The 63,414-nt window shown below is 32.3% G+C and overlaps 1 protein-coding gene across 1 annotated transcript; it reads left to right on the top strand.

The window, feature by feature from the left end:
- The first annotated feature begins 52,044 nt into the window (after positions 1-52,044).
- On the top strand, positions 52,045-53,987 carry LOC149557979 (F-box/kelch-repeat protein At5g15710-like). Its single transcript, XM_089830538.1, has 3 exons — positions 52,045-52,049; positions 52,766-53,543; positions 53,637-53,987. Exons 1-3 carry the CDS (start codon positions 52,045-52,047, stop codon positions 53,985-53,987), a joined length of 1,134 nt encoding a protein of 377 aa, XP_089686664.1.
- Positions 53,988-63,414: the final 9,427 nt, after the last annotated feature.

Consider the following 63,414-nt stretch of genomic DNA (forward strand, 5'->3'; position numbering starts at 1 on the left):
GTGCCTTTTGCCTGCTTTCATTGTTTGAAAACAGACCATAAGGTCAATTAATGCCCTAAGGCTAAAGAGGAAAATATTAGGAAAAAAAAATGTTCCAAATATGGAAAGGAAAGGAAAAAGGTTTGGAAAAGGAAGAACATCAAGGGTACTAAGACTAGTTGCCTTGAAAATCAGGAGGTAATTCTGGAAATACCAATTAAAAAAGTGAAGGACTCAGATCAGGATGATTCCTAGATCATAGAGGTGGATAAAGAAGTGAAGGTTTTGGATTTAGCTGATTATCGTACCAAAGTGATCCCTATAAAAGATGTGATGGTTTTAGATTTTTTGTTCTCGGAATCAAAATGGTGGAGGGAGGATCAACTAGTCGAAAAATAGAGCTTAACAAGGAGAATACCAAACCTCCTTCTAAAGGGGAAATGGGTCTTTTTGATACATCCCTTGAAGAAAATCATAGGACTTCTCCAGTGGGGATGAGAGAGGAATAATGAGTGACAGACGAAGAGGAGATTGTGCCAGAAACTTTAGTACCTTAGGCTACCAAGGAGGTTCCCTCATCTCCTTTGGGGGATCAATCAACATCCTTTAATTTGGGATCTAGGATTCTTGATTTGGTCATAAATTCTTCCCTTGGATAGATTTCAAGAATGTAGGAATGGCTTGAGATTTTCTCAAATGATAGCAAGGTGATTTGGACCAAGGTTAAGAAGAAGAAAAGTAGGGACCCATCCCCAGTGTCACTAGCTATGACCAAGAGTCAAGTTAAAGCTAATGTTGGGGTTAAACCAAAGACATCGGGCAGAAAGAGTTTAAGACAAACCATTCAAGAGGAGGCTGGAAGGAATTTGGTTGATGGGAGCCAAAGAAGTATCAAGGAGTGCTCTGTTAAAAAGAAATGAAGATAATATCCTTGAATATAAGGGGGTAAATGGAGCCCATAAATGGGAGGTAGTTAGGAACATGATTAGAGATCATATACCTAATTTTATGTTGATCCAAGAAACTAAAATGAAGAAGGATCTGCTGAGCAAGATTTCCTTTAGTAACAGTATGGATGGAGAGGCCATAGATTCTGAGGTAGCATCTAGTGGGCTACTCATACTCTTCAATAATAAGCATTTCCAGGTCACCACAATTTATAATGAAGGTAATACATTGTTATGTAAAGTTCAACATATTAGTAGAAAAGATTCTTGGTTTCTTTGAAATGTGTATGCCCCTAATTCTAAGAGGGAGAGGAAGGATTATTGGACCAAGCTTTGTTATATCATTTAGAATTGTAACTGGGTAAAAGTACAAAGTTGGGTCACCTTTCAGGCTGACTTATAAGAATGAATGAATTTGAGAATTTCTATCTAGAATTCAATCTTTTTTAAACATATGATCTAGAAAAATTCATTCTAGCTAATTTATATATGGTCTCACACTTTTGCAATTAGAAATGTCTATTAGATGCATGTTTTAGACTAGTTTGTGTCCAATTACTAAAGAAATAAAATTATTTCAGAAAAGTGGTAGTTTAATAACTCTTACTACTTTTTCTGATATTTTTTTAATAATATATAAACACCATTTTATAGAGCTCAAAGTCAAGAATATTCTCATGTAGAATATATAGTGTTTTAATTAGATATAGTATATTGTAATTTAAAAATTTCACAACCACGTATTTTAAGATTCGAAAAGATGTCGGTTTCAGAAAGAAAAAAATATTAAATCATATCAACAAAATATAAAAATCATATGATGTCCTAGAGGAGTGTCCTCTTCTAGAATATATATTTTTTCTCCTAGTTAGAATAGATTTGTTTTGAAAAATGTGGTGGGAGATGAAAACCATCAATTTCAGGTGAGTTGAAATTTCAATCCTTATAAAAGAGAAAATATAGGTCTAAAGCCAATTTTCAGTTTTGATTTTTCTAGATATATATGGTATCTATAACATAGTCTGAGATCAAAGGGAAATAGGTTTATTTCCATATAGTTTTGTGGTGGGAACTAGATGCCTGATTTTTAGCATTTTTCAACAACTAAAAAATTAGCTATAAAATTAGGAAAATATATCAATTCTTATTCCAAATAATTATTAAAAATTATAATCCTAAAATTCATCCATTTCTGCACATTTCATTAGTCTACTTCATTTCCAAATTCAAAATAATAATACCTATTTTATGTCATTGAGGGTGAACAGTTATAGTTTTGTTAGCCTTTTCCTTTACAAAATAGTGACATGGGTTTGTGCTTTTACCCAAACTTAACAAAGGTATAATAATGGGAGACTTCAATACTCCCCTTTCTGATAAGGAAAAATTTGGGGTTTTGGCCCCAAACTTAGATAGCAAGTTGGATCTCTCAAATTTTATAAACAGACTTGTTATCCAGGATCTCCTCTTGGTGGAAAATTGAGATGGAAGGGATTGCAATGTTTAGGGTTACCAAGAAACTGAGTAATATAAAATGTAATATCAAAATCTAGAACAAGACAGATTTTGGTCATATTTTTCAGGCCAAAGAGGAGATGTCTGATCAGCTTTGTACTATCTAGGATATGATACAACAGGAAGGATACAATGATCATAATAGGAACATAGAGATGTCCATTGTCTCTGATCTTCATAACATTATTAGTAGAGAAGAGAACTTCTAGAAATGAAGATCCATAATTAACTAACTTAAAGAGGGAAATCAAAATACTATATTTTTCCATCTTTCCACTCTTAACCATAGAGAAAACAATAGTATTACAAGTATCAAGAAGGGCTAGTCTCTTTTGACTAATGATAATGATATTTCTTCTAAGGTGGTTTTTTTTTTTCTCTTAACTTCTTTCTTGGGATCTTATGTTATCTTTGGAGGACCAAAAGGAAATTGTTTCATCTCTACCTCATTTGATACAACCTCACTATAATGATATGTTGCGGGCGATTCCAAATATTCAGAAAGTAAAACAAGCCCTATTTTCTCTCCTAGCTAATAAAGCCCTAGGGCCAGATGGTTTTCCTACTTTCTTCTTCTAGGTCTATTTAGATGTGGTTAAGGTGGATGTTGTCAAAGTAGTGCAGGAATTTTTTGGGGCCAGGAATCTTCTGAAAGAGTTCAACTCTACATTTATAGTTCTTATTCCCAAAATCCTTGGGTCGGATATTATGGACCAATTTAGGCCCATAAGTCTCTGTAATTCATTTTGCAAGGTGATTTCAAAAGTTCTAATGACTAGAATCCTTAAAGTTCTTCCTTTGATAATTTCTCAGCAATAGATGGGCTTTGTCCCTAGTAGATAGATCCTAGATCCTATTATGATGGTTCATGAAGTCATTCATTCATTGGAGGCTAGGAATCTTCCTTTGATAATTTCTTAGCACTAGACGGGCTTTGTCCCTAGCAGACAGATCCTAGATTCTATTATGATGGTTCATGAAGTCATTAATTCGTTGGAGGCTAGGAATATGGAGCACCTTCTCCTCAGGTTGGATCTCTCTAAAGCCTATGACTAGGTGAATGAGACTTTCCTTGGATCACTTCTCCAAGCTTTTGGCTTTAATCATCAAGTTTGTAAACTCATTTCCCAACTTATTTCTACCTCTTCACTTTCTATCATAATTAATGGGGCCTCATCTAATTTCTTCAAACCATCAAGAGGATTAAGGAAGGGAGACCCCATGTCTCCCGTTCTATTCATTATCATGGTTGAGTGTATAGGTAGATTGATTTAGAGAAAAAGGTAGGAAGGGATCTTGAGAGGAATTAAGCCTTGTTCTGGGCATGTTTCTTTCACTCACCACCAGTTTGTGGATGATATTATTATGGGAGGAGAAGCTTCAATTTATGAGGCTAAATCAATGAAAAGATTATTGGATTTGTATACCAGGGGAATAGGCCAGCTAATTAATTGGGAAAAAAGCTCAATTTTCTTTACCAACACCATTGTTGATAAACAAAGGAAGATTGCTAGTATTCTTGGGTGTGGGGTGGGAAACCTACCTACAAGCTATCTTGGACTTCCATTGGGGACTAAGCTACCAAAATCTTTCTAGAAAGGAATTTTTGATAGGTTTAGAAAGAAGTTGGTAGGTTGGAAAGGTACTAACCTCAACCAAGCTAGTAAATGTCTTCTGGTGAACTCCACTCTTCAAAATCTTCCAATGTATGCCTTGAGCCTCTTTGGGATCCCGATCAAATATGCTAACAAAATGGAAAAGATCCAAAGAGATTTTCTGTGACCCAATCTGGAGGAACATAAAAGATACTGTCTTGTGGCCTGGGATAATGTATTCTTCCCAAGTGCTATGGAGGTCTATGAATTAGAAAACTTAGGCATCTCAATAATGCTTTTCTAGCAAAGCAAGCATGGCACATATTTAACAGTATGATAGAATGGATGGATGTTTTGGTGCATAATTATATTAGGAGGCCTTCTCTAATGTATTTTCTCAATGACCCTGACATCTCGAGTGGCTTAGTTATATGGAATGGGATTTTAAAGGCAAGAACCCTAGCTAACTCTAAGGTCAAATAGAAAGTGGGAAATGGAGAGAACATTCTCCTCCAACATGATAATTGGTTGATTTAGGGTCCTCTCATCAATAATCCTAAATATGATAATTGGGCCAATATTTGTACTAGGCTATTTGGAATGAAAGTAACAAACTATAGAATAGACCAGGAATGGAGAGACCTATCTTTGATTTCAAATGATCTTAAGCAAATAATGGTGATGCTGAATTCTTTGATTTTGAATAATAATAAGGATGAACTGATATGGGAGGGTAATCCTAATGGATTCCACTCAGTGGCCTCAGGGTACAACTCCCTTTGGAGCTTGAAGGAGAAACATCCTTGGGCTAAGGCCTAGTTTCCTCACCTTACCCCTAAAATTAACATTTTCTTATGGCTAATGCTTCGAGATGAAATTCTCACTCTGGATAATTTGGAAAAACAAGGTTAGTATATCCCTAATAGATGTATTCTTTGCAAGCTTCATTTTGAGATGGTTAATCACATCTTCATCCATTGTCCTTATTCCATTGAGGTCTGGGAATTTCTCACCAAGAATTTTAGGGTTACTTGGTGCAAGCCTGAAAATATTTTGGACTTATTTTTTTAGTGGGATAGCATGTAAAAAGGCACAATATCACATAGTATAAGCATATGGACTTTTCCACACTTCTGCTAAGAAGTATGGAAGGAGAGAAACAATCAAATTTTTAGAGATAGGGAGGATCCTACTTATGTGCTTGCAGATAAAATCAATAGAAATATAAGAGAAAATTTGCATATAAGGAAGGGGGAAGATCTTGATGAAGGAGGTAATAGTAAGGAAAGGGAGAAGGATCTAACAATGAAAATATAGGAGGTGAAGTGGAAACTCCCTCCCAAAGGTTGGCATAAAGCCAACTTCAACAAAGTAGCTAAAGGTGAGCCTGGTCCTTCAGGATGTAGGGGCATAATTAGAAAGAGTCGTGGTGCAAGTGTTGTTGCTCTTTCCTACCCCTTGGGAATCCAAACAAATCACTATGTTGAAGCTAGTGTTGCTCTCTACACTGCTAAACTAGCTCTAGAAGTGGGATTTAAATATTTAATGCTAGAGGGGGACTCAAATAATATCATCAAATGTATAAAAGGTGTAATTCAACCTGCCTAGACCATTGCAAACATAGTGGAAGAAATATGCATAACTCTTGGAAAATTTGAGAGTATTCATGTTAGCCATGAGTATAGGGAGTCTAATTTGGTGGCTGATTGATTTTCCAATGAGGTAGTCAAGAAAGAAACAACGATGGTATAGAACACCAGAGGGAATATTCCATCAGTCACAAAAGGCCTAATTGATTAGGAGAGAATCCAAGGAGGTATGCGTGAAATCCCTAGTTAATTATGGAAATTAAAGCTAATATGTGAAAAAACCAATGCATTTATGAAAAATATGAGAGGAGCTAGCAGATGACGTATTTAGTGTCTAATTGCCATGTTTTATGGGTTGTTTATTTTCTATACCAATTCACTAAAATTGAAAGAAATAGTGGTTTTGGACAAAGTAGACAGAGAAGAAAGAAAGAGGAAGAGAGGAATATGTTTAGGCAAAAGGATACCACTCAGTTTATCGAGATGGTGGGAGAATGGAGTAGAAAAGAACTAGTCAAAGAGGAGGAGAAATGGAAATAGAGAACCAAGGTCTAGGGGAAACTTAAAAAGGGAGGTATTGTAAACTACATTACCAAGCTTCATGGATATCATTTCGTGGTTACAAATCTCATGCTAAATTCTTGGAAGGATGATAGGGTTAAGATTGATGGGGTGTCACATCATGTTAACGTAAAGGTCATCACCCATGTCATTGAAATATCTAATGAGGGTTTAAAATTCTACACAGACAAAAAAGTTTATGCAAATGTGGTAAAGGATTTTTCCAAGAACACGACAGAGAAAAAGGAGTTGGTGAAAAGTGAGACTTACTATGAAATGGACACAATTAAGAAGCCCTAGAGGTATGTGTTGAGGGTCATTATTGAATTTATTGCTCTAGAGATGAGGTTTGATAGGGTTAGAAACATCATTTTTTTATGCTCAATCATTTCCATTATGGGGCTAAGGTTTCCTTTCCTTTTTATCTATATTCCTCCATGAACAAGAACTCATCTGGGTACAATAAAAAGCCTAATGCTAACCCTACCCTACATGAGGGGTTACTTCTTTTTCTCAATGAATATTTTAAAGCTCAATCTAGGAGAAAATCCCTATCACATGATGTGGATGCTTCTGAGGAGATGAGGAGCTCTGATTTCTCCTTAGATAGGAAGGAAATTTAGATCTTAATCTTAGAGGAGGAGGAAGAATATCATTCATCAGGGAAGAAGAATAGGGGAAGAGACAAGGACTCTCCTACCCCAAGTAAAGTTCTATGTAGGAAAAGCCCTAGGGGTCATGTGCTGGCCAAGGGGAAGAAAAGTATGATGAGGAAGGAGAAGACATGGACATGGATGAGGAAAATGAGGGGGAGAATGTTGAGACTATGGAGTAGCAAGCTAGTAACCCCAAAAAGAAGTAGAGGAGGACATGCCTCTACAGGGGGAAAATGTCTTGGGTCTAGAGATCTTTGTGCTCCCTCCCCTACCCATTCCCCCATAGGAGCAAGAAAAGGAGAAATTGGAGGAAGGAAGTGGTGAGGTGGTTATAAAAGATAGGTGTATGGGTTAGAAAAAATTCAATGCCAAAACCTCAAAAATGGGGATTGTGATAGAAGTTATGAATCCCCAAATCCTTCAAGAAAAGGAGGGTAAGATCCAACTAGAGGATCTAATTGAATTGGCGTGGCTGGCCATCATTGATAGTGTGAGGGAGGTTGGTTTGAACTTTCTCAACAATGCAAAAATCAACATGATTGATAACTTTAGATCTATAAAATGATTGTTTCATGAATTGGAGGAGGTAAAAGATAGAATGGAATAGTTGGAAAGCTAGGGAAGAAGATTGAGCAAGGGAACCCAACAGACCAGGGGGATCATATCAGGATGGTTGAAAAAGGGATGCAAAATCATGAGACTTTTAACATCAATATGGCTAACTAGATGCTCACTATTCTAGATTCCCTCAATGAAGATATTGTCAATCTTGGTGGTAAGCTAAAAGCCAAGGGGTATGTACTAGAGAAGGATGGGAAGGACAATGATGAAGCTAAGATGCAAGAGGACACAATAATGGACATAACCCAAAGCCACTTGGATTAAAGTTGTGAGAAGAGCTAGGAGCTTCTAGCAGAGGAGATCTGAAGAGCCTACAAAGCAACAGAGACCATGCAAGACCTTAGAAGGAGGGCAAGGGAGTAAATGAAGAATTTTCAAGTTTCGTCTTTGGTTTCTATAGTCTCCATAGGTTTATTTATTTTTGTCTTTTTGCCTACTTTTAATTTTGGCCTTTCTATTGGTCGTTGTTCCATTGTTGGGCTTGTTTTGTTAATTTACAACCCTTTTTTATGTAAGAACTTTTAGGTTTCAAGATCCATGTAAAACATATTTTTCTTAATCAAAAACACGAGGAGGGTAAAACCTTCTACCTCATCCATTAGGGGCTCATGAACAAATTGTATATCCACAATCTTGCCCAACACCTGCCATTCTTGGTGAAACCACTAGCTTCTATCACCCTCAAAGTCTCTTTAGACCCTTGCCCTAGTCCTGGCCATAGAAAGATCAAGAAAAAACCTTGCCCTGAGGTTAAAATTAGCCTCATTGAGTCATTTATGGACATTGGGAAGAGTCAAAAGAATGCCACTAGAGCTATGAAATGCTTCTAGTTGGAAAAATTTAAGTTCCCCCAAAGCATAATTCTAGATCTAAATCTATAGAAAGTGATCTTAAACCTTCCAAAAAGAGAGAATCCCTCATGATATTAACCCTATCCCCAATTCCCTTATCCCCTCTCATATTTCTAACACCCTCAAAGCTACCCTGACAAGAAGGTGCAGGGGGGGGTAAGGAACCAAGCATAGTAACAAATAGAGACATAACAAGGCTAGATTGGATAGGCTTGAATAGTTGATGAGAGATTTGGAAAATAACCACATTGGTATTTTCTAGAAATCTAACACTTTGGTGGAATTCTTCACCAAAGTCATACATTCCATGGTCACCACCCTTTACATTTTATAGGTGAATAAAGATGAGAAGGACCTAGGAAAGGAATGTGACACAAGTTGATCCATTTATGGGTTCCTAGTCGAGGACTGGTTGAAGACAATCCTAGACAAACCAGTCAAGGTGGAGGACTAGTTGAAGATAATCCTATATCCTAGACAAACCAATCAAGGTGGAGGGTGAGGACATGAATAAGGACATGCCAGAGGAGAAGAAGGATGAGGATCCTGGGAAGAAAGAGGGTAGATAGCCCTGGGTATACTATTTTTCTATTTATTTTTTATGTTGTTGGTTACTTTGAACTGGATACCCTACGAGGTTTTACAGTATATGCTTATAATTATATGTGGGACTGATAGTAAGTGTTGCTATTAAAATTTCTAGTTTTTTCTTGCTGCTAGTTTCAGGATTGATGGTACTGTTATTTTAGTTATGAACATTATATGCTTTTTGAAGTGTAGAGTTGGTATCAATTAGATGACTGGGATGTAACCTCTGACTGACTTCTCAACTATTTTTTACCTCAACGTTAGCCCCCATCTTTTAGGCTACTATCTAATACTTCAAAAAAAAAAATTGTGTCAATTCTAGAAAGAACTTTTAGTAACCCCTTAAAGAGCATAGATAATTATGTTGATACACATCCAATAGCTAGAACTTCTCATTTCTCCACCATTCATCAATCCCAACTATAGACTAGTACAACACTAAGATACTAGTTTGAAAAATTGATATAAATTATAGTGAAATAAACCAAAATCTTGCAAAATTGCTATTCTTGGGAATGATAATCTTATATGTAAGAAGACATATAGTTGGAAGCATACAATATACAATCAACTATAGTTCTGATATTTTTCAGCCTCTACAAGGGCTCAAACCTTCCACTATAGACATACTAAATTGGGAAATGCATACTTAGAAGAATTTCAACATCACCAAGAGCCCATCATAAACTTGACTCAAATGATCTAAAAGATTGATTATTGTAGATGTTTTAATATTGATTACAATGGGCTTTAGAACAATGTGTGGGTAGAGAAAATTGATATTCAAGGCCTATTAAACTTGTGATGGCCATATGTTGACTATTATAGCAAGCTGAATATATATTTCTTAAATAAAAATAGAGCTTCGAATAGGACTAGATTTATACAAATTATAGATAAGTAACTTTGTACACGTCAATAGAACACCTAAAAAAACACAAGCACACATCTATAATTAGGGAAGCTAATGAAATTAGACAAAGGTTTTTAAAAAACCTCTAGAATAAACAAGCTTATTTCCCACGCATCTTATGTTAAATTAGGCATCTATAGAAGATATTTTTGATACTCTATACTTTATATGGAAAGAAACCCTAAGATCAATTTCTTGTGATGAATTAAATGATTTATAATTATTCTCAATTGATAGAAATACATCCAACATTAACCAGAGGTGAGAAAAGCTCAAATAACTTATGAAAGGTAACGAAGAAGTTATATAAACCCTATTATGAAAGATAAAAAATACATTATATAAATATTATCATGGATTTATAATCTATTATTGATATTACTTTTTTAAGGAGGATAGTTCTTTACATCTACAAAGTGTTCTTTGAAAACATCACTTGTTGAATCAAATGGAAATTCTAAGAATGTAGGAACAAAGATCACCCAAAGAAATATGATTTCCATTTATTTGTTGCACATCAAGAAATCATCAAGCACTATTTTTGTTATAGTGTAGAGGCATCAACTAGGCATACTAAGTTTTGTAATTGTTTTGATCAAGATCTAAATGACTAGCTTAATGGATAATGACCAAGTCCTTGGAAACTAGCTTTTCCAATAATTGGAACTACTCAAATAAAGCCTTGATTGTATTTGTATCCTTTGAAGTATTTCTTTAAGATGGAATAAAAGATGAAATTCTTAGTTTTGGGGCATTTCTAAGTTATCTACCCTAGCTTACTTCACCTAAAGTCTCATTTCTAAGATTAGACCAAAATTCTTTGTATTATTAATGAAAAATTTAATATATGTTTCAAAAGAGATTCTTTGTGGTAGTGTGTTTAAAAATTTAATATATCTCTGCAAAGTGTAGAATCAATTTCAACAATGTTTCTTCCATTCCTAATGCACTATATTTGAATAAATATCCATTATCAGAAGTAGGTTTGGAGTTCTTACCTTTGTTGTTCTTTTCTTCAACAACTTTGGATGATTCTCCTTCTTTAGTACTTGGGTAACCCAAACATGATGTAGAATTGTTAGATGGAGGGATCTCAATAATTGCTCAAAGTATTTGAAGGCTTAATTTGTCTTGTTGAAACTTTCAACAAATTCCTTTTTCTCTTCCTAGATCACTCTCCAACTATTCATTCTACAACTTCAATATAGTTATCTCAATGTCCTTGACATTCAGTTCATAGTTGGCATTCATCATTTGACTTAGAGTATCCAATTGCATGTTAGAAATCTTGGTTAGTTATATTGAATTCTCTTCCAGTCTATTAGCCAAAACTATTTTGTGCTCTTCAATCATGGCTTTGTCTTCCATGGCTTTCTTCTTCTGTTCAATTACTTCACATACTAGTATGGCTTGTGATTCTTTTTCCAACTTGAGATTTGTGATTTCTTCAACTTGGATTCTATTCTTTTCCATTAGATTTATAGCTATTGCATCAAATTCATTTGAGTCTCCATCTACACATAGCTTAATAGTGTCTATCTCTTTGTATTCTGTGTTATTCTCTACAATAGCAATTTCTTTCCTTCTCTTCAAGGATCTTTAGTTCCTCTCTTGCCTCATTCAGTTGATGTAATATGAGATGTATTTCAATCTACTAGTTCTCAATAGTCTTTCCCAACTTGTACACTTCCATTTCATGATCTTTTCTCAAAGATGCAAACCTTCTCTTTTAGAGAATTGAGATTTGATACCAATTGGTGGAATTACAAGTGAAAAGAGTAAACTTCTTGTGGGGCGGGGGGGGGAGGGGTGTGGGGGGTGAATCAAAGTTTAAACTTGAACCCATTAAACATTCACCATTCATTCATCATATGCATTCAATATGTAATTATAAACTGAAATATCATTTATAGCATATGCATCTAAATCATGTAATCATGTAAGTAATCACACACATAACACCAAATATGATTAACTAGAAACCCTCCAAGTGAGAAGGTAAAACTGGGGTGGGGATGAGACCTACAAATCTTCACTACTATGGTAATAAAGTGTATCCAATTAAGGTTACAATGATTTGACTATTAATCATGGTCCACCCTATGAAAGGTTTTCCTTGTTAAAGGCTTACAAAGACTGTTAGGTCTCACCTTGTTAGAGGATTTCAACACCCAGTGAGAAGTGTGCCTTGTTAAAGAACTTCAACATACAACTAAGTAAGTAACCTATTAAAGGATTTCATATAGCCCGTTAGGACTACTCTATTAAGAGATTTAATTGAAATCACCTACTAAAATGTCTCAACATAGATCCTACAATTGGCATTTTCTTTCCTAATAATAGATTACCTCTAAACACTTTATCCTTTTGATCCTTCTCAATCAAATGTCAGAATGTTGTATCTGTCTCTCTATCATCTATTCTTCTCTAACTAATTCTACAATTCACTCTTAATTCTAAGGCACCTTAAATGCTTTGCATGCAAACTATCTTGTTCACTCCTCCAATTTCATAACTCACCCATAAAGAGTTTAGGGCTTCATCCTCCTTAAGAGGACTTAGGTGGCTTAGGGTTAGGAATGAATCTATGGCTAAGATTCATCTATATTGCTACTTAAACCTGCCCATTTTATGATTGGTTGCATGCAATTGCATAGGGAATCCAAATATAGATTCATCCTTATCTCCAAAAGATCGTAATCTATCCTTAAGTCAGCTCAAAAACTGTTTACATAGTTGTTTGTACCATTACAAACGAATATGTCAAATTATGTCACTTGACATATGAAGTCTCTAATGTTCAACATGTACTGTTCTATATACTATGACTAGACACCTGCATTACTCAACATCCATTGTTTACTCGAGTCCTGAATCACTAGACATGGTCTATCTACTTGGCACCTAAGTGACTTGACACATGAGTGACTTGACACACTGCAACTCAGCATGGTCTAATATTTATATGTTGTGCTTGACATGTATTACTAGTTCGACATGAACTATGTAAATGGCTTAAGTCTGTTGAAACTCACTTGTCAAAACCAATTTGAGATCAATAGATCTTAGAGTCAATATCATCATTATATATAGTTCATAATATTTTGATTAGTTACAATATGTTATAATTTCAAAAATATTATAAGAAGTTATTATAAAAAGGTGTAGATTTGATAGGAGCAAAAAATTATTTATTTTTTATAAGTTTAAAATTGAGTACTTATAGCCAAAAAAATATACATCAAAAACTAATATTTATGTTTTTTTGGCCTACGTATACATGTGATCTATAACATATAAATTGAAATTGGAGAAAAAGAATATGATTTGAATTTTCTTGTTTGATGAGAATTACACCCTATCTTTTCTGTAGTTAAAAAAGGACTTCAGCATTAAAAATGTGAATAAATTCTTACTAAAAACAAAACAAAAAAAATTATAGTCCTAAAATTCATCCAATTTCACACATTTTATTAGTTTACATCATCTTCAAATTCTAAACACAAATACCATTTTTATGTCATTAAAGTTTAACAATTTGTATTATGTGATCCCTTTTCCTTATAAAATCTAACACAGATTGGTGGTTTTGCCCTCATGAATTGAATTCAAACTAGTCTCAATGTTGTTTTCATTAGACTAGGTAAAGAGGATTCTTTGATTTGGGATGGAGATCCTTTAGGGGTGTTCATTGTTTAATTTTTTGTTCAAGCCACTAAAGTCTCTCATAATGATCCTCTAGTCTAGGCTTTGGTGTGGAATAAATAATTCATTCCAAAAATCAATATTTTCCAATACCTTTCCCTAGAAGAAATAATTGTAACTTTGTCCAATCTCAGTAAAAGAGTTATATGTTTTCCTAATAGTTTTTTTTTGTGTAGCCCACACTGTATTAGTGAACCACTTTTTAATCACATGCCCTTTTTCGTTTAATAATTGGATGGATATATTTAAGTGTTGGAACCTGAGCTAGACAATTCTAGAGAACATCTTGCATCTATAGAAGATGTGGAAGGATTCCAAAGGTAGCATAGTAAATATCCCCTGGATGGTGGTTTTTCTACATTTTATTAAGTATCCTTCAAAGGAATGGAACAATACGGTCTTTTGGGATAACATCCAACCTTTTTGTTTACTTTCTCTTTCTATAAAGCATAGTATAGTTGAAAATTTCTATTCTATGTACAAGGAGAAAGTTCATTTTGGCTCTAGTAGTATTTCAAGTGGAAATAATCTTCAAGATTTAGTGATAAAAGGGTGAAAGAAAGGATCTATGTCACCTTTGGGGCTAACTATAAGCTTCTGGCAGGACCGAATTTGGCTAGACAACTTTTGAGGGGACCAAATCTGACCAAAACCATGTGGTGCTGACTAGACACCAAGTAGCATGTACACATCTGTACGAAGCCGGTCTGACTGGAATGTTGAAAATTATATGTGCTACTAAAGGACAAATCCACAAGTCATTTTTGTCATAGGAGCTTCCTGGAATTGCAGAGTGGAAGATCTACAATAGTCATTCAACTAGGTTAGGCATGTCAGCAATCTCCCCTAATTTTTTAATATGTTTTAAGTTTTATATTATGTTTCTTTAGGTAGAAATATGGTTTTTAATGTGTATTATTAATGTAAATTGTTTTAAAGATTTCAAATTTTTTAAATATTTTTGTATAATTGTGTTTTTAAGTACTCTAATAGTAGATAAAGTTTAGAAAAAGTGTTAAAATTTAGTAAATCTAAGAAATTATTAGAGAAATTAGATTAATTGTAAAATATTATTTATAGAAAATTGTGTAGAAAATTATATAGAAAATTAAAAAAAGATTATAATAGTTAGAAAATTTTGAAACTTTATAAAATATTAGAAAATTTAGAAAATTCTAGAAAAATTAGAACTTTTTGAAAATATTAGAAAATTTAGAAAATACTAGAGCAATTACAAACTTTTGAAACTTTAGAAAACAATAGAAATTTTTTATTAAATATAGAAAATTAGTTAGATGTAAATTAGAGAATTTAAATATTTTTATTACAATTCATTAGAAATTGTTCTAAAGGTAAAGGTTTAGAAATAACTATAAACTGGAAACTAAAACCATCAAATTGAACTAAATCAAACTATAGCTCTTACCATGAACACAAATAAATTCTAATTGAAACCTTAACAGTGAACCTTATAAATTAAATCACTTGGCATTAAACCTAATCAAATTCAAACTAAAACTCTCACATTGAACTACATTAGACACTAACTCCTACATTGAACCTTCAATCCAAATATGTTGACCTAAACTACTCTTTAAACCCTAAACTACTCTCTAAACCCTAAACCACTATGTGACCATATAATCTCAAAACCTCTCTCTTTGTCTCTAACTTACATAACTTTGTCACACTGTAATGTCCCATTTTGGATATTTCCATACTTATTCCGTATTTGATAAGTTTTTAATAATGATATGAATATGATATCCCTTTAGCCTATCATTTACTCTCTTATATATGTTATTACAAGTGAAAGGTCATATATGGTTGCAACCCTTCAATAATTAACTATTTGTTATGGTTAGGGTTTAATAATGATTATTAACATATATTTAATAATATACCTTAATATATATTATATATATGTATAACTTTTATTAATTATTCAAACTTCCATATTTGTAGTGTATCCTTGGGCTTATGGATAATATAAGCCATCTATATAACATAATAATGTTATCACCGATATTACCATCCTTTATTATATATATATATATATATATATATATATATATATATATATATATATATATATATATATATATATATATATATATATATATATATATATATATATATATATATATATATATATATATATATATATATATATATATATCATATTGTATTTATATCAAATCATGTATCCTTATTATATTGATTAATTAATCAATTTATCATCATTAGTTATTAACATTACAGAAATGAAATCTATTATAATATTTTATTATTATAATATTTATTTATATATATGTAATACAATTACTATTGGTTAGATATATATTGCATAATTCATTTATTCATTAACATATATTATTAATAATATTTATATTTACTATTATTATGATTAATAACTAATATTTATTCATATAGTGTATCAATATTATTTCTTTTGTGAACAATTGATAATAGCATATGAACTATTATTATATTTTATCCAATTATAGGATTCCCTCTTAAAGTATGATATAAGAATAGGGTAATATGGATGTACTAAGATATGTATATACAATGGCATGATATTAATACATTTAATATAATTACATAATATTGAAGAATCATTCTAATCGATGAAATGTCGATTTATTTTGATTTCAAATATCAACTCATTCACTACTAGAATGTAGGTCGATGAATAATCTACTAATGATGTGATAGATTCACAATCATTCTTGCATTAATATTAACTGATTATATTAACTATATTATTAGGTCATAATATAGTACATTGTTATATTAAATTAGTTAATCAATTCATTACCCATGTGATAATAGTTTAGATATACTATCAGTTATAGATTTATAATGTAATTATAACATATAACATATATATATTATATTAATAATATCATTATTCATAATACTATTACGTAGTATATTTCTTTGTATATTATTTATAATAATATTTAATTCTCAATTATATTATAATATTATCCAATGTAGGTGCCTTATAAAATTATTATTAGTGTTTGATATCATTTGTAATCAAACTACTTATTAGTTATTTAATACAATATTTTACATTAAAATTATGCTATAATCTTATATATTGTTTACACTGTCTAATATATCACTATTATAATGGATTATAATATTATTATTCTTAGTTATTATCATTGTATAATATGTTAATCAAATATTCATATATCCTTAAATTTGGGGTCATGACACACACCCAACCCTTAACTCCTCTCTCTCTAGATGTCAAACTTTTAACCCTCTATATCTCTCTATAAACCCTAAATTGCTCTCTAACTCCTAAACCCTATCACTTTTTAAACCCTAAACCACTCTCTAACCCCCTAATCCATAATGTAACTTCATCTCTCCCATCTCATCTCTCTATCTTACATAACCTCATCTCTGCCAACCCTAAATGGTCTTCTCTCTCTCTCTCTCTCTCTCTCTCTCTCTCTCTCTCTCTCTCTCTCTCTCTCTCTCTCACACACACACACACACACACACACACACACACACACACACACACACACACACACACACACACACACACACACATAACATCATCCCTCCCACTCCTAAACCCTAAATCACTCTCGAACCCTTAAACCCCATCTCTCTAAATACTAAGCCACTTTATAATTCCTAAACCCCATGTTTGTAAACCTTAAATCATTCTATAACTCCTAAACCTCATCTCTCTAAACCTTAAACTACTCTTTATCCCCATTTAATCCCTAATAAAACTTCATCTCTCCCATCTCATTTCTCTCTATATTACATAACCTCATCTCTCACAACCCTAACCTACTCTCTCTCTCTCTCTCTCTCTCTCTCTCTCTCTCTCTCTCTCTCTCTCTCTCTCTCTCTCTTCTCTCTCACACACACACACACACACACACACACACACACACACACACACACACACACACACACACAAACACACACATAACGCCAACTCTCCCACTCCTAATCCCTATCTCTCTAAACCCTAAACCACTCTCTAACCCTTAAACCTGTTTCTCTAAATACTAAACCACTCTATAAATCTATACCCCATCTTTCTAAACCTAAAACATGCTAACTCCTAAACCCCATCTCTCTAAACCCTAAACTACTCTCTAACCCCATTTAATACCTAATGTAACTTTACCTCTCCCATCTCTCTAACTTACATAACTTCATCACTCCCAACCCTAAACTCCTCTCTCCCTCTCTAGATCTCAAACTTTTAACCCTCTATCCCTTTCTAACTTGTAAAGTCCATATATCTTTGTAAACCCTAAATTGATCTCTAACTCCTAAACCCCATCAGTATTTAAACCCTAAAACACTCTCTAACCCTATAATCCCTAATTTAGCTTCATCTATCCCATCTTCTCTCTCTCTCTCTCTCTCTCTCTCTCTCTCTCTCTCTCTCTCTATCTATCTATCTATCTATCTTACATAACCTCATCTCAGCCAACCCTAACCTACTCTCTCTCTCTCTCTCTCTCTCTCTCTCTCTCTCTCTCTCTCTCTCTCTCTCTCTCTCTCTCTCTATCTTACATAACCTCATCTCAGCCAACCCTAACCTACTCTCTCTCTCTCTCTCTCTCTCTCTCTCTCTCTCTCTCTCTCTCTCTCACACACACACACACACACACACACACACACACAAACAGATAATGTCATCTCTCCCACTCTTAAACCCCATCTCTCTAAACCCTAAACCACTCTCTAACCCCTAAACCTCATCTCTCTAAATAGTAAACCACTCTATAACTCCTAAACCCCATCTTTGTAAACCCTAAACCACCCTCTAACTCCTAAACCTCATCTCTCTAAACCCTAAACTACTCTCTAACCCCTAAAATTGATCTCTCTAAATACTAAACCACTCTATAACTCCTAGACCCCATCTCTCAAAACCCCAAAACACTCTCTAGCTCCTAAAACCCATCTCTATAAACTCTAAACCACTCTCTAACCCCATTTAATTCCTAACATGACTTCATCTCTCTCTCTCTCTCTCTCTCTCTCTCTCTCTCTCTCTCTCTCTCTCTCTCTCTCTCTCTCTCTCTCTCTCTCTCTCTCTCTCTCTCACACACACACACACACACACACACACACACACACACACACACACACACACACATGATAGATGATTTGTACTACACTATGAGGTGTACTGACCCATTAGTGGAAAATTTCATGTATCCTTGTTGGTTGGTCGCACATCACATGTGGCCCCAAAAGGATGAGTTCCACTTATATTTTTGCAAATAATTGTTTGCAGATATCCCTAGGCATGCTAGGTATGTTTAGGGTAGGTTCTTAGATAAATTCAAACACCTAGATGCTTCTACACCCATTAATAAATGGGCATTGATTGGTCCAAACCTTTTGGTGATGCAAAAATATTTGGAGTTATCTATACCTAGAGATAGAGTGGCAGATGATACATGTAGAGATGTGTATAAGAGGATTGCCACTGTTGCTACCCAAGTCCGTGAGATGTCTTCTAATTGACTGCATAGATACATGAAATAGTCATGATCTGCATTTATAGGTGGTCACACTACTACATCATCTTCAGGTGATGAAATGTATCATGAGGTTGACATCCCATCTCCAGTAGGCATCTCCATGGAGTCTTCAGTAGACTACTTGATGGCTATGAGTACATGTTTTTCCACTGATCTAATTTTAGGCTATTGATGTATATTGTTTTTGACCAGACAACCACTTAGTGTCATGCCATCATATGTGGCTAGTATTATCAGAGGTCTGTTAGAGGCACATGGTGGTCAGGGGTAGGATGACATATATGTTGTAGCTACAACTCCACCATAAACCATAGTTGAGGAGGTTGCAGACCCCCTACCGAGGCATGTTCTTACCCACCACAACATTCATTATTCACAAATATGCTCACGAATCCTATACTTGACATTGGAAATGTAACCTTTAGTGATACAAACTTGAGTAAGATAGGTAGACATATATTTGTGATGACAATGGCATATGGGGACTTGTAGACACCTATGCATCTTGTGTAGTAGGAGACATAGGTAAAACTTTAAAAACATGTCTATTTGATTGGACCTACAAGTCTTATATTTAAAACATTATACATAGTATAACTTGTGACATATTTGTTTCTTCCATTACATATAGACTGCACCTGCAGTTCATGAGGGTGGAGATGAACAGACAACTATTGACCCTAATCATCCTATGTTGTAGGTAAATTTAATTTTACTTATGTTATTATTTAATGAATTTATACACATATTCATGATACATTTGTTTGTATATTAGACACAGGGTTCACTTTCTCATCTCAGTTGATCACATTGTTGAGCATGGCATGATCATGTTTGATATTCATATATGCCATATACGTGATGTTTGATATTGATTTATGATGATATCATTTAGATTTACAGGTATGGGACATTTTACATATACAACATGCTCATATTTGACATATTAGCATGAGTTATCTAACCATTTAGATTTATAGTAGTCATATTTGATATTTTGATGAGTTATGTGACCATTTACATTTATAGTTTGACATATTTTATTTTTCATGACTTATGTGACCATTTACATTTATAGTTGAAATATTTCGTATTTTCTTGAGTTATGTGAACATTTACATTTATAGTTGACATATATGATTTTTTCATGAGTTATGTGATCATGTTTATATGTGGTTGATATATTTGATATTTACATTTATAGAATATCTTTTATGTAAATGTGGAAACATATTTTTGAAATATGTCCTACATTATTTTTTAGATAATTGACAAGGTGTAATAAATTTATGTGTTTTATGAATGAGTGAAAATATGTGTTACATAATTTTCTAGGTGTGTTGTAAAAATGTATAGCAAATGTACATGTAAATTTATAAATAAATACATTATTTTTTAGATAATTTGTTAATGCGTAATAATTTTATGTGTTCTATAAATTAATGAAAATATGTGTTACATAATTTTGTAGGTGTGTTGTAAAGTGTATAGAAAATGTACATGTAAATTTAGAAATAAATACATTATTTTTTAGATATTTGTTAATGTGTAATAAATTTATGTGTTCTATAAATTAATGAAAATATGTGTTACATAATTTTCTAGATGTGTTGTAAAAGTGTATAGCAAATGTACATGTAAATTTAGAAATAAATACATTATTTTTTAGATAATTGTTAATGTGTAAAAAATTTATGTGTTCTATAAATTAATGAAAATAGGTGTTACATAATTTTCTCTGTGTGTTGTAAAAGTGTACATAGCAAATGTACATGTAAATTTAGAAATAAATACATTATTTTTATAAATAATTGTTAATGTGTAATAAATTTACATGTTCTATAAATTAATAAAAATACATCTTACATCATTTTCCAAGTGTTTTGTATAAGTATATAAATATTGAAAAACCAAAAACATGTATGTCTATTGAAAAACAATTTATACATTTATATAAATTTGAAATATTTTTATGAATCATTAAACCTATCTAGATCAATTAGGAAGTTGACAATACATATGGTTGGGATTCTCTTTATCTTTAATAATCTCTAACAACTTTTCATGGACCTCAATATCTAACCTCCACTTTGGTTTGCTACTTTGTTTTTTTGGCATAATGTCAAGCTGAATCTTTGTGGCTAAAACCAATGGCTATAATGCAAAACTCTTTAGCTAGGCATGTATTCAATAAATTGAACACAATTGTGATCAATTTTTGTTTGCTGATAATAGGTGCCTACAAAATAAGATTTATACTCTATTTAGTATTATTAATTATGTAGAAAAGTAATAATTATTCACAATTAATCAATCACTCTCTAATCAGTTGTATGCATCTCATTACAGGATAATATATACCTTCTATGACAACTGAACCAATTGGATAAGATTGGTTATCATCATCTGTACATGGTTCAATGAACATAATTTTTTCTTTTGTGCATATAAGTAAATAATAATCCACACCTTCCACATTTTGAGGATCCCCATTCACAGAAAAGATGTCACCTACAAATGTACAAAAAAAAAATGGAAACTATAAATAAATAAATATGAAGAAAAATTAATATTAAAATGAAACATGTTTCTAGAAACTCATCTGGAACAAGTAAATCAGAAACACATTCATAGTTAGTTGAATACATAGGATTATGAATGTCTATGTCATTGTCATCTTCTTCATAACAGGTACTTCTAATGATGTTTGTCCATGCCCATTCAGAGACATAGCCAGTCACAATATCCTCACATTGACCTATTGAATTGTTTTGAATGTAGACATCACATAAACATAATTTTTCTCTTACATGAATTATTGGAGATTTGTGTTTTTGGTAGTCATCAGTTGATGCAATTTACTAATTCCAACAATGGGTTGGCAATTGTAAGGATTTGATCAATCAATATTTGTAACACATTAAATTGGCAAGTATCTATGTCAATAATCAAAATATTAAAGTAATCATGTCCAAGAAAATAATCATGTCAAAGAAAAAAGAAAATCTTACATTTCACTTCCCAAAAAAATCTTTCATTAAATGTTGTATCACAAGGAGAAAAATGAGATTTGCACCATTCAAAAACTTGATTTGCTTTGTCTATCTTTGCACCTGTATAGGAAATAAAATTGTATCAATTTAAAAAATATATAAATGAACTATCTAGAAAATGGTCATATACATCAAATTTGATTAGTACATAATATTATACTAGAAAGTTCATGTTGATGAAGTGCATGCTTTACACATGCTCCTACTCCATCATGCTCTCCTTTTCCATGACCACTTTCAAAGAAGTTCCAAAGAAACTTAACATTTCATCTTGCATGTTGTGTTGCAAGCCAATTGAATGCTTTTACAGACCCAAATTGCCCTAGGAAAAGAATTAAAATAAATTTATGAGTAAACAAATCTTTATATAATTAATTGTTTAGTTAATTAAATATGTGCTTGAAATTTTAAAGTTTAACTTTCAAATAAACATACTAGCACAACCATCACACCAAATCCAATGTTCTGAAGCATTTATCACATGATTTGTGAGATCATCAAAGAACATTCCAAAATAATGGGCTACATATCTCCTATCATGAACCCTATCATCACTAACATAAAAATAGACCTCCTTGATGATAATGTGTTCATCTAGATCAATGCTTTCTACTCCATCCACCTCAAATTGTGCACATCTATGGGAACTTGTACAAAAGTTACAATTTGATTTGAGTGATAATATATAGCTTGAATTTTAAATCGAGGGGAAAACGTATAGTTTTCAAAGAAGTCTACAATTGATAAAATACATCCTAGTGGAAAACAATTCTTTGAATCTTGAAACTATTTGGCTTGTCATTTTACACCATGACAATGCTAGATGTGTGCATAAATAATAGTTTTGAATTTTTTCGTAAACTCACTATATGGAGAATTTCTCTCCTTCAAAGCTATTTTTTTGTATTCTTCCTCATTCCTTGTTTGATATATCTCATACTCAAATCTATTCCACACAAGTAGTGTTGAAAAATCAATATAAACATTTCATATGGAAATTTTTGCAACTCTCCAAAATTTGTTCATGCCTTTTTTATGCATTGTACATTGAATTCATCTGACTCTTCAGCATTACCACATAATGAAGACATGATAAATTGTGTTATGCTTTTAGTAATTATCACATCTGGTTTAAGTGTTTCCATAGCTTTTCTAAAAGATTGCAAATAAAGATGAAACTCAATAGGATTTTGATAACAACAAGTTTCATGTACCTTATTGACGTGTGCAAAACATGGATGTAACCTTTCAAACATCCTTTGGAAAATTTTCACATTTAAAATTTTCTTTTTGAAAGATTCAAATAATTCAATTTGTGTTGTGTCTACAAAATTATTTGGATGTGCTATTTTCATACCTATCTCTTCATCTTTGATCTCTAGAGTGTCTCTTCTATTGGAAGAAATACGTGATTGGCTGGTCCAATATTCAAAAAAATGTATTCTAACATCTTTAGAAATCTATCCTTTTAAGGAAGTCAACAAATATTAACCCAGTTCTTTTGAATGTTCTCATCAAGCAAATTTCTTCTTTTATATATCTTTGAACAATTCTTCTAGATAGATTGAGCATTTCAAAAATTGCTAAAACTTGGTTTTCTTGTGACAAGTCCTTTTTCACGATCATAGTCATCAATGCTCTCTATGCAACACTTAAATCAGCTACTCGACATTTTTTATCAATAGCATTTAATGTATCTCTTAATTTCTGAACTATCGTTGCCTTCACATTATCTTCTGAGCTTTTCTTATTGTTCACACCTAACAACTCTAAGGCATGACTCATTTCTCTTTTCCTAAATAATCTATCAAATAATTGTGCTTTACCAATCATAGATTTATTTTTGAAAAACTCCTCCGACATATTTTTTAGATATAGCTTAATTGTACTTTCAAGCATCACGTGTCCAGATGATTCAATTTCTCTATCAATAGAGTCTTCGTTCATCTCCACCAATTTTTTCCAACATAAACCATATTTTCTAAATGTCCTACTACTTCCTAGAACTTTAACATGATCTTCTACAACTTCAATCAATGGATCTTCAATTGGTGGCTCTATATTACGTTTTGTCTATCCTTTCTTCTGGTCATCTCTGACTCAATCATATCTTTTTTCTCTTTTTGCTTTATTCCCCATTGCACAAAAACCTAAATAGAGAGTTTCATATCACTTGCATACAAAATACTTCCAAATTCAATTACATAAATTCAAATAGATCATAGATAATCTAGAAAAAAAATTCAACTTTAGAATCTTATTATGTTTGACTGTCTATAACACTACAAAATCTTAAGACAAGTAGTTGCATTAAAGCATTGCTAAATATAAATTAAACAATTTATTAAATATATTATATAAATTAATAATTTAACTATATAATAATTTTAATAGTTTTCATAATATTTTAAAACACCTAAATTCATTCTAATAACTTATTTAAATCAAATTAATTAATAAATTTTAAATAAACAATAAATTTAATTAATCCATTTCAATACAAAAATAACTTTAAAATTCTGATTTCTAAATATTTTTTCAATAAAATTTCATGTAAAACTTTACTTTTTTACTATTACAAATGAAATATGAATTAAATGTAATAATTTAAAAAATAAAACTTAACCTTTAAAACAAAAAACCTAATTTAATTAATTAAATATAACAATTTAAAAATAAAACTTTACTTTTAAAATTGAAAAACCTCTTTTATTGAATTAAATCTAACAATTAAAAAAATAAAACTTTACCTTTAAAATAAAAAACCTATTTTGTTGAATTAATTATTAAAAAAAAATTTTTAAACTTTACTTTTAAAATTAAAAAACCCGTTTTATTGAATTAAATCTAAAATTTAAAAAAATAAAACTTTACATTTCAAATAATAAGGTTTTTATTTTTTAAAGACACTCACTTACTTACTCACACATGTGACCATGTGTGAATGACTTTTGGGTAATACAGATATAGTCAGAATGAATCCAGCCAGATCTAATATGGCTGGATTTGATCTAGCCAAAACTATTTATATGTCATCTGATGTGGCACTTTCTTTCATGTTTTTTGCAATTCTAAAGAACTTAACACTTTAGAGGCTAATTTCATTGTTAGAATTAGGGTTTCAAAAAAAATACCATTGGATAGAACTTGAAGTTAGAATTATGTCAATATAAGTTTTTTTATAGGTGACACAATATCAATTATAATAATTGCAAAATAATGCAAGTAGGTATTTCAACATTGAAGATGACGCACATTCAAAAAAATATAAAAATTAGTGATTATAATGAAAAAAATTTAAAGTGATGAATTGTTCTAGAGGAGAGGGTTCTCTTCAATAATATATAACATTTGTGATGGTTAAGCTAGATTTACTAGGGAAAATATGGTGGGATCGAAAAATTGTTAAATTATGAAAGGTTCAACTTTAAATAGCTATAATAGACAAAATATACAACATTTTTTAAAATTTTCTTTTTGATAGTTCTAGGTACATATGCCATCAACAACATTCTTCAAATTTAAATAAAAATAAATTTATTTGTAGTTATTTCTGTGGTGGGAACTATAACCCCTAATTTGCTCAATTTTTAACACTGTCAAAAAAGGTCATTGAAAATTATAAAAACATACTATTTTAACTTTTTTTAATTTAAAAAAATAAAACATACATAAGCTTTACCCTTTTATACACATTTCATCAGTTTACACCAATTTAAAATTCAAAATAGAAATATGACTTTTACATTGTTGAAGTCTAACTGATGTTAGCATTTTCCTTTGTAGAATGGTGACACATGTTTGTACTTTTACCCAAAAAATAAAATGGAAAATACTAGATGGGACCACCTTTGTCCTGGCTAGATTAAGAAAAACATTGATGGAGAAGAAAAGGGAAATCTAGGGCCTATTGTTTTTGGTGTAATTGTCAAGGATGAAGAGCCCATAAAATGCACAAAGCTATGTTGATCCCACTTGGTTTTTAAACGAATCAATTTGTAGAAGGTACAGGGCTTTTCCACATGACAAAATTAGAAATTCATATCAAAGCTAAGTGATTTAGGATTGAAGGTGTTTTGCTAAATATTTTTAATTGTATTCCTAAAGTCTTGGGTTCTTTGGGGACTACTAAAAATATAATGAAAGAAGAGAAAAGTCCTTGAATCAATTTTTATAGTTTGTATATCCCACTTATATAGAGAATCGATTAAGGTGTCTTACACATTTTCTAGCGTGGAAGTTACTAAGCGAATCACCTCATTTTGGAATCATGAGCATGAGATTAATTACTAAATTAAGGCACTTATTAATAATCAAAAGACAACAAGAAAATGAGTCATTTCACTCATTTCTATACACAACAGAAGAAATTTTGGGAAATGAAAAGGTCATAATTTTGGGAAAAGTATGAGTTAGAATAGTGTGATAAAACTTCACACATTTTATTCATGGGTTTAGAGTCAATTCTTCTTAGTGAAGTTTTATTTTTTGAGAAGATTTTTAAGAACTCAACTCTTCAACTTACTAAAATGGCTGGTAAAATATGGAAAAGGGATCCTAATAACTATGAAGAATGGAGGAAGGAGAAGGAAGTGTGGGAAGCAATAATAGAAGGAGGTCTCACTCCATATATGAAGAGGATGGAAATGAAAAAATAGAAGTCATGAATATGTTCCTCAAATGTCAGAACAATCAATTTGAGAGGGACAAAATTGTAGCTTAATTTCCCATTCATGGAAAAAATTATAAGGCTTAGTGAAAAAGGTAAGCTCTTCTTCCAAGATTTTTAGTATTTTGAAATAGAGAATAAAAAATTCCCAAAGAAACACATGACCAACTAGTTCAAGTGGAGGGTGAAATTTATGTTATTTAGTCTATTAAATTTCTCTTGAGTCATGTGCTAATTGTAGTTATGGAATACATTTTTTTGGATGGGAGATATGATAGGTTCCATACTTATCACTTTGTGTTGCTAAACTTATTTAGGTATTATAAAGGGTGTGCTTTCCTTTTTGTTTTCTATGTTCATTTTATCATAGTATTAATGCCTTATGGTCTAGCCCTAACAAAGCCATAATGTATGAGGGTCTGATGAGAATGAAAAAAATTTATGTGAGAAAAAATGTACCTAAATTAGTTCCAAATAAAGTTATGGAACACAATGGTATGAGGCCACATTCTAGTGAAAAATGGGGGAAGGGTAAAATGTTTTTTGTTCGTTTATGGTTGGAACTCCCTAGCTCTATTAAAAGGAAGAAGGCTAAGGTTAATTTTTTAGAGCTCGTGTTTGACAATGATGAAGATAGTGAATATGAAGAATAGAAAGATGAGATAGAAGGGAAATGAAAAGCGGAGATAGAAATGGATGATTTGGAAAATGTGGTAAACTTTAAATCTATTTTTAAAAAATTGTTGTGGGTAACATTTAGGAGTCTCCTACTTACCATTATTCAACTAAAGACTATGTTATTTCTGTTGTGGAAAAGGATTTAAAATTAAAATTAAAAAAAGCTACAGAGGTACAATGAGTACCCTTGCAACTACCATTTTAAAAGAGAATCTATCACCACGAAATAATATGGATGAGGATGAAGCTATTGAAATCATTAGGCTTATCTATTATGATGAGTCAACTGATCATGATGTTTACATCTCTCTAAAAGATGTGGAAGGGAAGGAGACTAGAGACATATCACCTACTTGAAACACTTTTAGAAAAATGATAGAGGTTTTTGGTTTAAAATATATAAGAGGAAGGAGAGAATCCCCATGTTGCAAATTATTTATGATGAAGAATTATATGCTAAGTTGACTAAGGATGATATCAATGATTTGATCATCGATCCTCCTCACAACATTCTACAAACTTATAAAGTTATCTCTCTTTATTAGCTTAGACTAGATAAATGGATGTTTCACTCCCTCAAAATATTGAATTTAAAATGTAGAGCTCTAGAAGGGAAAAATAAAGTAGATGCATAACTAAATTTATGAGAAAGAGAAGAAGGAAATTGTTAAGGAGTAGTAGGAGAGTCAGGAGCTAATAGAAGAAATGAAGAAGATTGAAAATATAGAAAAAGAGACTAATGATGCTTTGAAAAGATGTTAAGAAATGTTGGATTATTTTGTTTATTATTTAAATAGTGTGTTAAACCTTTTAGAGCAGAGCAAGGAGGTGAAGTTGGTTCTCAACATGGAGGAAGTCAAGAAGGAAGATGTGGAATTTGGCCCTAGAAAATGTATGCACGTGCCAGTACAAAGAAGAAGTAGCAAAAAGAGTCTCAAATAGATAAAAAAGACATCAATCAACTCATAGAGAAGGTTAAATAAATTTGTGAGGAGTTAAAAGACAAGGTGGAAGAATAAGTCTAGTTTCTTCATCCTTTTTGTTGTCTCATTTTGGTTTCTTTTTCTCTACATATTGTTTTTTTTTGTTTTTCTTCTGATGTTGGTGCTAGTTTATGCTAGGTTTTTGTTGGTAATAGTTGTGGGTGTGTCTATTGGTTAGAACACTATTTTATTTTTTTAGTTTAATTTTTTTCTCTTAGACAATCAAGGTTTTAGTTATGCTATAAAAAAACTTGTTTTATCCATAATAATAACTTTTTTTTAAAAATTGAAAGAAATGTAAAGTACTATGTGATCGGTAGTCTATGGTGGAATGACCTTTGCACAAAATATAATAAAAAAAACTTAACTGAAGAGATTTACCCATTTGTTTTGCTTCAATTTCTTTTCCAAGAAGAGATTCAATTCAACCTTTTACTTTGTAAGGCTTTGTCTATACTTTCTCCTCAAATCCAAAGATTTACGCATTTTTAACATGTTGAATTCCTCCTTGTTTTTCTATGTTATCACTAATTGTGTGAGGCATCACCTGATTCATCATAATATAGGTGTCATAATTCCAATACGATGCTTCTAATTTGATATTTTGATATACCTTCAAGACTATAGGGTAATGTTATTTTAATATCTGCATTTTGATCATCCACACTTATGTCTACACATTAAGACCCAAATGATATAATTAATGATTTTGTTCATGTATTGTATCTTTTCTATTGCTTTGATAGAGGCTAAATTGCAGAAATGCTTGTGATTCAATGTTTATGTGGGAGGTATGTTACTTCTTTTGATATTTGGTATTTGGATATTTGATAATGGCTTACTTTATCTATTGATTTTCACACTTACAATAGTGTTTTGCATCCAGCATATGCACTATGAACCTAATATTGTGAAAGGAATGATCAAACACATATGGATGCAACCTTATGACATGAAAAAATTAGTTTATAATATGATGATTACGATGACCTATGATTTAATGAGATATGCAGATAAATGTTAATTTGATTATGATGGCTTATGATTTAAATATGGATAAATGTTAATTTGATAATGATGATTTAGGATCTAATGTGGTATGCAGATAAATGTTAATTCAATTATGATGATTTATGGTTTAATGTGATACATAGATAGATGTTGATTTGATTTTGATGGTTTGTGATATGCAAACCTTGATATTTTAACATTTTGAATGATTTCTTTAAAATGATTAGGAAAGGAAGTTTATTTGAATTATTTTAATAAGATTACCTAACATTTGAAATTATATGTGTTTATGATATTTATTTATATAACCTCCTTGGGCTACTAATGCTCGAGTTGAATGTGCAGGAATGGAACCATGGAAATTTTTGGGGGGAACAAGTTCCAAACCTATATGAACATAGTTTAACCAAGGTGAATCTTTGGAAGATTCAAAAGCCTTGTTGTGAAAGTGTTTTGTTTGTAATGTAAAATTGTTTTCATGAGAAAATGTTTAATCATAATTTAGAAGCATTAAGGACATGTCATGTGGTGAAGTGTAATGTATTTTAATGTGTCGCATGACACTTGTATTTGTCTATGTGTTGATGACATGTCACCTAGAGTGTTAGTGACAAGGTCACTTAATCTTAGTCCTTTCACTTTCTTCCAATTAATATTTAAGTACACTCACTTGGGAGAGAGTGTTAGGATGGGTCAACATCATGTTGATTTTCGAATTCAAACTTGTTAGGGATTTTAGGGGGCCTAAATGGGATCCTAGAGTGTCTTTTTATTGAAAATAAGCCACCCTAATGGTAGTAAAACATGTTAGGGGCCTAAATTCAACCATTTTAGCGATTTTCTAACTTAGTGGACCCCTTAAACAATGCCCTTTGAATCAATTCGAAATTTGGGGTTTCCCCATGAGTGTACCCTCACCATCCCACTTGGTCAACTTTCCTATTTTGAAGGAGCAAAAATGTAAGAGAAAGGAGGCTTGATGTTCCTACTAAAAAAGGTTGGTAGAGAGTCTTTTTAGAGCAGTGGTGACAAATTAGTGCGTGTTCACCCACTCTCTAAGTTGAGAGACAGTTAGGTTTTGAAGGGATAGGGAGTTCTACTACAACTATCATTACCCTATCTTGGACCAAGGTTGGTGTTTCCAAAACTATGCTTCATTTTTCCTTCTTGAGTATTGCAAAATAGATCTGCAAGTGTGAGGAATGTGTCAATGGAGTATGCATTGTATTGTGAGTCTTTTCATTATGGATTTTGATATTGTGTTGTGGCAATGTGAAAGTGTCTTGTGTTCTTGAAGATTTCTTTGTTTCTTTTCTTTCTTGATTTTGTTTTCTTGTTTGGATTGGAATGTGAATGTGTTCATGGATGTGAAGGCTTCCCTCACTCTTTTGGAAGGGAAGAGAAGTTCAGGGTCAAGGGCATAGTTGGGCTTGAGACATAGTTGAGGACCTTGGAGTATGGGCTCCATTGTATGTCATTTTCATTCATATCTTGCCTTGGGGATGATAAGGGAAAAATAGAGGAGAAACGAAGTTAATGAAGTAAGGGTTTGCAAGGAAGCTATAGTTGTTGGTAGAGTGTTTTGGAAGATGTTTATGGAAGACCCGAAAGGGCATGATATTTTGATGATTTGTGAATGTCCAAAAGGGCATGATATTTGTTGAATTATGAAGCCCTAAAAGGGCATGAAGGTTGTATATTGTAGGTATGATATGATATGGAAAACTTCCTTTGAAAAGCACACCTTCACCCTATGGTTAAGGTTTCATTGGTGAACCTTTGTAAAATACCTTGGGATGGGATTGTTAAGTATTGCAATGTGATATTCATGCATTTGTAAGATTGGAATAAAACTCGATTTGGATCTTGTTTCCCCTGCTTGATGGGTGGCTTCATAGAAGCCTAGGATGGGAGGTGAGCCTCCATCATTTCTAGTGTGTGTTATGTGTTGGATTGTGAAGATGGATTCCTTAAAGATGTTAGGGGATATGTGCAGGATCGTGGTGTGCCAAAAAGTAGTGATCTAAGAAATCTGTAGTTCTGAAATATCTCAAACCATTTCAAAATCTATTCCAAGTTTTTCCCCACCCACCCTAGTATTAAATGAAACCAATTAATATCTTTATAAGGTCTATTATATTTTTTGATACCAAACCTATATGGTCAACTATAAAAACATCCTGAAAATATGCTTTTAGCCTATTTTTATCTATTTTTACTTCAAACATGTAGCTCACAACTTTTTTTTCACCAAAATTTTATGAAATGAAAAGAGTTTCTTAAGAATGTTCTTATCTTTCCATAAATGTAAGGTTTGTCAAATTATGAGTTTAGTAAGCAATTATTACTTATTTTCTAATGGAGTTACGTATAAAGTGTTGACTGAGACACTACTTGAAAAAAAACTATAACTTTCAAATGGTACAACATTTTTTAAATCTAAAAGATGGATCACATTCTATGTTTCTTCTACTGTAAGGAAAAAAATGAAAAATTGAATTTTACAGGGTTTTGAATTAGTTAAGATGGTCAGAAACGAGAGTTTTTTTATTCCAAAAATACTAAAGGAAAAAATTATTTATTTATTATTTATTTAGAATTAAAATACCCAAAAATATGTGCCACATCTAGGCATGAGTCTACTACTTATATCTAGAATATTATTAAAAAAATATCATCATTTGATTTTGATTAAGGTGGTTAGACAAATGTCTACTTCTTATTTTTGTTCTGAAATTTATGTAATATTGCATCAAAATTCAAAATTTTGACCAATCAAATTTTTATTTTTTTGAGATAAGTCCTACTAGTTTAGAAACTAGATTCAATTTGCTAAAGATTCTTTTCTCTCAAATTTTTGATATAAAGTTAATAACAAGTAGAAAATTGCACATCAAGCTGACATAACCCTGATTTTCTATTTTTTTATTGTCACTTAAGTGCATAGTTTGGTTTACCATGATCCTACACATACCCTATGGTTTCACCCTTGGCAAGTTGGAAAACCAAGTGTGTATAGAGAGACAAATGTTTTTAGGTCATCTCGAATGTATTGTGAAATCAAGCTCCCATTGTGATGTAAAGTGGGATATTCTTATCATTCTATCTTGTTGAAAATGTCTAAGAAAAGTTGAAAAATTATTTATATAGTTTACTTGTAAGGAAACCTTCATTGTAAGTTTTGTACATTATGTAATTGATGGAATGAAGAATCATGTAAATGTAACATTTCTTCTTACAATTCAGTTAGTGTAAATATTTCATAGTGGTTACATCCTTGTTATAGTTGATCTAATTTAAATGCATAAATGGTAGTAATGTAAATTTATATAGGTTTTGCATACATTATGATGGAAGAAAGTTAATATATTTTATAGTTCATTCATGTATTAGGTCACTTGAGCTTCAAGATTCAATAAAATTTTAGGTGATAACATCACATCACCAAATTTATGGATCAAAATTCCATGGTAGGAATAAAAAGGAAGTCAACTTAAGAAAATGAATACATAGACCAAAAGCATAAGAAACCATCCTTGTAGGTGTATATTATCCCTCTAAAAAATGTATGGAAACATAAATTAGTTCCTTTCCCAAGAATACATAGCAATAAAATAATGAAAAAAATTATTGCTAGAATCATGTGCATAAAATAATAATAGGTTAACGACTTGACTTAGAGAAAGACTCAAACACTGATAAAATATCTAGTTCTAAATCAGTCAAGAAAAGACCCTCATTAATTATGTGCCCCTTGTGTTACTATTTGGAAAATAAGACAAGAGAAAATACAAATAATAATTAAGGCTATATTATGAAGTCTAGACACATACCTTTTTAAGCTAGGAAGCCTCCAACGAAAAATCCCCATCAAACAATAATAAAATTTCAAATAAACAAAAACAAAAGGTCACACTCACCCAAGCGCTCACCTTGTCTTGGAACATGTAGGCACATGTGACAAGGGATTATGGGGGGTAAAGAAAAAAAATACATTACTAACATAAAGTCAGTCCCAAATCCCAAGCACCTCATCTTGGGCCAACACAAATGTGCTTTTCTAAGGTCTTGGGCACCGAGCAAGGGAGGGCCAATAAAAGCAAGGGAAACATGTCAAGTAAAAAAGTATGTTTTCTTTTATTCTTTGGAAGGGACTTTAAGTCTATTTGAAAGTGACATGTTCCTACCCAATGTCAGCAACCATTCCCTAGGTGACCTTTACTACTTTAACACTCCTTCACGCCTATGTAACAAGGAGACATAAAGTTGATTTGTTGAATCAGATTTCCTTGGTGCCTAAAAAAAGATGTTTAAATGATGTGTCAAAATTGTTAATAATGTATTGGAATTGGTAGAAAATCATTATTCCATATTGCAAAGGAATAGTGGTCCCACCCTAGGCGTTCAAGACCATGAAAGAAGCCTTCAACGCATGTAGTAAGTATTCAGTTGTTATAATGTAGATCAGCGCCAAGTCACGGCCACCCTTGGAGAAAGGGATAAAGGGGTGCCCACCTTTGGTCATTGTGCCATGATGGTATTCCCTAGGGGTTACAAAGGTGGGGTAGAATGACATTGAAATAAGTTGTTGCATGCTTAGTTAAGGTGGAGAAATTTGTAGCATAAGTGTTAATATTAGGATGAGATTATTGTAAGAGTCTTATACTAGAGTTAGTAGCAAGTGGGTTAAGGGTAATCATAGGTATTATTTAGATTTATAATATTAGAGGATGGTTATTAGTAAAGATGTCAGCACTCAATTTTCTTAGAGTATTATGGGCTAGCTTTGATTTAGGGATATAGGCTAAATTTATTTTATATATAATTGATTATATGTAGATTCACAAAATTAATAGAATAATAATAAATAAGTAAATAAAAGAAAATAATTTTAACAAACTGATAAATAAATTAACCAAAGACCATTAAGATGACAATTCTTTCTTGTAAGATCAAAATGTTGATATTGTTTGGAACAATACATTTGCAATCGATCCTAAGACAAGTTATAACAATCAATTTTAATGAATGGTATAGAATAACCTTGTCCATTTCATATAGTGGAGGTTAGTTGTGGAAAATTCTTTATGGATCTATGTTCTTATATTTTGTTAGATAAGTAATTTTTGAGTATATGACCTAAGGGAACAATTAGCATTGAAGAAATGAAGTATATGGATGTACACATACGTTAAATTAGTTAGACCTATTGACTTAATGGTTTAATAATTATATGGTGATATGTCATAGTGTTCAGTAATACTCTAGCTTATATATTTAACCACTTGCTCTATTTATCATCATAATTGTAAATTTTGATTAATATAAAAAATTTGATTTATTATTATACTATACAACATGGAAAAACATTAAGAATTTTATAAGGAGAACGAAATATGTAAATGTAGTACATCCTATGAAGTGATGAAGGAATGATAGTAATAAATATTAATAATTGAATAAAAAATTAAAATTAATGATTAGACTAAAGACCTTGTTAGTAGTACCCTATCAGCAACTTATCAATATGATTGAAGTTGAGAAGTTAAGGCTACGTACTTCCTAGGGGTATTAGAAAGATTGGTGATATATGGGTAGCTGATTGTGATTTTCTTTATTGGTATAAAAGTTAATAATGGCTATGTAGGAAAAATTAATGCTAAATTGATAACTAAGATGCTTTTTTGAAAAATGGAAGTGAAAGTAGGTAAAGTTAGGATCATAATGTATAAGAAGTTATCAAGACACAATGGTCAGATTAATCACATACAGAAATAGGGCAATATTGAGATTATGTAACGCTTAGCTAGTAGTGAAATGAATCAACCCAGGTCAGAGGCCTAGTTACCCATTGTCTTCATATCATAATTAAAATATCATACATAATTTTATTCAGGATATTAAGATAACATACATAATTTTATTGGTAATCAATGAGAATCATTGCATACCTATACTAAATATTATGTATATTCAAGTCTAGGCATGGTACAAAATCTCTCCACAAACTAAGATCAAAGAAATGTGGCATCCTAGCATTATTGTGTAATAAGATATATAGGTGAAGGTACAATATGACATTATTAACATGTTAATTAGACACCTAGTAATTAGTATGTGCAACTCCTTAATGTTAAATTTTTATGTGTTAAATAAGTGAACATGAGATTACAAGCCCTCTAAAATCAAGTAGGAAGTAGTCGACCAACAATGAGGGTTGTGTGTTACATTATCTTAAGGAGGATAGTGGAGATTCCTATTAGTAAGTAGCAAAGTATTAGAAGGCATGAAAGCTTAGAGTTGGAAATATAAGAATTTTTATTATTGATAAAGGCTTAGTAGATAGTAATAAATTGTAGTAGGGTCGAGGGAATAAAGGTTTGATTGTCAATCTAAACAGTAGCACCTAGTTTGAAAGCCATTAATATAACTGTAGATGATACAAGATTAAATGTAGGATTTTCATTAAAGATTCATAATTAGATCATAAATAAACTGGAATAGAATTAAAGTAGAGAATCTAACGAGCTAAGGTTATGAATACCTAGGACAATTTTTGAAATCCTTCACCTCACAAAACTATAGAATTGCTTTGACCACTTGAACCCAGGATTTGTACTTCACACTTGCAAACTTGAAGCCAAAATTATGAAAAAAACTAATTACTAAACAAGAAACATTCTAATATCTTTAAATAAACTTAAGTTGTATTGACACGTAAATATATGTAGAAGTCATCCTTAGTCTACATTATTTTCAAAATAAATAAATAAATAAATTGGTTGGGTTTTGTGTCATAAATTTAGGGCATGACAGATTGTTGCACTCCATCTTTGATTTTCTTCTTATAAACTTTAACAATATGCTTTTCTATGTTGTCAATTTTTAACTATAACCTATTTTTTCTTTTTATTTATCATTGTACATATCATACATTTGCATTTTCTTAGAGGCTTACCTTCATTTGGATTGTGAATAGGTTTAATAAATGGATACTTTGACGCCCATTCTATTTGAAATTTTTTGATCAATAGATACTAATTCCATTATCTTTTGAATTTAACATCATTTTTTCTTTGTATTTCCATTCTCCTTTTCCTAGTTGTTCACCATCGCCATCTTTGGAATTCTTATCAAAGTTGATTATAATTTTCTAGATAATTTAGGCATTTACCTAGAGATATTAAATTTTATTGTGATTAGATATATTAGGTTCATTAACTTCTTCAATATGTTGTTCTAAAACTAGAAATGGTAGGAATCTTGCAATTGAGAATGTTATAAACATACTTTTATGTTCTACCTTTCTAATTTTGGCTACAAACATTTCTAACACTAAAATATGATGACTTTTTTTATGAGTGCTTTTTTCTTGCCTTTCTTGGCTTCAACCACATGTCATACACTTACACTTTATCTTGTTTAACTTCACCAATAAATATAGGCTACCACAAAAATCAACTTTTTGAAGAAGTCACAATCAACTATTGCATGTATTTATCTAACTAGGATGCATTGCTCATATCACCTACACTAAAAAATATACATGTCCTAGGTCTCCCTAGTTATATGGTCACTAGTCCTAGGTGATAATTGGCCACTAGAAATATGACTTGTACCTACTAAATAAGAACAAAGTAAAATTATAGACAAATAGGGGTTTGACTTACTCACCTTTTCCTCAATTCTAGTTGCCACACGCCAATGCTCTTAGAAGTTTGGGAAAATGAGGCTTTCTTATCAATAATATAATTTAGAGAACATACTGATGTATGAATTTATTTATACAAATCAATTTTAATAAATTTTGAAAGAATCTTATAGTGCATAATAAATATTTGGCAAATCTCCCATATGTAATTTTCTAGGTGATTATATGGCCAGTCTAATACATTGTAATGCATAATATATTTGGAAAAGTGAATTAGTGTGAGACATGTGTCTCCAATTTGTGGGGAAAATGTTTTCCCTCTCTTAAAAAATCATTTTTTAAACCATGCAAACAAATCTCGTGTAGTAAAATTGTGTCTTATGTAATTTTCTAGGTGATTATATGGTCAGTCTAATACATTTTAATGCATAATATATTTGGAAAAGTGAATTAGTGTGGGACATGTGTCTCCAATTTGTGGGGAAAATGTTTTCCCTCTCCTACAAAACCATTTTTTAAACCATGCAAAAATTATAGACAAATAGGGGTTTGACTTACTCACCTTTTCCTCAATTCTAGTTGCCACTCGCCAATGCTCTCAAAAGTTTGCGAAAATGAGACTTTGTTATCAATAATATAATTTAGAGAACATACTGATCTATGAATTTATTTATACAAATCAATTTTAATAAATTTTGAAAGAATCTTATAGCACATAATAAATATTTGGCAAATCTCGTGTAGTCAAAATGTGTCTTATGTAATTTTCTAGGTGATTATATGACCAGTCTAATACATTGTAATGCATAATATATTTGGAAAAGTGAATTAGTGTGGGACATGTGTCTCCAATTTGTGGGGAAAATGTTTTACCTCTTCTAAAAAACCATTTTTTAAACCATGCAAAAATTTAGGTCATCTAAAGTGTTCCCTTTAAATATTGTAGTCGAATGTGTTGAATTTGCCACGAGAAAAATATGTTTTTGATTGGCTATATGGCATAAAAAATAGAAGCAATGAAATAGATCATATTGCGATGGGCTTAGAGGTTTAACCCATTTTTGTAAAGTTGGGGTGACATGCTATTCCAAATATGTGGAAATAATTCTCCAAACTTAGGTAGGTGAATATCTAAAATTTCTCAATTGGTGTATATTCACCACTGAAGTAAATGCTAGTTCAAAAAAAGGTGTGATAGATCCTTCTCTTACAAATACAAAGGTGATCAAATAAATTAACTCCACTAAAGTACCATTTAGGATTGTGGGGTTCTAGCTTCCTACGATCCCTTCAATATAATTTTTGTACAAGGGATAATTTTTAGTGTGCCCAGCCATGCATAATTTCCATTATTTTAATATGCTAGGATCCATAGGTGAATTTTATATTTCACCCTTTAATATTGGATCACTCCCATCACATTTCTCAATCACCTTCCAAGATTAGAAAACCTTGGTAACCATCTCTACCTTTCTATTATCAAGAACATCACATGCTCAATGGAATCAATATTATTCATAACAATGGAGTTTTTTTTCAATTCTCTGTGGCCTCCCTAGTATTCTTTTAAAAGTTCTTTCTTCTTGATGTCTAGCACCTATATCTACTTTATCTATACAAAATCTCATAGAAGCTCATTTATTGCCCTCAACCATTTCCCTCTCTAATGATTGTCCCTTGAATTGCTAGTGTCTACTCCCTTTTCAAAATTCTTCTATGGAATTTGCAGCCAACATATGTAAAGGATCAATCTTTTGATTTTGAGTCTTTATGTAATTATTTACACCATTCTCAATTGCTTGTCTCAAATGATTCTTGATATCCTCAAGAATATGAGAAGGGTCAATAGACAAAGATAAACTATGCATGGTTTTTAGATTCAAACATGTTTACATTTTAAGATTGCTATTTTGATTGAAATCACTAGCAACGTTGATTTCCATTTCAATGTTAAAATACACTATAGAATTTTCATATATTTCTATGGGTGTAATTTTATCAATAACATTTATGTGTCACCTATTGCTACATCTCTTTTTAATTTCTCATATATGAAATTATACTTATTTTTCCTCTTTCTAATTTCTCTCTTTACTTTTTAGTTGATGGTGGTTGGAATTCATAAAAAATCAATGAAAATACTTTTTAAAATTGTTGCAAATAACTCCCACATCATTTACTAGATTCTAACTTGACATTACCTCCTTGAGGGAATAATTGCCTAGCAGATGTAGAAATACATATAAGGTGAGGGACGTAGATAACATCCTATAGAAGCCAACTATTTTTATTGGCATGTCCTTTACAAGAAATATTTATAAATTTATCAGTTTCTAGAAGTGCCTTAACAAAAGTTACTTCTTACAATGATTTTGAATAACTATCTATGTGGGTCAGTATGAAATGGTGTTGTTGTGTCCAACTCCCAAACATTTTTTGAACCTTATGTTTTAGTGAAATTAAGAGCATGGGTGTATTCCATATCTACTCTGTGTATTTAAACAAAATATTATACAAATTGAAAGTATAAATTGATAACATAAATTTAAGAAACATATATAAGAAAATGATAAAAAGATAGAGACAGCCCACATACCAAATAGAATTATAGTGGTTTGGACAATTTGTATACATCTACTCTTAAATAAGGATAAATCTTAATAATCATTTAACCATTTTAATAATTTCATGAAATATGGGTATCAAAATCCATACAAATGAAGACAAAGATGGGATTCCTTAAAATAAATAAGATAAACTTATTTATGGTTATGAGAGAAAAGTTTCATTGAATTTTGTGGAGAACAAAATGAAGCTATAAGGAGACACCCCAAGTGGACAAAGTTAACTAAGAATTAGAGAGAATGGAGAGAGTAAATTATAGAATAAATTATGTGTCTTATATGTCATTGTGTGAAGTAGAGATGTCCTTATTGATGGAGGTGGAGATGGACATTTTTGATGAATAGTCCTTTTCTATTAATAAATTAATATACTTGTTACAAATTCACAAAAAAGGGGCTGGGGGATATAGGAGCACCCCACGAGAGTTCACATGGTCATAGCCTAAATCAACAACTATTCATCAAAAAATTATTAAGAAACCCCTTAGGCTGCCAAATCAATCCAAGGGAGCTAGCTCATCTTGATCATTAAAACCCCAGTCATCCTTGGGGTTAGCAGGTAGACAAGGAAGAGTCCAACCATCATTAGCATCATCAAGAACCTTGTCTGTATCTTTATCCTCTTCCTGTGGTAAAGAGATAGTCAAGTTTAGGCAAAAAGGCCACTTGCCAAAAGCAATAGGAGGACCACCAAGAGGGGTAGCCACCAAACCTGGGGACTAGCCAAAACCACATCAAGGTAGAGAAGATGAGTAGAGACACTACCAACCACCATCACGACCACTAGGAGTGTGGTGATGGGAAGCCTAGGAGTGTGGTGTGTGTGAGTGACAAGAAGAGGAGTTGCACCCTTGATGGTAGGCCTTGGGTGGTGTATGGTCAACTAAGGCATCAGAAGGCACTCTGGTGATCGTACAAAGAATGTTACCCCAATTATTAAGAAGCTCCTAAAGGTGGGCCACCTTCAGACCCACTTTTTTAGCTTGGACCTAAATCTACATTACGACATTATTACAAATACATGCTTTAGTGTACATAGAAACATTCATATCAAGAAAGTTGTGAGTGAAAAGAATAACATTCCTATCCTTACATAAAGTAAACAAAATCTCCATCTTGAAGATATGCTAGATCTGGGTAAATTTCCTAGGAATCTTGGGGAATCAAACAACACAACCATATGCCAAGAAAAGGGTTTTGGTCTAAAAGGCTTAAAGAAATCATGTATCCATTGCCAGTAATTTTGAGCACACCTATAGAACCAAAAAATATGTAGAAATGATTTGTTTTGCCCACAAAAAAGGAAATAGAGGATCAGGAACCCGAATATGCTTGAGCCACGATCCAAGGGGAATCCCTTGAAAATGAATACACCAAGAAAAAGGGGAAATACTAGGCTCAGAGATAGCACTCCAAATTGTATCAAAACACATCCTCCATTGAGAAAGAGAAGACTACAAACACCATTGCTGGTTGAGATTATCCACTATGGGAAGGTGAGGAGAGAGGCATCAATATCCTAAGCATGGCTTGTAACTAGTGAAGGGTGTTGTAGGATACCACTTCCAGTCCTTCCACCAAGGTCAAACAAATAGAATTCCCACATTGTGAATTAAATGATCTAGAATTGCAGAGAGTAGAAGATCAAAACCCTATTGATATTCACGAGCAAGATGAAACTAGACTTAAATATCTTCCCAAGATCTAAGACTCATAGAGACCTAGGAAAAGAGGTCCTTTGGAGTCTTGGTGTTGCATTTGAAAAAGCATAGAGCACTTGATGTAGGAGCATCCTGGGTTTCCTTACAATCTTGCACTTTTGCTCTTTCTGCCAATGATCATAGAGTTCTTAGTTGTTGCCAAGTTCCTTTGGTTTTCAAGTGATTCCTTTGTATGTTGAGCTCGTGTGGATGCTGAGTGCTAGTTTTCATTTGCCTATTTGTCTATGTCTAGTTCTAGTTTGGGTTGACTTTGCTTGCATTTAATTTCTATTAGGTAGCTAATATTTTTAAAGAGCCGACTTGTGGCCTTTCTATGTTCTAGAATCTTCTATAACTAATTTTTGAAAAGTATTTAAGGAAATTTAAGGTTAGGTTTTAGAAGTATTTAAGAAGAAGGAGACAGAAGCTAGAGGTGAGATTGGGCTTACTCTGCTTGCATTTAATTTCTATTAGGTAGCTAATATTTGTAAAGAGCTAACTTGTGGCCTTTCTATGTTTTGGAATCTTCTATAAGCAATTTTGGAAAAGTATTTAAGGAATTCTAAGGTTAGGTTTTAGAAGTAGTTAAGAAGAAGGAGACAGAAGCTAGAGTTGAGATTGCGAGTAGGACATATGCACTTGGAAGTGAGAATTTGAAGATTGTAAATTTTTTTGGCTATAACCCAAAAGGCCTTATAGCTAGGCATGTATGCTATTTACTTGAATAATCAATAAAGATATCTTGTTCTCTCTCCTTGGTGTTGTATTTGTGTTGTGTTTTCCATTGTGTTAACTCTTGTAGGGTAGATTTGGATAGCTAGGTGTGGCCTAGGCATGGGCTATTCTTTCTCATTGCATTAGTTGGTATTAGAGCACTTGAGGTTTTTCCTTGTCGAGATTGGATCATGTAGAACCCTGATTTAGATTTGGTTATAGGGTGGAAAATCTACAGATTTTACCTATAACTTGCAGAGGGTTACGATCTTGCAGGAACTTGATTTGTAAAGATGGTTCGTGGTAGAGGAAATGTTGATAATGCCATATTAGATCACTTGAGATAAATTTAAGCTAGATTAGATGTTGTGGAGACAACCCAAAGGATATGAGCACATCTTGATGATGTAAGTGATGATGAAGCAACAACACCAAACCATAATCTTGAACCTGACGAAGATCAAGATGAGGAAAGATTGCTGTGAGTGTTGTATAGGGAGAATTCAAAGCTTGTTGTGGAAGTTGTTCCTTATGATGGAAAATTTGATACCAATGTTGTTTTGGATTGGATCTTTGATATGGAGAAGTTCTTTGAGTATGAAAATACTCCTGATAATAGAAAGATGAAGATTGCATTCACTAGGTTGAAAGATCATACATCACTATGGTGGGATCACTTGCAAACTTATAGACAAAGGAGAGGAAAGGAGAATATCAGAACTTGGTCAAAGATGGTGAACAAGATAAAGAATAAATTTCTTCCTATTGATTACCAAGTTAGCTTGTTGAGAAAGATGCAAAATTTGAGGCAAAAGAGATGAGTGTGAAGGAGTATACTGAGGAATTCTATAGATTGGACATCAGATCTAGACATGTGGATGATGATGTTGAAAAAATTGCAAGGTACATAAATGGATTAAGATTTGGAATTCAAAATTAAATAAGTTTTGTGAAGTTGGAAAATGTGGAAGAAACATACGAATATTCTTTAAAAGTTGAGGAGATCTTGACAAAGAAGCATGAACAAAGACAAAGAGGTAGAGATGGTAGATTCCAAAGAGGTAGAGGTAGATCCTATGGAGAAGGTGGTAGATCTAAAAGTTTTGTGTAGGATAAAGGAAAATCTGAATGGAAGAATAATGACAAAGACAAGATGAAGTGGAAAGGTGGTAGCTCTTACTGAGGAGGTGCTAATTCTTATCGAGGAACAAGTAATTCTTATTCTAGAGGTGGATTTCATGGTAACTATTTCAGATGTGGTAAATAGGGACATAGATATTTTCAATGTAGATATTTTGAAACTGGGAAAGGTAAAAAAATGTTGTGACTCAAAGAGATAATGATGGTTCACCAAGTGGACTTGAGGCTGGAGAAAATTTGATGGTGAGAAGAACCTTATGTAATAAGGGAAGTGATGAGGAACCTATTTTAAGAAGAAGTCTTTTCAAGACAAGATGTAAGATGGCTAGAAAATGTTGTAAAGTGATCATGAAAGTGGAAGTTCTACAAATTTGGCATCAGAAGAGCTGGTTATAAAGTTGCAGTTGCAAAGGCTAAAACATCCCAAACTTGATCATGTTTCATGGATCAAAGATGAGCATAAGATATTAGTAAGTGAACAATGCCTTGTCAAATTCAAAATTGTACATTAATTTGATGAATTTTTTTGTGATATTATGCCCATATATTTTTGTCATATTTTGTTGGGTAGACCTTGGAAATATGATAGATATGTTGTACATAATCGAAGATTGAATCAATATACTATTTGGGTAAATGCGAAGAAACAAACATTGCTGCCTTTGATTGAAAGTCCAGATGAGATCAGTTGTACTGCAATAAAAGTTTGCATGGTTAATGGAAAACAATTTGAAAATTAAAGAAGAATCAAGTATTTTTTTCTATAATTCCCAAAGGACCAAGTTGTGTATCAGCAAATAGTGTTAGCCGAGCACTAGTCAGTGGTGGCTGAGTGACAGCTGAAACTAATGGAAGCCAAGTACTAGAAGAAATTGAAAATTTGCTAAAGGAATATAAGGATATTTTTGTTGAGGATATTCTTGATGGTTTACCTCCAATGAGAAGAATAAGTCATTGTATGGACCTAAATCCTGGAGCTAGTTTGCCAAACAAAGCACCATATAGATTGACACCTGCATAGAATGAAGAACTTAATAGACAAGTGCATGAGTTGTTGTAGAAAGGTTTGATCAAAGAAAGCTTGAGTCCATGTGCTATACCTACTATATTAGCACCTAAAAAGAATGGAGAATGGAGAATGCATGCCAATTCTAGAGCTATTAACAAGATAATAGTGAAACATAGGTTTCCTATGCCGAGGATGGATGACATAATGGATTATTTGAGTGGAGTAAAGTATTTTAGCAAGATTAATTTGAAGAGTCACTATCATTAGATCAGAAGTAGAGAAGGTGATGAATGGAAGACTACTTTCAAAACAAAAGATGGCTTGTATGAGTGGTTGGTTATGCCTTTTGGTTTGACTAATGCACCTAGTACTTTCATGAGATTGATGAATGAAGTTCTGAAATGATTTTTGAGTAAGTTTTTGATTGTTTATTTGGATGATATTTTAATATTTAGTAAGGCTAAGAAAGAACATCTTGAGCATATTAGACAAGTATTGCAAATGTTGAAAGAGGAAAGTTGTTGATTAATCTGAAAAAGTGTTCTTTTATGCAAGAGAAGATTGTGTATTTGGGATTTGTAATTTTAGTTGATGGATTGAAGATGGATCCTAAGAAGGTTAAAGAAATTTTAGAATGGCCTACACTTGAGAATGTGGGTGAGGTAAGATCATTTCATGGTTTGGCTAGTTTTTATAGGAAGTTTATAAGAAATTTAAATGTTGTTTGTAATGCCATGAATGAGACAATGAGGGGAGATAAAAAGGAATTCAAGTGGAAACATAGAGTCGACAAGAGTTTTGAGACTTTGAAACAAAATGTTGTTAAATTACTTGTATTGGCTTTGCCTGATTTTAACAAAGTATTTCAAGTTGAATGTGATGCAAGTGGTAATGCAGTAGGAGTTGTATTAAGTCAAGAAGGTAAACTTGTTGCTTTCTTTAGTGAAAAGTTAAATGATGCTAAAAGAAAGTATTCTGTGTATGATCAAGAATTTTATGCTATTGTTCAAGCATTGGAGAGGTGGAGATATTATTTGATTCCTAAAGAGTTTGTGCTCTATACTAATCATAAAGCTTTACAATACTTGGGAAGTCAACATAAATTGAATCAAAGAAATATGAAGTGGCTTGAGTATTTGCACAATTTCACATTTGTGATTAAGCATAAGAGCGGAGTTACTAACAGAGTTGCTGATGCATTAAGTAGAAGATGCTCTTTGTTGACTAAAATGAAAGTTGAAGTTCTTGGTTTTGATGAAATGAAAGAGTTGTATGATGTTGATTCTGATTTTTCTTAGGCATGGAGAGAGTGCAAAGCACCAAATTTGACATATCGCATAAGTAACTATTGTGATTATTTCATTTAAGAAGGTATGTTGTTCAAAGGTATTCAGTTGTGTATTCCTAGAAGTTTTATGAGGTTGAATCTGATCAAGGAAAAGCATAGTGGTGGATTTGTGGGACATTTTTGGATTGATAAGACATTGAGTTTGTTGAAAGAGAAATATTATTGGCCACAAATGTATAAGGATGTTTAGGAATTTGTAAAGAGTTGTGGAGTTTGTCAAGTTGTAAAAGGAGTAAGTCAGAATACTGGTTTGTATACACCTATTGCTATTCCTAAGAAACCTTGGAGTGACATTAGTATGGATTTTTTTCTTGGATTACCTAAGACAATGAAGGGGTATGATTCCATATTTGTTGTAGTGGACAGATTTTCTAAGATGTCTTATTTCATACCATGTAAGAAGACATTAGATGCAGAGCATGTTGTTGAACTTTTCTTTAAAGAGATTGTGAGATTGCATGGATTACCAAGAAGTGTTATTTCTGATAGAGAGAGTAAGTTTGTTGGTTATTTTTGGAAAACTTTGTGGAAGAAGATGGGTACTAAGTTGAAGTTTAGTTCTACATTCCAACCACAGACTAATGGATAGACAAAGGTTGTGAATAGAAGCTTGGGTAATTTGTTGAGATGTTTAGTTGGGAATAAGCCAAGTAACCTAGAGATGATATTGGCACAAGCTGAGTTTGCATATAATAATTTTGTAAATAGGAGTGCAAGGAAGAAACCTTTTGAGATAGTTACTAGAATGTAGCCTAGAGGAGTATCAGATTTGAGGGATGCTATTGGTGAAGACAAGAGAAGTTCTACAGGGGAAGCATTTTCTCATTTCATTAAGTCTTTACATAAGGAAGTGATGTTGAGGTTGGAACAAAATAATCAGAAATATAAAGAGAATGTTGATAAGTCTAGAAGATATCATGATTTTGAATTTGGTGATGAGGTGATGGTTCATTTGAAGAAAGGAAGATTCCTAGTTGGAACATACAGTAAGCTAAAGATGAAAAAGTTTGAACCTTGTAAGATCTTGAAGAAGTTTGATAGTTGTAATGCTTATGAAGTTGAGTTAGCTGATGACATGGATGTATCTCCTATATTCAATGTTGCTAATTTATACAAGTATCATGAGTCAGATGATGTTGTTGCACCTAATGGTTACCCTAAGAAACATATTGAAGAAGTTGAATAGATATTGAGTCAAAGAAATTGTAAGAGCACAAGAGGAAAAGATTACTATGAGTATTTGGCAAAGTGGAGGAATAGACCTATTGAAGATGCTACATGGATTTCTCAATCTGAGTTGGATTCAACTTAGGTTGTGACATTTGCATGATTTAGGAGAATCATTTCTTCCAACCCTAGTTATCTGATGCAGGAGCATCCTGGGTTTCCTTGCACTCCTGGTTTTGCTCTTTCTACCAATTACTACTGAATTCTTAGTTGCTATCAAGTTCCTTTGGTTGATGAGTGAACTCTTTGGATGTCAAGTCATTCTTAGTTGTTTCTATGTTCTTTTTATTGCCAAGTGAATTCTTTGGATGTTGAGTGAATCCTTTAGTTGTCGAGCGCCTTTGGTTGCCAAGTGATTTCCTTTGGTTGCCAAATGATTTCCTTTGGTTGATAGGCATTGGGGGATGCCAAGTTTGTAGTTTCTACTGAGTGATTCCTTTAGATGTCAAGCTCGTGTGGATGTCGAGTGCCAGTTTTCATTTGCTGAGTTATTTGTGTTTGGTTCAAGTTTGGGTCAACTCTGATTGTATTTAATTCTTGTTAGGTAACTAATATTTGTAAAGAGTTGACTTGTGGCCTTTCTATGTTCTAGAATCTTCTGTAAGCCATTTTCATAAATTATTTAAGGAAGTCTAAGGTTAGGTCTTAGAAGTAGTTAAGAAGAAGGAGACAAAATCTAGAGGTGAGATTGCAAACAGAATATATGCACTTGGAAGTGAGAATTTGAAGATTGTAATTTGTTTTGGCCATAACCTAGAAGGCCTTACAATTGGGCATGTATGTTGTTTACTTGAGAAATCAATAAAGATATGTTGTTCTCTCTCCTTGGTGTTGTATTTGTGTTGTGTTTTCTACTATGTTAACTCTCGTAGGGTGGACTGGATAGTTTGGTGTGCCCTAGGCTCTAGCTATTCTTTCTCCTTGCATCAGTACTAGCACCTTGAGTCTTGGCATAAGGAACACCCTGAATAGAAAATATCAGGGACCACCAAAGGTTTTTTTGATTTAGAGAAAGCCCATCATGAAACCCATCACCAGATTAGCAAATCCAAGGCTTGACAGCTTCGTAATCCTTCCATATTCTCTTGCTAACAAAAGAGCCCTAGATGTGAACAAGTTCACACATGACAAGAAGGGTTTGAAATCCAATCTCCTTCCATGTAGGCATGCTGACAAGAAATCTAGAAGTGATGCATTGTCGACCGAAGACTTTCCAAGCTTCATCTCCAGTGATAGCATGAATAATCCATTTATCATGGAGAGTGAGCCCATGTTTCTAATTGGAAAGAAGGCCAAGACCTCCAGACTCTTTAGGGTGACAACAAAAATCCCAAGAAAATCAGTGAAAACCATGGTGATCAAAACTAGATGCCCAAAGAAAGTCACAGAGTAAGCATTCCAACGTAAGGTAAGAGGATTTGGAAGGAGCCCAACACAAGGAGTAATAAACATGAGTAGTCGCTAGCACCTTGGAAGAAATTTGGAACTTCCCCACAAGAGAAAGGGTTTTAGTAAGCTAGTAGTCAAGCTTCTTTTCAATTTTCATGCACAACATTTCGTAAGTCCATTGGTGATGCTTGGAAAGCAAAGGGAATATCCAAAAAGTTGAAAATTTCCCGATGAGTGACCCATTACCACTCAAATTGAGCAAGCTAGGGTGGGATTGGAAAAAAATATTCCCTATAATAGAGTGTCTTGTTCCATTGAATAGCTAAACAAGAAGCTTGGCAAAAGTTGTCCAAGCATTGCAAGCCATTAATAATGTTCTTGTCCTCAAAAAGAGTGAGAAAAGAATCATTAGAAAAATGTCCAATGACAAGCTGGGAAGAAGAATTAGGAAATGAAATTCCATGAACCAAATTTGAGGAAATAGAGTGGGCTAATAAGTAACCAAACCCTTCAATAGCAAGAACATACAATGTTGAAGCCAGACAGAAACCTTGTTTGATGGATCGAAAGACCCTAAAGGCTTCAAATTGAGAATTGTTGATGGTAGTACAAGAAGAAGCATCTCCAAAGAGCATCTCCATAGATTGGAAAAAGTTAGGGCCAAACCCCAAGCCTAAAGCATAGCCAAATTAAAGGGTCATTCAATGTGATCATAAGCTTTGGCAAAGTAAATTTTCAAAAATAAATTTTGTTGATTGGATTTGCAATCCCATTCAATGCCATCCCAATGATGTTTTCAAGAATATACCTAGATTTAATAAAACAAATTTTCTATGGCTGCACAATTAAAGGAAGGAGATGATGAATCTTAAGAGATATTTCCTTAGCAATGATCTTGTATGACACATTGAGCAAGGTGATTGGCTGTCAGTTACATATACCCTTAGGGTCACCAGCTTTAGGCATGAATTTAATGTTTCCTTTGTTAATAATGGCTACTATGTTATTAGTATGGTAAGATTCCAAATAGAATTAATGTAAGTGTGGACCCTATAGACTCCCAAAGGTGTTTGTAAAATTCACAAGGAAACCCATCACACAAAGGGGACTTGTCATCTACCATAGAAAAGACAACCTCTTTCAGGTCCCTGATGGTGAGAAGTTGTTCACAAAAAGCTTGTTGCTTGAATGCTAGGCAGTTTTGAGTAACAAAAATACATTTTCTAAGAGCTTCCTCCTGAGCAACCAAATTTCACTATGAAGCAAAAACATTTTCATAATGATGCACAAAAGCTTGTAGGATGTCAGGGAGATTAGAGAGAATAGTATTGCCCTGTTTAATCTTCTTAATCCCAACTTTGGTATGACAGGCTCTGAGAGCTTGGAAGAACTCTTTAGAAGCTTTATTTCCAACCTACAACCAATGGAGGCAAGCTTTGATTTGGGGCCCCCGAGTAGCATAGTTATCCATAATCTATTTATCATAGTGAAGCTTGGAAAGTTGGATTTGTAAGTTATCATCAAATAGGTTAAGGGTAAGAGCTTTAGAGGCCTACCTAAGGGCCTTGGTATTAGTTTCATAAGACCTTTTCTTTGAAAACTACCAAGTATCTCCCATAGATGCAAAGAAATTTAGCAATTATGGTAATAGCATCATTCTACCATTGAATCCAACCATATTGAGAATGAGGACATGGCTTTAAATTCTAGATACGTAGGATGTGAGCAATAGTGGAAGAATGTGTTAACATCGACTTGTTAAGAAAAAACTATGTTTTGATAGCTCACTAGATAGTTATTTGCCAAAAAATAGAAAAATAAATAGGATTGTAGTTTGACAATGTCACATCAGGTAGAGGAATGACAATAATTCTCGATCCTCAAGATAGGAAAAAAATAATATGTAGTAACCATAGCACGATCGAAACATTTTAATATATGATCAGAGCCAACTAGAAAATTAGACCAAGTGTTCTAGAACCAACTCTGCTAGAGGCATTTAGTATTGGGATCAAGCAGGCCCAATTTATTAGGCAACTAGTACTATGCATCCCTTTCCCCAACTATCCAGCAAAAAGGAAAAATGAATTCTTTTTCAGAAGCCAGCTAAACCATATTAAAATCACTGCACATCACCCAAGTTGTAGAAGGCAAGTTGTCAACCATCCAACACCATAGTTGGGATCTTTCCATAGGATCATTGGAAGCATAAACATTAACTATACCAAAAGAATGATTATTGAGAGAAAGAAAAAGCCAATTATTTGTACATGTGGTCAAAAACATGTGAAATAATAATAGAATGAAGGCAAGGTGATAGGAGAGTAACTACACCTCTACCAGTTTCATGCTGAGATGAAAACATAATGGCATCTGGCCAAATGATGCAACATGCAAAAGAAAGCATGAGACTAGAGATTTTAATCTCTTGCAAACAAAAAAATCTAAATTTCCAAGTCTATGATGGGTATCCCTAACATGGTACTTTCTAGAAAGGACTGTGGGACCTTGTACATTCCATGATAAAAAAACCATGAAAACTCTTCCATATCTTCTTCATCCTCAAGAGAGGATTAGCTATTTGGTAAAAGAAAATAGAAATTGGGGCAAAACCAGAAGGAAACTCTCTTGAAATGATAGCCTACTACTTCTCTGCTAGTTTATCAGCATGTCCAAAAGGATTCTGAGAATGCTACACATTCTGTGTCACAATAGAAGACATGGCAAGTAGAGTGCAAACTATAACATGAGTGGTAGCCCTCTTAGTCACCTTGATCCCCTATTAAAAATAGGGTTGAAACTTGTGAATCAATAGGATTTGACTTTAGTGAAACCGTCATTGAGCATGCAATGGTTGAGGTTTGCGTTTATGTTTTTATAGGAGGAATGGAAACTGCAATAGCATACGTCTTATTAGGAGCTGAAGAAGGCTTTCCTTTGTGCCCAACAATAGTCCATTCATCCTTTTGTTTTCCTTCCACCATTTTAGTAGGAGCATCCTTGGGCAGGGGTTTTATCCTAGGTTTTTCCAAAGGGTAATCCTTTATCTTGTGTTCAGCCGACTGATACCTATAACAGGTGTTGGGTAGGTTCAAATAGGGTTGAGAGAACATGTGGGAACCAACTTGAATCTCTATAGAATACTTGAGATCCTTTGAGAGATCAACCTCAACACAAATGTGTCACTGAGGATGAGCATTAAAAACATTCTCGTGTTTCTTAGTAACAACTTTGCTAGACTATTGCCAATGGATTCAATAAATGACCAGCAAGGCAATGGTAGACTAGAGAACTCAACCCAAACACACATCCTAAATTTGTTTCATTAGAGATTGTAAAGTCTCATGACCATCATTGGAATGCAAGTAGAGAGGAGCGAATCGACCATGGGTCATTGTTAAAAACCACATCTGCCTGGGACAGGTTAGCGGAGTGAAAAAAAAAACCTTTGATAAGGTCTTGCACAATGTCAAGGTGGACTTCATGAGGAGTCTAGCTCTTGTTAACCCATTCTTGGAGCATTTCTTTAGGAGAAGTCCTATCCAAAAAATACCCTATCAAAGTATGATGTTCTAACGATTCACATGTAGAGTCAAATTCTTGCAGAGGAATGATAAAATTAGGATTAACTCATGGAAAACCTCCACAAAGAACTTGTGAGGATGTTTGTCCAATGGAGGCCCCATGGCTTTCAGAAGCAGCAGCATGAACACCAGTATCAACTACTATGTTGTAGCTAGCGAGAGCCATTAAAAACCAGCCCTAAAAACTTCCTACACTAAATGCGGTATGATAGATAGAGAACACAGAAGGAAAGCATATGTTTATGTCTAAACTTTTTTATTAGATGTGGATACTCACAAAATTCTTTTTAGTGATTAGTTGTTTGCTCCATTTATTAAATCTATAGACATTTTAGTTTTACTTAATTTTATGATTTAGACTTTCTCATTTTTAGGTGAATTAGAAAATTATATTCCCATCAATATGGTACATGTCTATAAATTTTTTTTAATGTTTTGACTTACTTTAATTTTGACATCTAAATTTTTTGTTTGGCTTGATTATAAATATATACTTCAACTTAAGCTTCTTATTTATTAAAAAGGATAACAAATTTAAATCTAAACTAAATTAAATCTTTCTTTTCACTCATTTTACAACAACATAAACAAAACTAAAGATAAGACATAGATCAGCCAACTAAATATAAATAAATTTAGTTATATTCGATAGGAAAATAAAAAGTTATTTCAATTAAAACTAAATGTTATATAATTTGAGCAATTAGATGACTCCCAAACCCAATCGGCGCACCCAATCAATATGCTATTTATATTGGCTTAATAAAATGTAAATTAACACAACAAAAAATTCGTTTTTGATCTATATCTCCATAGCCGCGCATATTACTCTACAAAGAGTTCTGCAATAGAATCTATTAGGCCAATAGAAGGTTCATTTGGGGTGTGTATTTCCATAGCTGTGAATATTTTATTACAGCAAGTCATTTGGGGTGTATACTTCCGTAGCGGCGAATATTATCTTAGACCAGATTTCAGCAATGGACTTAATGTGGTCTGAATTAAATGACGACGTAATAGAGAGCATTTTCAAGCGGCTTCCAGTGGAATCAGTTGCCAGGTGCCGTAGAGTTTGTAAGGAGTGGAACAACATACTATCTACTGAGTATTTCATAACTTGGAGGAAGGAAAATTTCAAGAACGATCCGTGGCTTCTCATGGTTGAACAAAACAATTGTTATCGTTTAAATGTGTCAACAAAGGAAGTGAAGGCTTTTCCTGTTAATCGTTCTATATGGGCATCACTCGGAAGAATACTCCTGACAACTAATGATAGGGTACGAAGAGAAGAACTTTATTTGTATAATCCCCTTAATGAAGAATGTTTTATACTATGCAATCGGCCAGCATGGGAGGACTTAACCGATGAACTAGAATGTGTTATTGTATGCAATCCAACAAAGCAAAGTTTTGTACAACTTCCTCTGCGGAAACTCAACAAGGAACATGGGATAACAGTGGGAGGAATGCTTTGGAAGGACGAACAATATCAAGTAGTTGCAGTGCACAGGTACTTTAAAGAGGTTTATGATCCTACAAGACAATCATGGGTTAATGCACAATGGCTTCCCCCGCGAGTGGCTACGACCATAGTTTTTTATAAAGGTTTATTTTTCTGTACAGTTTATGAGTACAATGTTCATGGCGTATTTGGTGTTATGGTTTTCAGCATTAAAGAAAATTGCACATTCCACATGGTGAATATGTTTTCGCCCACACCATAAACTTCTCCTCTGTGGTTTGAGCCTTACCTGTTCGTATGTGGGTCTGAAGTTTTTCTTGTAAGCCAGGATTACTTTCAAATATATTTGTGGAAGTTGCAGTATGACGATGATTTAAACACATCGTTAAACCTATCCTGGAGCAAGATTGCAGAGATGCCCCAAGAGGTGTTGGAGTTTGCCAATTTAGGATTCGATGTCAGAAAGCAAAGGAAGTTATTTTCTATACCAGGCCGATTCAAAGCCTTTGCAGCAGGCCACTATATCTGCTTCGTAAGAGAAGGCAGTGGAAATGTAGTATTCTTCAATACAGAAAATAAATCATGGAGTTGTTTCTCAGTAGTTGAAAATGTAGAGCATTGTGCCACTGCTGATAACGCGTATGCTTTTGAACCAAGGACTGATCTATCGATTCAGTGATTTTTTCAATTGTGTTAAAAATATTATGTGGTGTTATATAATCTATATATTTTTGAAATATTCCATTCAATATTTCATTTAATATTTGTTTTGTTTTATGAATTAAAAACTGTTCATGTACTTCACATACTGTTGTATTCATTTTGCTTGTAAATCAATTTTTACTTTCAAGTTTGAAAAAATACTTATAGTTCTTAGAAAGTTTATATTTTAGAAATGCATAAGTTTAATTTAATTCAAAACAATTAAAATAAATATATTAAAGTTTCAGATATATATATATATATATATATATATATATATATATATATATATAATTGATTAGTATTTATTATTTTATTAAGATAATTTTTTTATGTGTTATAATGTAATTTTGTTTGTTACTAGGATCAAGTTTTAGTCTAATACAAGTTAATTTTCAAATAGTTTTGGGATTAGAGTTAAATTTTCCTTTAGTTAGGATTGGAGTTAAAAAGTTTTAGCATTGAGACTATGATTCAATTTCATTTAGTGTCATTATTAGCATTATTATTAATATGACAATTTTCATGTATGTAACCCTTTTTAAATCCTAAGCTTAATTGAACACTAACATTAAATATTTCATAAAACTTAATTAAATCATAACATAATTTGATCTTTAACATCTAAACCTTAATCTTAGTTCTTTATTTGAAGTGTTAATATAAAAATGATTTCAATTATTTTTTAACCCCATCTTTAATTGTGATCCTAATTTTGTAATATACATGCAATAACAAATGTAATCTTAATCCTAACAAGAGGGAATTTTTAATTAGTAAAAAATTCCCACTACGTAACTTCCCACCCTCCCCTACCTTTGGCTCTATTCCCCTATTTTATGTCTCACTTTACATGTGGTTATAGCATGATAGTTGTGAACCTTTCCCATCTAGCCATCCCTTCCTCTCCTTCTAAACCTCTTGTGTGATTCCTGGGACCCTTTCTAATCCGTTGGTGGTTTCTAGCAGCTTTGTTTCTTGCACTAGAAATCAACTTATAGCTTCATCCCACTCTTTAGAAGGACATGACAAAATTGCACTTGCCAAAAAATTTCATTTGGTTGCCTCCCTCTTATGTTTATCTCCAAGGTCGTGAGTGCTAAAGTTGACACTTCCATGCCCTTGTCTTCCAACAAGTCTTGCCTAGTTAAAGGGAGTGTGGTTAATATTCTAGATGTGACTCTAGAGGAAATGACTAAAAAACTAAAACTTACTCTAGTTGGGTGTTTCCCTTATTACATACCCTTTATTAAAGTAATTAGAAAATGGGCTTCCTCGATCTTTTCCTTGAAAGGAAACGTAAAAGTTAGCATGTTAGCCAATGGTGTGTTCCTATTTTTATTTTGCAATGCTGAAGACATTAAATTTTTCCTCACTAATAGTCCTAGTCCTTAGGTATTAGTGTGAACAATATGCTCTCCATATACAAATGGAAGCCTAAACTAGACCAAGTGACTAACCTAGTCAACATTTTTGAAAGAAACGTCACATTTGAGTGACTATATATCTAAAACTATGAATAATTTGAAGATGACATAAACCAACAATTTCTAATACTTTGTTTCTACTTTGTAACCATATTTTTTAATTTTTTTTAGAAATGGTTAAGTCAAATTGTTCTTTTGCCTTGAAAAGTGGTACATATGAAAAGCCAAATTTTTTCGAGAGTGATAGTCCACTTGACAAGCATAACTTTTTCTTCTATAAATGATAATATGGTAATTCTTTTCATGTTGTATTTTTAACATCAATATGTAGAAGATCCATTTTAGTTGATTCAATTTGGCTAAATATTGTATAGTTTATGAAGTTTTGAAGTGACATCAATTGCAATTCCGACATATGTTTATTTTGACAAGCATAACATGAACTCAATATATCATAAATCAAATTTTATTTTTTCAATTGAAAGCTAACTTAGTATTTCCTAGATATTTTTCAAAAAAAGTTGACCTAACTTACAATTTATCCTGAACTATCGAAGTTAGTTGATGTTCAATCATTAATCAACCTATAATGAGTTGAACTCGCATTTAAAATTATTAATGAATATAATGTGTATTCAAATTGTATTTATTGGAAATATTTCTTTGAGTAGGACAATTCAGAATATTTTGATTTATAGTAGGAGATCATTTGATCCCAATTTTGAGGGTCAAAACACTAATTTTAAAATTTTTTGCTTTAAAAAAGTAAAGTTTTTAAAAAATGCATGTTCACATGGAGATAGTGTTCATGTGAACATATTTAAAGTATTCACATGAACATATGTTCATGTGACCATGCCTGTCAAAATAATTCAGTGGCTGGATTTCTATTTTGGTTTGTTCCCCAGAACATGTATGAAAAACATGTGTTTTCCCGAACACACAAATAGGTCACTTTAACAAAGATGACAAATGTTTGAAATTGAGGGAGAATTTTATAAAGTAAATGAAAAATTTTCAAGGTAACAATATATTTTTTTGATGGGAAACAAGAAAGGAAGACAAAGAAAACATGCAAGGAAGAGATCTCATGAAGCAAAATAAAGAAATCTTTAGAAGACTTTGACACGTTATCATAAAAATTAAATAAGCTATGTAATTATACTTATCTATTAAATTTATTTATTTTCATGGTCTTGAATTTAATTATGAATCTATTAGGATTAAACCACAGATAGAAATAATAGCTACATGAAAATATAAACAATACTAGAAAATAATAGATCACATAGAAAAGAAGACAAGACACCAAGATTTAACATAGTTCACCCAATCCCTGGGTTACATCCACCAAACAAAAAGTCCAATATTTTTACGATCCAATAATTACAACCTGATTACAATCAGTAATCTGTTACACTTCAATACAACTGCAAGAACCAATTTTTGCATCACCTTATAAAACAATCCCTAATCCTAAGCCCTTTTTATACAAGTATTTGACCACTTTAGGGTTATAATTAATGATTACATGTCAGCCCAAAATCCCTGATCAGTCACCACAAACTAATAGAATCAATATTATTTTTTGTCTAATTTGATTCATTTATAAACATGTTGTAGACAATCAACAATGTGAAGGTGAAGAAAATGTTGAAGGAGGCTCAACAAAAGTAGAAGTACATATGGGAGAAGGGTCAAGATCACTTCCTCAAGAATTTCAAACAATGAATACTGGAGAAGGCTCAAGATCACTCCCTATAAAATAAAAAACAATGAATGTTGGAGAAGGTGGCAGATTTTTCCCTATCAAAATTTAAGTAACAAAAGTTAGAGAAAGGTCAGAATCAGGTGCTCCTACGGGTATGGATGAACTCATCAATATTGCTCAAACTATAAAGAATGGAATTTCTCATAAAAATTTAGATACATTTACTTATAATGGATGTGAATAATTTGAAAATATTTGAAACTATTGTTCAACCCTAAAGTCTACCTAAGAAAAGGTCAATGAATAAGACAATGAGTGAATTAATAACTAAATTTGATAATATTGAAATACTTGAACAAACTCAATTACTTTAACTTTTTCTTACACAAAAGAAGTTGCAAGAGGCATTGAAATGGTTAGGAGTAGACACAAAATCAAAGAAGAGAATATTTTCTAACATGCAAATTAATGTGATTGAAAATGTTAAACAACAATTGAGAAACATAGGAAAGCGGTCTCAAAATGAAGATAGGTCCAAGGCTAGAAAAGTGATGTTGATGTCTATTGTAAATAAGAATATGACCCAAAATAGACAAATATCTTCAAGTTCATCTGAAATGGGTTTTAGCAAGAAAATAATGAGAGAAGATGTTAAGAGAAGATTAATTTTGGATGATAGTGCTATGGAAGGAAATTGGGTAATAATGTCTAGAGCACCTCATTCTGATAGGATTGATGAGGGATTAAAAAAATTTAGTCATATCATTTTAGATTGATAATGCTCATCCTTCATCAAATAGTAGAGATGTTATCAGGCATAGGATTGCATTTGGTCAATATGAACATCATACAAAACATTGGTTGGCTACAACACAACTTGAGTTATATGTGTCATCTTGTATTGAACATCCTAATATAAGAATTACTCAAATGTCATTTGAAAGATTGAAGTCATGCTTTGTGAGGTCAGAAAAAGTGTTTGAAACTAGTTGTTGTGGTTATCACATTGAATTTGATCTCCACTATCAGGTATTTAGAAAGTTTGTAGAAGATGCATATAGTTTTCACGTTGCTCCTCCTAGTAGGTGAAGTGAGTTTATATCATCCATTTTAGGTGACAAAATAAATGATCTAGTTGGTCAAATAAATTGCATGAAAGGAAAATGTGACAGTTGTGGTGAATTGGCTTTTTTTCCTTTCAAAATTTAAAATATCAATATAACAAAAAATCTAAATTTCAAAAGTTACAAGTATGTAAAAAATGAAACAAAGATGGGTCCAAAGCGACAAAAAGGTTGGAATATGTTAAAGAGGAGTTACCTATTGTACCATTTATGGATAGATTTAATAATTTGATTCAACCTTATATTTTTCACACATTTTTTGCAAAGTGGCAAGCACAAAAGTTTCAAACTTTGAGAGATAATTTCGTGCTTGAAATGATTCTATCAGTGGTTGATTGTGTAGAGGACTATTCCTTTGTTCATCAGGAAGCAATTCAATCAAATTATTTAATTTCTAAGTAGGTTACTATTATGGTATATGTTTCTTATAGACATGTAAAGTTAGAGTTGGGTGGTGTTTAGAGTACACTTGCAGCATGAGTCATTAAAAAGGAATATCACTTTTATATAAGTGATGATAAAGAAGATGACATTCACTATGTAGAACATTGCTTCAATATTTATTTTTCTTATTTGAAATAAAGAGACATAAATATTGATAAACATTATGTTTGGTTTGATGGATGTGCTACACAATTCAAATCATCTAGACTATTTTAGGCATTATGTAGATATCATTGTAATGAAAATTTACACACATATGGAGTTTCTTTGAGAGTGGGCATGGAAAAGGTGAATAGATGGTGTTGGAGCTTGCATCAAATGTGCTCTATGAAAGTATCAAATGAATTATAAGGGAGTTCACATAAATAATGCACATGATGTTGTTGAATGGTGTAAGATACATTTTGCATCAAACTAGATTGAGACATCATCAAGAATGAGTCAATAGGTACCATATAGAGTCTTTTGGGAGATAAAGGGTATGGATGTGAACATTTGTTTAAATTTTATGCAATTAAGTTTTAAAATTTAAAATTTAAGTTTTATCTTCTTTTTGTTGAAGTTTAAATTTAATTTGTCCATATTTGAGTAATGAACTTTTAGGAGTTAATAGGAAAAACATGCATGGTTGCAAGAGGATAGAAAAGACACATTCATTACATTCAGTCATGAGTATAGATAATCACACTTGGACGTTGAAGATAAGAGAATACTCATGTTTTTGTGATAGTTACATTTATGAAGACTATCAACAATGCATCAATCAAACACATGGATATACAGGTGCATGGATTTTGGTACCGCTTGATGTTATTGGTACATTTGATAAAGATGAAGATGAAAATTCTAGTGATATTCTATTAATTTATAACAATTATAATCATATCTCTAGATTGGTGAAAGTGGGTAAGTATAATAAAAATTAATCTCAACTTGTTATTTAATTATCAATGAACTGTATTATATAATATACATGTAGATACTTGTTCTGCAAGAGTTGTCTTTGCAGTGATTTTTGAGGCTGGAAATCATGAAGGTGTCAATTATTATTTATTACGATGTACTACAATGAGGACAATGTTATCCTAAAGGAAGTGATGAAATTTTATTTCCCATGTGTATTATACATACATGTACGCATACATACATATATATATATATATATATATATATATATATATATATATATATAGGTAACTTTATATCGATCAAATTTTAAACTATTTAAATTTTTGGTGTAGGTTCTATTGTGATTTAGGGAATAGGTTTGAAGCAAATCAAAATAGCCCAACATGGAATACACTTTTTGATCATCAACTTGACAACAAGGTTTTACAATACAACCGCCTAGTTGTTGCCACTAGACTTTGTCTACATCTAGTCAAATATAAGCATGGATGTCATAAGTGGAGACTAGACCATTTAGATCATGAGAAGGTATTACTTGTTATAAGTGAACATCATGGTTGAAATAGGCCTTGAATTCCATGTCTAAATTAATTTAAACTAAATTTTAGGACCTTTAAATGTAGACATTTTGTTTTTGTAAAAAATGAAAATTTGAAAAAAATTCAATTTTCTTCCTGCCACAAAAGGGGCACCCACTATTGTGGGATCACCCAGGGGTACAGCTTCTAACTTGGGTTTGTCTCACTAGCCTTCCCCTAGAATTATAGAATTTTGAAATGTTTAAGGGTATAGCAAAATCCTTTAGCACTCTTCTTTCGGTTAATAGAATCACCCAGTCAAAATATCAGCTTCTATTTGCTAGGATTTGTGTAAGATTTAATGTCAATAAAGTGCTTCCTACTTCAATCTCTCTTGAATCCAAGTTGGGTGCCTTTATCTAAATCCTAGAGTATGAGAAAATAGAAATGTATTTGATCCAATGTAAAAGGTTTTGATACTTAGCATTTCCTTCCCATCATCTTCTTCTTTATTGGGAAAGACCATGTTCCATCTTCTCCTACTACTAGGTCCCCCCTATGAACCTCCCAATTTTTTTAGTCTACTCTATGTAGAGGCCCTTGGCTTTGAAGATTTATATCCTCTTCATATCTCCTTATAGTATAAGATCCTTGATAAAGTAGTTTGAATAGTCCTAGATAAACCATCATCCTCTATCTGAGAATCTCCTTCCTCATCTAATGGTGTAATTTTGGCTTGTATAAAAAAAAATTCAGTGGTTTTTATTCATCCTTCCTCCCCTTTAGACATGGAAGATGCTAGAACTTTAAAATCTAGAGAGAATCTTAGAGCTCTGATATTCTTTTTATCCACATCCTCTGTTAAGGTGTTAGAAGACAATAAAGATCTTTTTGAGGAGCTCACCTAGAATATAGTCGATAGAAAGAATAAAAAGAAGAATTAGATGAACCTCCAAAGAGACTTACAAGTGGTCAAAGGTTTGATAAAAATGTCTACCTTTAACCACCAATGTAACAACTATTAAAGGAAAGATAAAGAGAATAAAAATGGGACCCATAAAAGGAAGGTGGAACAAGAGGTTCTTTAAGATCTCACTAGTTTTTTTGTATAGGTTTACATACCAAAAATTATTATTTTTTAATAAGAGTTCTATCTTAGAACATGAGAGGTCTAAATAGTACTATGAAGCTTCATGTTTAAAGTGTTCTCTTCAAGAATCCAAAGTTAATACAATACTTAGCTAGAAAACTAAGATACATTAGGAGGGCATTGATAAAATAGAAAGCACTATTCGGCCTACTTTTGACGAAATCTTTCTAGATTCCCAAGGGGATTCAAGAGGTTTTTCTATTATGTGAAATAAATATAAAATCTCAGGTACTTTTCTCTACTCCTCTCCTAGCTCTATTATTTTGCATTGTCATGATATCTTATTTAGGTGGTCTTGGAATCTAATTAATATTTATACTCCTAATAACAAAGGCTAAAGGAAATAGTTCTGGTCATCCCTAGCTAACTAAATGGGAAACACCAAAAATATTAAATGGATGGTAGCTGCAGATTTTAACTCTACCATATACCCTTTGTAGAAGATTTGTGGTAATGAAGACTACTCTGAGAGTATGACTAACCTAGGGCTGTTCTTGCTTGATCAAAGGCTCAATTATTTAGACCTTATTGAATCTTAGTTTGTGTGGACTATTAGCAGAAAATATAGTAGTTTTTATCCAGCTTAGACATAATAGATTTTCCCTTTCCTCTAATTGGAATAGTTTTGATTACTTTCTTCTTGTTGTGAAAACTAGAACTAATTTTGATCAACTGCTTTACTACTAGAATGGAAAGTAGGAAAAGAGTGACTATCCTAGATTCAAATTTCATAATATCTAGTTCTCTCATCAAGGACTAAAAGACCTTATCTAGGATTGGTGAAATTTCAAGGCATTTAGCTCCCCTATGATCAACCTATGCTCCAAACTTAATGAGATAAAAGTTAAAGTCAAAGGCTAGGGAAAAGAAAAACTCCTTTGGCAATTTATTTGAAAGAAAGAAGATCTAATAGAGAAAATGGAAAAAGTGCAAAATCTAATGGAAAAAGATTATGAAGATGAAGAGAACGGGATAACTGAAAGAAATCTACAAGAAAAATGGATGAAGTTATCTAAATAAGAAGAGATGTTATGGAAGTAGAAATCTATGATCCAATGGCTCAAAAAGGGTCATAGAAATATGATATGTTTCAACTAAAAAATTTTGAGGCATAGATATAGAAACAAAATAAGATCTCCAATGAAGGAAAATGGTTTGATAGTGATAGAAGGGGGTGGTATAGGCATTGAGGTGTTTAACTATTTTATGAATAAAGGGTCTACCAACACTCTAGAGGGCCTAGGAAACCTTCTTAAATATATTCTGAGCCTAGTATCAAATGAGTATAATCAAAACCTTGTGATGAGAGTTAGTAAAGAGGAAGTCAGAATTTCTTCCTTTTCTTGTCAAGCATTTAAATGCTCTAGCTCAGATGGGTTCCACCTTTCTTTCTTCCATGAGTACTAAGAAATAGTTGATGATGTGGTTTTCAAGGTTGTTTGTCATCGTTTTCAACTGGGAAATAATTTGTCAAGACTTTGATATTTCTTTGGGGACTGTAACATATTCATGATATTAATGTGTTGTCTAATTTTAGTTTTATACTTCATGATGCCATTTGAATATGTCATATATTATTGTACTTGTTGTAGGTTACTACTATTGTATTCACTTTGCTAAAGCCAATTAACCAATGAGAATGAATTATAATCAAATATTTTTAAAGTTAATATAAATTAATTTATTATTCTAAAATATTATCTATACTATTTATCTCAATGATAATTCATTCATTCTATTTGTTCTTATAGGACTGATAGAGGCTCCGTCCATATTTATTATTGTTTGGCTTCATTCTTGGCTAGTTGTTAAGTCTTATTAATTTTTTCACATGATCGTCAATATAATTTTTAACATAATCATTAGTATAACTCAAAATTATTTTATTTTACTAGCTATATTAGTAAATTGTAAATGATCATTCCATTGCATTGGTGGGGCTAACATTTGACCATAACATCAACATAACTATTCAATACTAATTAAAGGAAAAGTGATAAAAAAAAAATTATATGATAAAAATATCATATTACTATTAATAAGTAGCTTACATATATTCTATAATAAATATGGGGAAGCTGAGAGTTCTCAAGGCTTTAATTTTTATAATATATAATTCTT

The sequence above is a fragment of the Cupressus sempervirens genome, chromosome 5, assembly GCF_028749045.1.
Source record: "Cupressus sempervirens isolate cs-2001-9-10 chromosome 5, ASM2874904v1, whole genome shotgun sequence".
Classification (NCBI taxonomy): domain Eukaryota; kingdom Viridiplantae; phylum Streptophyta; class Pinopsida; order Cupressales; family Cupressaceae; genus Cupressus; species Cupressus sempervirens.

Bases quoted from the DNA above. Each gene is read 5' to 3' on its own strand.
- LOC149557979 (XM_089830538.1), top strand. The intron at 53,544-53,636 runs GTGAATATGTTT...CTTGTAAGCCAG, and splicing joins AAAATTGCACATTCCACATG to GATTACTTTCAAATATATTT.